The 72,089-nt window shown below is 36.8% G+C and overlaps 3 protein-coding genes and 1 pseudogene across 3 annotated transcripts; 2 read left to right on the top strand and 2 right to left on the bottom strand.

Moving 5' to 3' along the window:
* Window positions 1–1,887: 1,887 nt before the first annotated feature.
* On the bottom strand, window positions 1,888–5,584 carry LOC121242975 (probable disease resistance protein At4g33300). The gene is given in 6 exon segments (XM_041141022.1): window positions 1,888–2,900; window positions 3,047–3,160; window positions 3,163–3,248; window positions 3,342–3,697; window positions 4,107–4,495; window positions 4,700–5,584. Coding segments are annotated over 6 exon segments (2,466 nt in total). The 5' UTR covers window positions 5,388–5,584; the 3' UTR covers window positions 1,888–2,067.
* A 21,968-nt stretch (window positions 5,585–27,552) lies between these two features.
* LOC121242196 lies at window positions 27,553–28,226 on the top strand (annotated as a pseudogene).
* A 13,892-nt stretch (window positions 28,227–42,118) lies between these two features.
* LOC121242746 (mitogen-activated protein kinase kinase kinase 5-like) lies at window positions 42,119–58,318 on the top strand. The gene is made up of 11 exons (XM_041140692.1): window positions 42,119–42,688; window positions 43,121–43,894; window positions 43,989–44,076; window positions 44,657–44,719; window positions 44,819–44,982; window positions 45,332–45,407; window positions 54,995–55,054; window positions 55,140–55,265; window positions 57,055–57,264; window positions 57,448–57,545; window positions 57,663–58,318. The coding sequence occupies exons 1-11, from the start codon at window positions 42,303–42,305 to the stop codon at window positions 57,898–57,900; spliced, it is 2,283 nt and encodes a 760-aa protein (XP_040996626.1). The 5' UTR covers window positions 42,119–42,302; the 3' UTR covers window positions 57,901–58,318.
* Window positions 58,319–65,302: 6,984 nt separating this feature from the next.
* Window positions 65,303–71,349, bottom strand: LOC121243084 (glutamate receptor 2.3-like). Its single transcript, XM_041141144.1, has 5 exons — window positions 71,053–71,349; window positions 67,885–69,230; window positions 67,193–67,505; window positions 66,258–66,667; window positions 65,303–66,148 (listed from the first exon to the last, which is right to left on the bottom strand). Exons 1-5 carry the CDS (start codon window positions 71,321–71,323, stop codon window positions 65,474–65,476), a joined length of 3,015 nt encoding a protein of 1,004 aa, XP_040997078.1. The 5' UTR covers window positions 71,324–71,349; the 3' UTR covers window positions 65,303–65,473.
* Window positions 71,350–72,089: the final 740 nt, after the last annotated feature.

The raw sequence follows: 72,089 nt of genomic DNA, 5'->3' as shown, positions 1-72,089 counted from the left end.
ATCATGATAATGTAGAGTTAGTAAATGGCACAAGAGTTCAAGGATTTCTCTTCAAAAGCAATCTGCAAGAAGGTCCAGCCAATATCTTGAACGAGTCAAAAAAGAAAATTATGGCCACATAAAATATATTGACCTCAAAAGTTCTTAGGAGACCATGCACTATCCATGCCTGTTATCATTGCTTTTACTAAACAAATTAGTCTCATGGGTTAGTGGATTAACAGATTAGTAGTCTCATTTACTAAACAAATTCATGCGTTGGTTACCCCACCAAATTGGTCAAAGAATCCCATTGAAAAATAAAAATTATGCAATTCAGTATATACCGACTTTAATTTAAATATAAAGACTTATTAAAAATAGAGAATTTATATTTGGAGTTGAAGATTAAAAAAAAAAAAAAAATACTGCAAATATTTTAAGTGGGAGGTAAATGATAACTTATAATCGATAATGAGTCATGCTACTTACAAGCCGATATGAATGATATATCATTCACAATACCATCAACATGGCAGTATTTGATCTGTAAGATATTTAAATTTTAAATTTTCTCTTATAAATCAAATCATGTCATGTCATGTTAGCAGTGTAAAATATGTTTTGCACATCGACTTACAAATAGAATTTTTCATAAATAATATTATGATTTTGAGTATTTTAAGTAGTGACAAGAGACCAATAAGATCAACAAAGGCTATTTATAACCTTAACCCTCATTGGCTAATATATGTTATATGTCATTGTTTTCCCACTTCAAATAAAATATTAGATCTTCCCAAAAGGATGAGTGGACTTAGAAAAAATATATTAGGTCCAATAATCACCCTTTTGAACATTTCCCATTTTCAATTTTTGTATCATCATCTTGATGAGGTCATTGTAGAAGCTTAATCTATCTCAGAAGACAAACAAGAATAGACCACTAAATTTGACAAAAACAATGAATAATCTAGGGCACATTGGTAGTCTGATACCAAACAAAAAAGAAAATGCCAAAGGGTCTTTCACTCTCTCTTTCCGCGTTGTTGCTTTTTTTAAAGATAATGATAATACGTAGAGGAACCCTGTCCCACACAGACAGAAATCCATCTTATAATGAGGAGAAAGATGCCATAATTAATGGGTGCTCCCTCAACTTTGAAAAAAAAACTTGCTAGTGCTATGTAGGGAAGTGATATGCTTCCGAATATCCAGTCTTAACTTTTACCATTTGTTTGTTATTTTCACAGATGAGATGAATTGAGATTAAAGTTAAAAATTGAATAAAATATTATTAAAATATATTATTTTAATATTATTTTTATTTTGATATTTGAAAAGGCTGAATTGTTTATTTTATTTTATTTGAAAATTTTAAAAAAATTGTAATGATTAGATGAGATAAGTTGAGATGAGTGATGAAAATAAACAAAGCTTAAAACTCCAACTATAGTTTGAAGTTTTAGTCACCCTTTTAATGTTTGACTAGTCGATCCGACTAATCCTTCCCGGCCAAGCCATACATCATACATCATTAGCCTAACGTAGATGATGTATATCTATACTTTCAACTTTGATCGTTTTGGTCCTAGTATGAACTTATTGTTAACAATCCATTAAATATGATACTTCGGACCTTTTGATGCCGGTGTGACTTAGGTGGTGACCTAGATCTCACCTAGGTCGCAAGATCTAGCCAGGCGCCCACCAAGGTGTCACCTTTAAATGCAAACTTTCATTTTATTTGGTTGTTGAATCAAACTCAACTCGTCTCAAACCAATCATTAATGGAACCCACTACTTTTTTAACTCTCCATTAAAAAAAGTTAAACTCATCTCAACTTAATTCATATATTTCAACTTAAAAAGTTAAATCTATCTCAACCTAAAAAAGTTAAACTCATCTCAATAGAATTCACAAAATATTACTATTTACAATTCGACTTAACTCATCTCAACATCCAAATGTAGCCTAAGAGTCAACAAAGCCAAGAAGAGAAAGGTAATTAGGAAATGATAGATTTCCTTAATTCATGTTTTCTAATACAATCCAATGATACAATTGAGTGACAGTCTTTACCACGTTCACTCCATTAGCCAATCCAGATTAAAGCATTTATCTACAACCTGAATATGGAGCTCAGGCATTGCTTTCTCCACGTCCCTCCACAGCCAAGAAACCTCCTCGTCACATACAACATGACGCAGTGATTTCAATGAAGTAGCAGAGTTTGGTAGACTCCTAATCTGTGAACACTCACTCATGTCAATCTTCCTTAGAGTTTGCAGCTTACCGATGTCTTCGGGAAGACATGACAAATTAACACACTGAGCAATGTCAAGGTAGTTCAGCCAAAATAGCTCACAGATGCCATGAGGAAGCATCTTTAAAGTTGGGCAAGCATATAGCCTCAGGATCTGTAGTTTTTCCAGTTTACCCAAGTTAGCTGGCAGCTGGCATAGACCATGGCAATTGGTGATGCTCAGATGCTCGAGTTTGCTCATCCTACAAATGCTAGAAGGCAGCTCAACCAAATCATCACAGTGGTCAATTGTGAGCTCAGAAAGGCGGGGGAAGAGTTGGGGCAGGTCTACGTCTGACTGACAAAGGCTGCTGCTAACCTTACACAGGACAAGGGACATTTTCCATAACCTTTTCAGGATCATGGGAACTTTAGAAAATTGAGGAATGGAAACCTTTTCAAGCCAGAGGCTTCTCAAGTTTGCCAAACTAGAAAAGACAGAGTTGTTCTCAAGTATAGCACTGGATGTGCTATAATTCATTATTATTAGTGCCCTTAGCTTGGGCATGCTATCCATGAAGGGAGGTAAGAAATATTTGTTTGAGGAGAAGTTCAGGATGAGCACTTCAGCCATGGGGAAATCCATGGAGAACCAGTCCATTTCTTCCATTTCACCTACATTGTGAGATTAGAGGGAGAGTGAGCGTGAGCGTGAGTATTTTGGAGATAGAACATCAATACCAAAAAATACATAAAGCAAACCAAGTATCCTCTTTTTCCCCGAAAAGCAAAGCAATCTAGAAGGAATGATGATATTATACCTGTATGAATTGAAACAATCTGGGCATCAAATGGCTGAGAAGAATTCCTATCCCATTCTCTCGGAAGTTCTGTCTCTCTTCTCGGCATTAGCAACCGCCTGCGCCTATTTATGGGCCTCGATTGCTCAAATGAAGAGCAAGGTCTCTTAACACATCGTGTTGGGTAATAAAGACGAAGCAACTGCTATACATTTCTCCAGCTCTACCAGATCAACCAAAAACAAAAAGGGTTAGAATGCTAAAACAAAAGAAACCTTTGTTTAGGCCCATTAAAAAAAAAGAGCAATTTGCATACCTCTCATCCTTTACCAGGGTGACAAGATTCTTGTTTGAAAGCTCAACAAGAATAGCAAATGCTTCTACCTCATCAATATCATGTATCTCAACCCACATATTGATGAGGACATCCAAGGGAATCTTCTTGTCTTCAGGAAAGGATCCCAAATCCAAGAAACATTCCTTGACCTTGGGAGGCAAACACTCAACACTTGTTGCCAAGTGTTCAAACAGTTGTCTTTCATGGGGCTCGGATACAGGCTCCCCCCGAGCTAGCCTATTCACTGCACTTGCCCAAAACAACTCAGATTGATCCCGGAGTGAAGCTCCAATCACTTTAAGTGCCAAGGGAAGTCCTTTACACTCACTCACAATCTGTTCAATACAATTTTAATTCATATCAGTAGCAAGTAGGCAACCAGCTACATAAGAACATGAAAATTAAATAACTTATTTTGCCACAAGTAAACATTCATGATCTAGAAGTGAATGTGACGAAGTACCTATCCCTGGATCTAGAGAAACAATCTCAACTCTCTTCAGTGATTGTGAAAATTCCACTAGAAATATTTTGTTATATTTTCGACTCACAATCCTCAAAAACTAGTTCTAGTGATTGTTTGATAATGAGCCAGGAATACCCATCTTTCTGCAACACTAATAGCTATGAACGAATTGAATAAATGCATCAAATATGGAGTTCTATCATTCCATAAGAAAGAAAATGATTGCTCTCTTTCATATATTATGGTATTTTACTTGGAGAAGAGTTCAAGAAGTGTACCTGCTTGACTAGATTCTCATTTGCACGAAGAGGCATGGAATTTTGTCCAAAAGCAGAGTGACAGAATAGAGCCATTGCTTCATTCTGCGTCAACAACTCTACTTCATAAGTAGCCTTGATGATTGTAGGGAACTTGAAACGGGAAACGACTAGGATTTTACAACCTGGGAATATAAGTCGTTCTAGTACGGACTGTGACCACACATCGTCCAATACCACCAAAGTCCGTGTTGCAACTTTGCATTCATATCGTAGGTTATATTCAGAAATCTGATAATTGGGGCTCAAATGTTCATTGCCTATGATGTATCCCCAAATCTTCACTCTCAGCTGATCCACATTCGGAGATTGAGAGACTGTTAGGAACAAAATCCTACCCCTGAAATAATCTGCAAATGAAGATAGCTCGAGTCAGTTTGAAACCTCGTACTAGTTATCAGATCATTCTATACTCATTTTTTGATTTGTTAACAACCTTAGACTGATTTCAGCTACTAAACAGATATAATCAAGAAACAACAGTGAAAAGTTGATAAATAAAAAGTTAGAGAAATCAAAGCAGTAATCATAATAGTAATAATAACATAACTCACTTCGAACTTGATCATCTTTGCAAAATTCTCTGGCCAAGGTGGTCTTGCCAGACCCGCCAATGCCAAAAATCCCAACGACGGCCAAGTCATCTCTCTCAACCACCATCTCCTTCACCTTCTTCTTCCCCAAGTCCAACCCCACCCCAAGATTCACCAAACTATCCTCCATCCACTTCTTCTCCTCCTCCGCCTTCCTCGCCGCCTCCTCTATCCACGCTCCTCCAGCTCCGATACTCATAGCCCCAAGCTGCTTCTCCAGCCGCATGGTCGACCCTTCCAGCCGATCAAACCGTTCGGCCGCCTCAAACCTCATGTGGAGCACGTCCGCCAGCACATGAACGGGAACCAGACACTGCAAGAACCTGGATACGTTCTTTTCAAGCTTCTCCATCTTCTTCGCTAGATGAAAGTTCTTGTACATGTTCCAGCGATTCGAGTGGATGATTTTGTTGGCGAGTTCGAGGCCGCCTCGTAGGGTCTCAGAGAGGCGGTCTAGTTGGAATTGACGATCGCTCGGGAGCTCGACCCCGGAGTACTTGATCTCATGTATGATGGGTTGGAGTGCCTGGAGGTCGGAGATGAGTTGCTCGGCGCTCTCCTTGCAGAGACATGATTTTTTAGCTATGGTTATCATCAACTTCAAGAGCTCCGTGGCAATCTCGCCGGCGAAGAAGTCCGTCACGGCCATTGGTGATGCTGGAAGTCTAGAGACAGAAAGAGAGAGAGAGAGAGAGAGAGAGAGAGAGAGAGAGGACGTAAATGAATTACTTCATTAGAGAAACTCACTTATCCCGATGTAAAGAATTTACCAATAAAAGATGGATCGAAATGAAGAAAACAAAAACAAACGATGAGAACGGAAGTCGGTTGGTCCGGAAATTGCAAAAGTTGAAGGGTTTGTCAGCAACCCAATTATTTGCAAGGGAGAGTATGGGTGGCCTTTGGTCATTTCGATCCCATTGACTCACTGTTCATCTCAGTCGCGTAGAATGGGACAAGCAGTTAGTAGGCCCCTCCCAACGTACCGAAACGACTTGGAAATTACCCAAATGGTTGTAGTGCCACTATTCATTCAATAAATTACTTAGTCGTCGATCATAAAATTATTTAATAATAAAATAATAATATAAAATAAATAAATTACATAACATCAAAACTAATAATGAAGGAAAATCATTTAAAAAACTTTTAAATGTAAAATCATACGAATATACAAAATTTAGAAAAGTTAATTTTATTATTTGAAATCAGTTACAAGCAAGTTTCAATTACAAAACTTTTATTAATTAATACTCTTATTTGACCAGATAAACAACATGTTTGTCCCTACCGTAGTAGCAGCCAGAACATCTGACGATATTCAAATATTGGCATTTCTCTTGAAACTCTAGTAGCTAAATCATGATTACGTTATCTCAATTTTGGATCAACGATCACACTTTTTGAGAGAAACACGATGAAAAATTTTCAAGGAATTTTCTCACAAAATATATACTGAAAAGTGTTCTAAAAAATATTCAGAACTGAATCTCTATAGATCCTAACCAATAGGATCCGTTAAATAAACAATCTGAAAAAAATTTGAATTGTAGTAAGATTCTGCTAACGAAATGACTCTATCGTGAGAGACTATTCTGACGAGATTGACACCTGGCACTTAGGGCTAGTTTGGGTAGTGGACTATTCATTATTTTATTATTATTTTTTATGTATTTTTCACTACTATTTAATATTCTATTAGAACTTTTCACTACTATTCATAGAATATCTGAAATCACTTCACTATCCAAGCACAACCTTAATCTTCTCAGAAATAGTAGTTTCTCATTCAAATTCTTCTCTGGATAATTACAGAACTCTTGAAACTCGATTTTCACACTCTTGACTTATTTCAAACACTTCCTAATAACTTCTAGATAAACTCAAAATAGTAATAGATAAAGTCAAAATATTTTATATTCATCCAAATTACAAAACCAAAAATAAGATGAAGTCTATCATTTTAATCATCTAGTCCTATACAAATTTATCAACTTAGTCACCTAGTATTAGCAAAAACTCTTGCATCTACAATCTCTAATTTTGAAAAATTAGTGATAAAACCAACTTGATGAATGTAATATAAACATGTCAAAAGCACAAACACCAAACCAAGAAATCGAGTAGAAATTTCAAGCAAATAATCAAGAATAAAAAATACTGACATAGAACAGTAACTAAGATTAGTACTATCAAAATTCACAAAATTTAAAATATAATTCAAAATCTAAGCATGTTCTACTCCAACATCAAAATTATGTTCAGTAAAAATAAATTTAAATGAAATCAACCAAAAAGTAAAAATTTTTAAAGTGATTTTTGCAAACCAAAATTTAGTTCTACCTCTCAATATTTAACTATCATAAACAGAAACAAAATATTTATCATTCAACTCCCCCTGAATCTGTTCAGCTCCTCATATCCGCTCCTCTCTCCACTCCCCATTTTTGTCACTTATCTAAAAGGGTCACTATTTTTTCATGTCGAAATCCATGACATTCTCCAACACCTGCTGCATTTCTAATGATAGTTGCACCAACCTATCATTTGTGAATCTTATTTGTGAAGGGTCAGAGATATTGTCATAATCAAAATGAATGAGATCCAAACCTACGTGTGTCTTGTAAAAACCAATATGATGCTCCTTGATTTGATATGGCCAAAACACCCTCTGATCTCAACTCAGCCATGCATTTAGACAAAATTGATGTATGAATATGAATGCATGTATAAACAATTTACAAAAAATTGTGAAAATTTGGTTAAGACAAAAAATCAAACACTTGTTGAGACAAAAACAGACCCACTTCTACACATCCCAACCATCAAAACAATCCAATTCTCAAGTCTCAAATCAAGGCAAATAAAAACAATCCCCAAACTGGTGTTTGGTGATCCGTAGAACTTAGAAAGAAGAGATTGTAATTACCGTGTTGTGCATCGTGTAGAGATAAGATAAACTTGATTGCAAAGACCAAATGGACCCTAGGGCTCGTGATCCTCAAAGAGTAGTAGTTGGTTGGGGCACAAAAAGTGAAGAGCAATGAAGTGTAGAGTCGTGAGTGAGATAGGAGGAAGTACAACCACGGGGTGAGTGTCGATCAAAAACACTACGTCACTTAAGTCACTTAGTGGCTTAACGTGCCACGCATGAGCCTAAAGCTCAGAGTTCCATTGAGACTTAAATACTCAAACCAAAAACAGTCCTACTGAAACAAATCTTTCAGATCCATGTGCACAAAAATGCAAAAAATTGGCAATATATATATATATACATATGTAAAATTGTGCATGCTTATCACGACTCAAAAATCAAATAAACTAGTACTAACTTGGTACAAAATTAATGTCCATATGCCAAAAAAACTCTAACCCAACACTGTTTTGCAATGAGCAGTAATTGTTTTTTAAGCAACTTCATTCTTTTGAAGCCAAATCACTTGCCTAAATGCACCAGGTGTCCAAACAATGTTCCAATCACATAACCAACATTGAAAGAGGTTCATACTCTTTTATTTGAAATAAAGAGCCAAAAAAAAATTAAGTGTGGACACACCACAAATTCATCATGGCCAAAGTCTATGTGAGTGTGTGAGTGAGGCAACTTACTACCATCACCAAATTTTTAAATATTTGAACACATATTATTTATTTTGCCCCTCTTTTTTGTTAACATAGATACTCTCAAATGGGTTATCTCATCTTTGACCTCAAAAGTCAAACTTTATGCTATGACCTAGATACTTGAAAAGAGTATCTCCTCCGAACATAAGGTTGCTCAACCCTTTGTATGTCCATTTTATTGCTCATCTTTTTTCATAATGAATAGAACAATGATTTTTTCTATAAGGACTTAAGGAACAAGATCCGTGTGAGGTGTTTATCTCTTTTTCCAATGAAGAAACACCGCTTTTTTTTATATGGATCAAACATTCATGTTTGACAAGAGGAGACCTCTTGCTTTTTTATACTAAGTTCAACTAATATTAGTCAATTTAAGGTGTAGACTTCCATTTGGTAAGCACCTATAAACTTTATGAAACATTCATAATAATAAAAAATGAGTGCTACTAGGGTGCCAACTAGCAGTGATTGTTGAGCATGCCCCTAGGCAAAATTCATTTTTTTTTATTTTTTTTTCTTCATATTTTTTAACAGTTCTAAACATTTTAAAAAATATATAATAAAAAATATCAATACACTAATAGTCACTTCCTTAATCAGTAAGTAAAAGAAAAAAAATTAAAAAAAATAATTAAATACATGAATAGTCAAAATGAGAGAGCAAAATGGAGAGGTATAGTAGCATTATTCATAAAAAATGTGTGAAAATAATTTCCTCATAGTGCATTTGGATTTGACTTTATCAAGATGAGCCATGGGGTCTACACTTATATTGTAGACTATATATAAAAAAAAAATAGAGAGATGTTCCAACTCCAAGTACGAGAAGTGTGAAGAACCGAGTATTCATAACTAGGCACACCAAGTACGATCTTTGCCCAACTCAACAAAACTAAAACTGAAAAATACACAAAACAGAAAAACAACATATTTTAAGAAAAATAATGAAAGAGAATAAAAATACGTGAAATGCATGTCCTAGACTAATGATGTGTAGGAAATAAAAAAAAAATACAAGTGTGCTTATCACTTTATGTCACATACACCAATGACTTTCTTTTTTAGCAAGGTCCACTCACCATCTTCTTTGACTACCCATTTTGCTTTAAGTTTTGAGCAGTTCTTTTCATCATCACCACTTTTTTTAAATGCAAAAGACATGCTCCGAGCGCTGATAGCCCTCTAGCGAACTGAGCTGGAAAGAGCAAACAAGAATGCAGCTGCCAGAGCAACGGGGCAAGCCTCGAATGTAATAAAAGGAGGGAGCATGAAATGAAGCGCAAGGAGGAGCAACCCTCACGTGGAAGGGTTGGGCCGCGCATCCACTACAACCTAGCAGTAGAAATCGAAAGAGAGCCAAACTCGCAGGACGAACGACGGCGAGATTCAGCCCGCCCCAAATACTACACCTACCACAAAACTAACAGCCATTGAACGGAAGATTGCTTCACCAGGAGGTGAAAAGTGGAGGAAATGGAGGCCCTAATACACCAACAGGGTGAAGAGAGGTGTCGTCAACAACACGACAATCGTACGCAGCCCTGGAGAAGAAAAAGCTCCACCAGGAGAAGCCATAGCCACACTAGGAGAAACAAGAGCCCTGCCAGGAAAAGAACCGAGGAGTGCCATAGAACAAGGCTGTGCTAGAGAAGCTCGACTAGAGGAGAAGGCCCGATAGGTGAGATTCGTACAATAGCCAGAGGATATGCCGGAGGTGGAATCATCTCATTGGCAAGGAGGGCCCACGCCATAAGAGCCAGGTATGGGGAAATATTCATCACTTATAAGGCAACTCTAGTAGCTAGGAGCCATTCGAGGGAGCATCCCATAACCTTTAGAGAAAAGGATGAAGAAGGCGTGCTGCACTCCCTTATGACGCCTTGGTCGTGACAGTGCAAATCACCAACAACTTGACACGGAGAGTGCTGATCGACAACTGCAGCTCTGTCGACATCCTATTTTGGGAAAAGTTCATTCAGATGGGGATCACTCCCGATCGATTGCGCCCAACCCCCACACCTCTCAAAGGTTTCACCGGAGACATGATCCAACCCATCGGAGCAATCACCTTATTTATCTTGGCCGAAATAGCCCCCAGAATGGCAGCTACCATGGTGGATTTTCTTGCTGTAAAAGCTACCTCCTCCTACAATGCGATTCTTGGACACACATCCTTGAACCACATGAGGGCGGTGACATCCACCTATCATCTAAAGGTAAAGTTTCCAATTCATATGGAGTGGCCGAAATGCGTGGCAAGCAAAAGCTAGGAAGAGAATGCTACGCCTGGAAATGAAGCCCGAGGCAATCGAGGTCCAAACTCTCGAAGAAGATCCGGAGGAAGCAAGCCTACCATTGGCGACGGCCCTGACAGAGCTGGACGAGGAGGCCTTATGGGAAGTAGAGCCCAACGAACCTCTAGAACTAGTACCAGTTGATCCCAAAAAACCAGAACGCACTGTTTGAGTAGAGACTAAGATGACCCCTGAGCTGAGCCAGTCCATGAAGCAACTCCTTACAGAAGACAGAGACGTGTTCACATGGAGTCACGAAGAGATGCTCGAGATTGACATATTTGTCATCGAACATCATCTCAGTGTGGATCCCAAGGCAAAGAGAATCAAGCAAGAGCGTCGCAACTTCAGTGCAGAGAAGTACTCGGCCATCGCAGAAGAAGTGGACCAACTCCTGACCATGGGGTTCATCAGAGAAGTCCATTATCCTGAGTTGCTCTCCAATGCAGTGCTGGTGAATAAAGCAAGTGGAAAGTGGAGAATGTGCATGGACTTCATTGAACTAAACAAGGTTGCCCAAAAGACAGCTTCCTCTTGCCACGGATAGATTTGATAGTAGATTCGATAGCCGGGCATCCCCTACTCAGCTTCATGGACGCATACTCCGGATACAACTAGATCAAGATGAACGTAGATGATGAAGAGAAGACGACTTTCATCATTAACTGGGGACTCTATTGCTACAGAGCCATGTCATTCGGTCTCAAGAGCGCAGGTGCAACATACCAATGACTAGTCAACTGGATGTTCAAGGAACAGGTCAGGCGAAATATGGAGGTTTACATGGATGACGTCTTGGTCAAAAGTAGGAAGCCAGAATAACACCTTGATGAGCTCAGAGAAGCCTTCGCAATACTCAGAACATACAAGATGAAGCTCAACCCATTGAAGTGTACTTTCGGCGTGGAATCGGGGAAGTTCTTAAGGTTCATGGTCTTAGAGAGTGGAATCGAGGCCAATCCCAAGAAGGTCAAGGCGATCGTGGATATGCTGCCACCATGGAAATCAACAAAGTCCAAAGGTTGGCAGGGAGATTGGCCACCCTGAGCCGTTTCATTGCAAGGTCGACTGACCACTGCCTTCCTTTCTTCAGGGTCCTTAAAAAGGCACGAGAGTGGGATGATGAGTGCAGTAGGGCCTTCGATGAATTAAAAGAGTATTTAGCCCATCCACTACTCCTCAACTAGACCAACTCGAGGGAAGACCTGACCATATACCTAGCATTGTCCCCAAATAATGTATCTATTGTCTTAACCCAAAGCGAGGGGGGCCAACGACCTGTCTACTACATGAGCCAAGCTTTTCGAGGAGTAGAGGACAGGTATCCCCAAATGGAGATGTTAGCATTCACATTGGTCATCGCCGCCAGACAACTAAGGCCATATTTCCAAGTCCACCCGATGAATGTACTCACAAATGTCCCACTCAGAAAAATATTGCAGAAACCCGATGTGTCCAGTCGAATGACGAGGGCAATCGAGTTAAGCGAGTTCGATATTGAGTACCTCCCTCGCACTGCTATTAAAGGACAAGTTTTGGCAGACTTCATGGCTGAATTCTCAGACTTTCCTGAAGAGATAATCGTGACACCCCAAGGCAAGACCTGGTAGGTCTATGTAGACGGCTCGTCCTGTTGGGCTGGGGGGGGGGGAGAGTAGGAGTGCACATAATCACGGAGTCCGAAGAAGAAATCAACTATGCAATCAAACTCTGCTTCAAAGCTACCAACAACGAGGCTGAATACGAAACGTTACTGGCAGGGTTGACGGTAGTCAGGTCATTGGTGCCACTAAGGTCGAAGTGAAAGTTGACTCACTTGTGGTGGTCGGTTAGATAACAGGACAATTTGCTACTAAAGGAGAGAATTTGAAAATGTATCTCTAGCAAGTAGGAGATAAGTGCCACCTCTTCCAATATTTCCACATCCAACAAATTCTGAGGGGAGAAAACCACAAGGCATACCGCTTGGCAAAGGCCGCTTCAGGCCAAGAAGAAACCTCCCTTCCGAACGACACCACAATCCGAACGATAGACACATCAACTATCGGAATCGGAGTATCCATGATCCAGACATCACAACCCTTAGAGTGGGTCATCGACATCATAAAGTTTCTCGACCGGGGACTGGTCCCAAATGACCTGGAGGAGACACGAAAGATCAGGAATAGAGCGGCGCACTTCACATTGGTGGAAGGAGTCTCCTATATAGGAGAAGTTTCGCCAAGCCCCTCCTAAGATGCATATCTTCCAAAGAAGCCCAATACGTGCTGGTCTAGATACATGAGGGAGTCTGCGGAAACCACTCCGGCAGAAGAGCGCTGGCAGCACGAATCACATGGGTAGGATACTATTGGCCCAACTCTCTCAGGGATGCAGAAGACTTAATAAAAAAAATGTTCTAAGTGTCAATAGCATGCTCTGATCCCCAATTGTCCTCCCGAAGAGCTGACCTCCATTATCTCCCCCTGGCCCTTTGCACAATGGGGGCTCGACCTCATCGGTTCACTTCCTGAGGGCAAAGGAGGGGTGAAGTTCGTTGTAGTGGCAGTCAATTAGTTCACAAAATGGGTGGAAGTAGAGGCCCTAGTAACAATCACGACCTGAGCCATAACAAGGTTCTTTTGAAAGTTCATAATCTACTGGTTCGGGATCCCTCAAAATTTCATATTGGACAATGGAAGGCAGTTCGATTGCTCCCACTATCGAGAATAGTGTTCAGAACTCAGGATCAAAACAAAATATTCATCCCCAGGACACCCACAAGCAAACGGACAGGTATAAGCCACCAACAAGACGCTGCTCAATGTTCTAAAGAAAAAACTGGTAAACCAAAAGGGAAGTGGGCTGAAGAACTCCCTAGCTTATTATGGGCCAATGTACAGGGTACAACACTTCAACACAGAGTCTAACGACAAAGGGTTAAAAGAAATCTTGGACCTCTTAGAAGAAAGGCGAGAAGAAGCAGCAAGTCAAACAACTACCAACAAATGAAAGGTCAAACGGTACTTCAACAAACAAGTCCTGAAGTAAGCGGGCGTCACCACCTAGGAGGAAGGAAAATTGGGTCCCCGATGTGAGGGGCCATTCATGGTAACGGCGAGCGGAAGGCCTAGATTTTATCGACTCAAGGGTCAAGAAGACCGCAAATTTTTCCACCTATGGAACGTCGAGCACTTAAAAAAATATTTTTGTATAGAGACTGTGATGTCGCCCGACGATGTAGCTAACAACTTGTCAATAAAAAGAACTTATAAGCTCATTCCATTCTCTTATGTCTAAAAGCTTCAATCAAACAAGCCTAGTCTTTTGGCTGGCCACGATGCATTAGCTAAAGGCCAAAGTCCTAGAGCTCTGCCCTAACAACAGTCTGTCAGAACACAAGTCTATTGACTTGCCAATCTTCATGCTAGGTTACTACCTGCGATGCATTGGCTAAGGACCAGAGCCTGCCTTAGCAACAGCTAGTTGGAACACAAGTCCCATGACTTGCCGACCTTTGCGAGGTACAAGCCCAGTCCCTCGGTTGGCCACGATGTATTGGCTAAAGGCCAGAGCACTTGAGCTCTGCCCTAACAATAGCCAGTCCGAACACAAGTCCTTTGACTTCCCGACCTTCGTGTTAGGTTGCTGCCTTCGATGCATTGGCTAAGGACCAGAGCCCTCGAGCTTTGCCCTAACGACAACCAGTCAGAACACAAGTCCCTTAACTTGCTGACTTTTGCAGGGTACAAGCCCAGTCCCTCAGCTGGCCATGATGCTCTAGCTAAAGGCTAGAGCTCTCGAGCTCTACCCTAACAATAGCCAGTTGGAACACAAGTCCATTGACTTGCCAACCTTCGTGCTAGGTTGCTGCCTGCGATGCATTGGCTAAAGACCAGAACTCTCGAGCTCTGCCTTAACAACAACCAGTTAGAACACAAGTCCCTTGACTTCCCGACCTTCATGGGGTACAAGTCCAGTCTCTGGATAGGTTGTGATGCATTGGCTAAGGGCCGGAGTCTTAGGAGCTCTACCCCTTTACATCCAATTGGACACAGGTCCTTTGACTTGTCGACCTTCATGCCACAAACCTGCCATGATGCATTGGCTAATGGCCAGAGTCTTCCAAGCTCTACTCCTTCACAGCCAGTCGAACACAAGTCCCTTGACTTGCCGACCGTCTTGCACAAGCTCAGTCTCTGGATTGACTGCGATACATTGGCAAGGGCCAAAGTCTTCTCAGCTCTGCCCATTCACAGCCAATCGGGAACAAGTCCCTTGACATGCCAACCTCCATGCTGCAGATAAAGAACAATAGATGTAGAAGCAAGAAGAAAAGGCAGCAAAGTAAGCAAAGACACAACCATGACTAACAAACGAGAAGTATATATACACATTTGTTCTCATTACATTAAAAGCTCGTGCAGGCCTGAAAGTGCAAAAGCAAATAAAGACAAGGGGGCTAAGGCTACGGAGGAGCATCACGGAAGGCTAGCAGCATCTGCTTCTTGCGTAAAGACTTCGCAAAGCGATAGGCCTGGCAATCTGGGAGAAGCGAACAAAGACTGAATGTGCTGAGGTCAATCGTGGGGTTCTCCCTCAATTGATCTCGCATGCACTCGAGACCTTCCCTGTAGCCATAGTCCTAGGCCGCATCTTAGAGGGTAGGAGCCAGCCGAAGTTGAGACTCAGCGAGTTCCATCCTCTGCCAAGTGGCCTCTTATGAAGACTCCAAATGGCTAGCCTAAATTCGAAGCCGCTGTACAGAAATCCTTAGTTTTTGCACCAACAGGGTAAGTCCAATGTACTTCTAAAGCAACCGAGAATGCTCCTCTGTAACATACCTTTTCTGCCTCACTAGCATCTTGCCTGCATTTTGAAACACCTCCAGCTCTTCCTTGACAGACTCCAACTCGCACTCCAACCTCTTAATCTCCTCTCTGGCGTTCCCTTTCTTAGTAAGGAGGAGATCGAACCCCTTGTAAAGATCATTGAGCCCCCTGATGAACTGCAGCTCCTGGTCCTTCTCCTCGATCTCCCAATCCTTCAACTTGATCTTCCAATCCTTCGACTCAATCTCTTTGTAATTACCATGCACAATCCTATGGAAGGTCTTATTGTCCTCCTCCAGGAAGTCACGCTCCACGGACAAATCTTGGAGGTCTTTGTTGACCTTCTTCATCTCTAGGTGCATAAGGCAGTTCAGTGCTCGCTGTGCCCTAAGCTCCTCCTCAAGAGCCTCCTGGTCGCTAGCAATCATCTATGCAAGCTGGTCGGCTGCCTAAGAATGAAGAAGTAATGTTATTAGAGAAGGGCTAAGTAAAAATGCAAGCTAGACGGTGAAGGGAACACACATTAGCAAAAAGAGGCCTGAGCTTCCGAGCCTGCTTCACTACTGATTTAGCCTGGGCCTTCTTAAAACCAGGTCCTGTCGCATCTACCCCAACTCCCCCGGGACTAGGAGAGGGCCCTGCACCCGTATAGAGCAAAACCGACTCACAGGAGCTCTATCGGTGATCCTGCCTTATCATCACCACCGAGAAGAGACATTGTGGAGGACGACGTAGAAGAGCTATCATCCAGCATGATGACATCAACCCTGGCCGAAGAAGACGAAGGATGCAATACAAGGACAAAAACTCCCCAGCTATTAGGTTTGGGTAAACCTCCGAGTCCTCCTTGAGAATGATTCAAAAAGCGATACAACTGGCTATCATCAGACGCCAAGTGTTGGGACGAAGTTGGTCGGGGCCAACCCTAAGAAGTCTAGAATGTCCCTAACGGGGCAGCAGAACCACAGTAGCAACCTGTTGTTAAACATCAGAGGGTAGAGGGCGACCCTCATCGCCAGTCCATCGAGGTCAACCGCTATGACACGAGGACCAAGAGTCTCCAGAACAGTCTCTAGAGGAATGTTGTACAACCTTCGGTAAGCATGAAGATCATCACCAGTCACGGCAGACATCCAACATCTCTCGACAAAGTAGTTGAGACGAGCTTTGGTGTCACCTTGGCCAGCTATGGCGGAAGAGAGAAGAGAAGTAAAATTTCGGGAATGAAGGAAGAAGAAGAGAGGTAAAGTTTCAGGAGTGAAGGGAGAAGAAGACAGGCTTCGGGAAAGAAAGGGACAAAGAAAGAGGGGTGACGGGCTTAAATAGGGGTGAGGTGACATATGCCCTTCTGAAGAAACAACAACACAAAATTTGAAGAGGTGTGACAACTATGAGAAAACGAACCAGGTGGGTGACACAGACCAACCTCAAACGAGCCGTGTAAGCAAAAATCCTTCTGATGGGACAGCCCTGATTAATAAAGGCGAGAACAACGAACAACTCATCACTTTCTGCATAGGGGAGTCAAAGCGTCGCGGAGTCGTTCCAAATCCCAAAATCCTTGGGAAGGTGAACAGGCGAAAGGGCACGTGTGGACAAAGGCAGCCATAATGGCTCTTTGGTTAAAACGCAGAGGAACATGAAAAGTCTTTCTTTTTAAATTCTCAGCCTACAAGTATGCTAGGAATTCTCAGACCAGGGGAAGGGACTGAGCTCTCTGGGCCGGACCAAGAGAAGGGCCCGAGCTCGAGCCCAAGGATGAGGTCTAGCCTGGGTCGAGCATACCAAGAGGTCTAAAGAGAAGGGATGATTAGATAGGCAGTGCTGACAGACATATGGTAGGAGGGGCCGTCTGACACCTCACTGGCCTACAGACAGAAATATCCCCTGACCCTAAACATCAGCACCCAGAAGTGTCAGAAGGTTGGAAATGTTTGGTTGAGGCCACGCTGCATTAGTAAGACAGGAATAGCCATGAAGGGGAGCACACTGCATTCAATGCAACCCAGGGCACAGTACGCATGACGTGAGGCCTTGTGTTGGGAGCAATCACCATGGATGTTTGGCTGAGGCCATGCCGCATTAATGAGACAAAGAGAGCTATGAGGAACAATCACTCCACATTCAAAGCGTCCCGGGGCTCGGTATGCATAACGTGAGGCCCTGTATCAGGAGTAGTCAACATCAGATCTGTGTGGCCAGCGGTGTGGCAAGAGGATGGCATGGACACTCGATCCCATACAAAGTAACATGCCCATTACAATGAAGGTCAGACAGGCAGGTATAAATAGATTCCTCCCAAGACCAGTAAAGAGGTTAAGATCTACATACATTCTTACTACAACTTTCCTTAAGATATTCTCCCTTCATCTCCTTCACTGAGACTGACTTAAGCGTCGGAGGTACCATAAACTCCGAGCCCACCATACTTCATCTTAGCAGGAACCTATCCGAGCCCCAACAACGTGGAGTTGTCCAGGCCGCAAAACATGATATCAACAGAGTATACACACCTTGAAGTTCCATGGGGCTTGATTGAGGATCCTTTGATTGTCTTGAACTGACTGGAATGTGAAGAGAAAGAGGTTTGCTTCTAGATCTTCAATGAGGCATTTTTGTATGAAGTTCCTTGTCGCTTTAATGCTCACATGCATTTCAGTTTTGTTCAATGGACGAGTAGCCACAATTTGTCCAACCAAAGCAAGCTCTGTAGATTTCTTTGATGCTTTAGTAGCTAGTGCTAGATTGAGATCTTTCCAGGAAAGAGCTTCTATTTGTTGGATTAAAGAGTCCATTTCCATAAGTTGTAATCTATTCGGGGGAATTTGGGAAGTATTTTGTTTAGGTAAAGGGCTGAATACTCCATGAAGGAGTAGGATTTCACTGCGAGGTGAAAAGAGACTCTAGAGAGAAAGTGGATGAGTAAAGAGACTCTAGAGAGAGAGTGGATGAGTCATTCTTCAATTTATTTTACTATTATTCATAAAATATTAGTTAAAAAAAGGCTTATAAATTAATATAATTTGATAGGCACATTAGATTATAAAATACCTTTTGTTGCAAAGTAGAATTGAAGTAGTACATCAAATTACGTCAATTTATAAATTTATTTCTAAACATCTCTTTGTAAACCTAACCCTTCTCAATATATTAAGCATAACTATGTCAGGATCAAAGCACTACACTAGAGCTACAAAAAAAGTGTAATAATTCATTCATCTAGACCAAGTCATCAGTGTTGTGATAAGGATTATGTGATCAGTACAATCGTAAGTGTACATTAAGAATGTGTCAAATAACTTAAGTTGACCGCTAAGATTACTTAATCGATTAGTTTCTGAAATCTTTTTGCATATACAAGAAGGGCGATAATCGAATTCAATCGAACTGATTATTGAATATATTGAATTCTTGTTTCTTAATTTTTTTTTCAGTAAGAAAAAATAGGAGTCGATCCACCTTATTATTGAGCTAAATTTTATATACTTGATCTGTTCATTTAGTTTCCGACCAAATTCTTAAATATAATTTAATTTCGAAGATTCTTAATTATAATTAGTTATTTATGTTGAGAATATATCATTTAAGTAATTTAGGTAATCTACATGCAGGAGTTTTTAGGAGTTAGATTAGATTTTGTATTTATATCTTATAATTTTATCTGAAAATTTTGACAACCCAATCATGAGATCATTAATGTATATCTTTATAAGTTTACACTTTCTTTGTAATTTGTATGGTATCTTGATATATATATATATATATATATATATATATATATATCAATTGGATTGGGTAGAGTATGTAGCTCGAATAATAATTAGAGAATATAACCAGCAACGATGAACACCTTCACAAGATAATATCATGTAAACGGGATATAAATTTGAAGGACACGTGCAGTACCATTCACGTCACTTAAAATGGTAAAATTAATTAATTTATAAGATTTTAATTTTAAAATTTATCTTCTAAATCAAATTATGATACATAAACACTTTATTAAGTGTACTCTGCACATCGGCTTAAAAATAGAATTTTTCATTTATATTTTCTCTTTGTCTTTTAGAAAACTAAAACGTTTTCATTATAAAGCTTAAGAGTAATAATATAAAAATAATAAGTACAAGATATACGAGTGAAGCCAAGTTTAAATAAACGAGCCTATATGTTTCTTTTTTTCTTTTTTTCTTTTTTTTTGGTTCAAACTTAATTTATTCATTAATAAAGTCAACTTTGAGTCGTGTTTATACAAATCGAGGTCAAGTTGTTCAGGAACATGCATGCATGTCTGTCTTATTTAAAATCCTAGCTGTAACAAAAAGTCAATTCTTTCGAGTTTTGGGTTCAATTCATATGAGAAATGCTGCATGATTCTCACCTCAATATATGTGTTTAAATAAAAAATGACAAATCACATATTGATATGTAGTATAAGAGATTATGATTATTAGAATCTGTATGAAAATTTAATTTTAGAACAATGATAGGTACAATCTCCATTTGGGAACTATAATGCAAGCCTAAACAATTTTATCTTTAAAAGTTTTTAAAATTATAAAATTATCCCTCCTAAAATGATATTTTTTTCATTTAATAAATGGTCTACATATACAATCCCAAGTGAAGATTACAAATAAAATTTCTCTTAATTTTAAGCATCTCTTAGAAATTAAATTATGACGAGTCAATTAATAGTGTGGAGGGCCCGTCTTCCATAAAGAGATCAATCTAAAAGAAAGCATTCTTTGTAGATTTCCTTCAAACTGCAACCGGTCATATTATGCACTCCCCATCATTTTGATAACAAGTTTGGGATCTATGTTTACACCAGGGAGATAACAAGTTTGGGTGTTCTCTTTTTGAGAAGCTTTTGAGCATATTTTTAGACTCCATACCTGAACCATTAAATATAGGATAGGTTTTATGGCTATCTAGTGTCCATATTCCTTTTATTCACAAGTAGGCCGGAGCAAAGATAATTATCACGATCATGATAGTACAATTAAATCCCAGTGTAAGTTCCTTAATTCAAAAATAAAATTCTCACCCAAATGGTACAAATACTTGTTGACTCTTTCTTCCTATTTCACATCTTATTCAATTTGATATTTTCTGCAGTGATGTGGTGCGTGAATTATCTGATGGGACATGGCTTGCAACACAGTGCAGGACGAAGGTTTATTTTAAACTATTTGTTGTTTGTACTTCCATCCAACGCTCATAGATTATATTCGCTAGTATAATCCAAGAGCATTGGATGTAAGTCATTTCTCTATAGTCCTACTAGACATGGGTGTAAAGTAACATGTCTTAACTTTAGTCAAGTCACCTGACTATAGAGATTGTTGTTTGGCATCTGTGGTACTTGATAAAAAATGATGTTTTGTTTTTTATTTTTTGATTTTTTAGTTATTCTTGTAATTTTTTTTCCTAGATCAAGGTGCATGCTAGGTGGTATAACATACTCAAAGTCTGTTGTGCTGATGTACATTTGCATGTCACCATGTATTCATGACCACATATTGTAACACATGCTTGACTGACATCTGTGTTTAAAGTTTGCATCTCTGTTTAAAGTTTGAAAGCTGGAATAGTAATTAATTTGATGAAATGGTGCAGTACTTCCTTTTACGAGCACCATGGAGGACAAGGGAAGATCTGTATCCAAAGATTAATCAATGACCCAATGCTCTGTAAGGTTTTAAACAGAGACTACAAATTTTTTTTTTCTCCATTCAAAAACAAAAGTTTCTTAATTTATTATAGAAGTTTCTTAATAAAAATTACCAAATAATTTTCAGAAAATTCAGCAACCATTTTAGAACATAACCATGGATTTTATTGAGGGCCTCTCCCCACTTCATAAAGGTATAACAGCCTATGGTTCGTGGTGGACCAACTCACTAAATACAACCATTTCACACCCATTTCTCATTCATACACAACCAAACACATAGCCCAACTCTTCCTCAAATGCATATTTAAACTACACGTCCTTCTTCTAACCATAGTTTCAGACTGAGATGGAACAAGACGAAGTTGAAATGTTTATGTTCTGAAGTCTCTTGGTCAAAAGGGTTAGTGGAATGGAGTTGATTCATAGCTGTTGGATCATGCAAGTGGGAAGCACCTGAGCTTACACGTGGAAGCTCAGTGCAAAAATGAAAAGAAAGAGAGAGGAATTGAAAGCTAAGTGCAAAAAGAAAATGTTTAACTAGTATTTCACATCTGCTTTCATCTTTGTGCAATGGTTTAATATTTACTACCAGTGTTATTATGATCGCCATAATTGATACTTTACCAGTGTTATTATGATCGCTGCAACTGAGTTCACAAACCAATAACTCAATGGCAGCTAGTTTTAAATCGCTGGTATTGATCTATACTGGCATATTTTTATCGCCGCAATTGTTATTTCAAAACTGTTTGTTCAATTGCAACAATTGCAAAAAATCACTGAGAAAGTCGATTTCTAGCGATTTTCCCTCTTTTAGCGACAATATTAAATTGCTAGAATTAATCTTTCCTAACGATTAAAAACTGAATCGTATCCTGCAATTGTGGTGATAAAAGGGGCTATTTACGGTGAATAAAAATCGTCGGTAAAGAAAATCTTTCCCCACGATTTTTGACTTTTGTTGGAGTAGATTAAAAGTGGGTCTTTAATACCGGTGAATCTCTAGCAATTTACAAATCGCTAGGAAAGATGATAGGTGGCGATTTTATTGGTTTTACTAGCGAAAATGAATCGCCAGTAAATGCGATTCCCCTTGTAGTGTATAACGTATCTTTTGTATGGTAAATGTAAGATATTTCCTAAAGTTTTTTATCAAACTTTAGAGTCCAAATTAGAAGAGAAATAGATACATAAAGTGAGTCTTATAATATTTTTTGAATACTTAATATCACTAGAGAAATTTACTCGAACATCTATATAAATGTTGCAGAACTCAATTTATGTGTCTATTGATATCTTTGCCACTCTAGACCTTAAAGCAGTTAAGGGATCTAAAGCTGTAAATGCAATACTCAGCTAAGAAGTACTCCTCAAACTTCAATTTCTCCTCATGTGCATTAAGATTACACCCCCACGAACAATGCCAGATTGCATCAAGACTATCAATCACTGTTGGGTCATTTGAGTTTGGATAATTTTCGAGTTAATCTTAACAAGAGATAACTATTTAAACAAGTCAAGCACCTCAATTCAAATCGGCACACCTATATTGTAGATTGACTCGACACGACCTGTTTGACTTAATTAAAAATATAAACATAAAAAGGAAATATGGAAAAATACTTAATTTAATCATTCCCTTCTATAAGATTGAAAGGCTATAGAAGAAATTTTTAAGAAAAGATTCAAAATAAGTACTATATTTTTCAATTGAAAGTTAAATTTCTAGTTAAAATTTGTAGCGGGTCATGGGTTGACCCAAATAATTTTTTTTTTTCTTTTGGCTAATCAGATCACTTGGGTCAGTCAATGAACACATGCATAGGATGATCCAAATTGACCTGAACTTGATTATGTTCAACCCTAATGCTATTATTACGTATTGGGTTCGTGCTAGTTTTTGCAAATCGTATAAAACAAATTGACAGCCTAAGTATTAAATTGCATAAGGATGCTTGATCGTTGTAATGTTATAAATTGCATAAGGATGCTTGATCATTGTAATGTTATAAAGGACATTGATATATAGTTTGCATGTTACATAAGTGGAAAAAAGGATGTCTAAAAGTTAAAAATGAAGAAATAAGTGACAAGAAAGTGGGGTTGAAATAAAAACTGAAACTCTAGGTTTACTCTACACCTTTTGTTTTTGTGTTTTTAAATTTTTAAATTTTTTTAATACACCATGTGGCATCACATGGTGGTGCCACGTCAAGAGTGTCATCTAAATAATAAATTTCAGATGCAATGGCAGATAGTTCTTCGAAGGCCTGCTGAATCATCCTTTATTTATCATACAACCACATGGAGGTACGTGAATAGGAATCTACACGATGACCTTGGCCATTTTATGGAATTTTTGCATCAAGCAAATATAGTTGCTTTTCAATTAATCATGGAGGATCAAAATTGGGTCTCAACCAAAGAACTTCACCAGTGTCCTTGTGCTTGAAATCTAGTCACCTTATCCCACCATTGATATGGATTGGTGAAGAACACGTGCCACAAGTGATGCAGGAGGATCCAGGCCCAATGATATGAGTATTCATAGGATTTGGGCAAGAGGCGATAGATTTGGGCGAGAAGTGAATGATTTGGACGAGAAGCAACTTATCCCTCGGTTGGGTGAGAAGACTTACCCCTTGGTTTTGCTAGATACTTATCTCTTGGTTCGAGGAGACTTACCTCTTGGTTGGTTGGGCGAGAAAAAGTGGCAACATCCATATTTTAACTAAGAGTTTGGCTACAGGTGTTAGAATCGCGCATATGACCCCAATCCGAAAAACTCTATTTGGCGAGCACGTCGTGGTCACCATGCTTCTTCTGGTGGGTCCCTTGTTGACTCCAAAGTCAGTCGTTTTTACCTCCAAAATGTCATCTTTAGTCAACTCTTTTATTTTTGGTTAATTCTATTTTAGTCATAGTTATCTTATTCTTTATTCTATTACTTGGCCTTAATTACAGTTTTGTCATTCTTCGTTAGCTATTTAAGCCTGGCTTGTGGGCTTCAGAAGGGGAGGATTGATTTGTGTTATTTAAAACCTTAATCTCAGATTTTCTCTCTGTTTGCGATTTTTCTCAATCTCAATCTCTAACTTTCCTTGTTTAACTAGCTGTCAAAATAATCTTATATTCTGATCCGACATCAACAAGTGAACACTTTTTAATTTTCTTGCAATTGCAAGCCAGCGACCTTCACCTTGATAAGCATACATAAGTATATGAAAACCATAAGGAATCAAATAAATAACTTCTAAGGTGTGTCATAGCAAACATAATATTGATTATTAGTGAAGAAAAAACACAATAATTGACCATGCAATCAAATGTCTCACTGACAATCAAACAAAAAGCTACTCAATTGACCCATCATTTGCTCTATATAAAAAAAAAAGGCAAATGCTGAGAGTTGCGATAGCAACTCCTTGAAGGATTGAGATTTCTCATCATTTGCTCTGTTGGGGCCATTACAAGATTTGTAATGAAAGTGTAAATAAAATGAAAAAATGAATGGATAGATGAACAAATTGACGGATTCAAGAGTCACTTTCCAAAATTCAAAATGCACTAAAATGATATATCAAACTTTAGACTTCATCCCACTACGACAGATTTGACATTTTATGACAATTTAATTATAATTTATGACAGCCACAAAGCCGTCACCAAATCTACTATTTCACAATGGTTTAATTTAATCGTCACTAAAGTTGGGATATTATCCAAAAACGTTAGTACGTATATGATTTACGTTCGACCTACACTTTCTGTGACAGTGACACAGGCACACGTCACTAGTGTTTTATTCGGACGTCAATGATTCACCGTCTTTTTAGATTATAACATGTTCGAACGTAACTTTTTAATTGTTCAAACACACATCATATGTTACAATGTATATGTTACGAGCGCGTTTCGTATCTTTGCCAACGACTTCCAGTTACCTGCAACTAGAAAGTAGGAGAGGCTCAATGTGTTAGGGGACATCTACGATGCCTAAGTCAGTATAAAGTCATGGGTTTGGCCCACTCTTTAAGAGGGACCATTCAGCCTTCTAATATATTTATACGTTCAAACAATGTTAGAATATATTCGAACATGAATAGAAGTATGTGCAAGTAATAATATCTATTGTTTTAGTGCATTCGAACATTGCAAGTGACATGTGAATAGCATTCGAGCAACATGCAATAATGTGCGCATGTATTTGCTTTTTGTATGCACAATATGTATTAATATACGAACGTATGGTCTTGGTTTGAAAATTTAAATTTAAATATCCGAAAATATTGTAAGATGATAACAAGAAACATATTACTTGAAGGAAAATAAATATTTAAAACAATGAGAGAAACGAGATAATTAAACAAACTAATATTGTCCATTACATTAAAAAGAAAAACATTTTTGGACAAAAAGTACATATATAAAAGCCCAAAATTAGGATTCACAGCTCAATAGTTGTTGCTCATAAAGTCATGAAATTCATTTGCCAACGTATTGACCTTATCATTTTGAATATCTAAACAATGGTCAAGTAAGGATATCTTGTACTCTAATGTTATCCAGGGAGGCCCAATATCTGCATCGAAGTGTCAATCAATGCTACAATAATCTCCGATATCATTGCATCAACCTAAGCAGGGCATGCGTCTCCTATAGTGCCAATGAGACCCTTCCTACTAGTCCAACCATGCCATGGATATCAACACCAGCCTCAACCTAGGTCAATAGTAAAAGGTCTGGTGTAAGTATGCTCCTTGGCCTATCCAATGCTACACCTATGTGACATCATGTCAAATTGGCTAATCTACTCTACCAACCACTCCTCAACTTGGGGTGTCACTTTCCACTAGAGTAATAATCAACTAATGATTACCCCATATGGAAGATTGTTGACAGAGATCACATGAAACTCTTAATGAATTCTCATAAATATCCTTAAAATCAAGTTGATAGGATCTCCCCATACTCTTAAAAAATTGGAGCAATGTGTTATGTTGAACGAACTTTTAGTCTCGAGCGGTGTGTGAATTCACCTTGTGAGAGTTTGGAAGTCCTTGTTGTGCTCATCATCCTAACCAATAGTCTTAGCATTGTTTGATAGTTCACCATCTATATTCGTTGGCTCGTCCTCAGTAGGGGCAACCCTAGTAGATGCCCCAACATCCGGTGCTTGCTCAGCTTGATTTAAGAAAGATAAGGTCTTAGATACTCGAGGGATCTGCAAGAGCTCGGCAAAGATGTATGCCGATACCTCTATCAATAATTGAATTATCACTAATCCACGTCAATTTTCAAGAAAATCTTTCCTTTTCATGCATTCTTGAGATTTACATGTTGGTTCTAAGTATTTTTTGCTTTAACATGCCAATAATATCGAAAGTTTAGGAGTGCTAGTACCATATAATCTAGATTAAACAACTATATTCATGTCACTTGGCACCTTACTAATTTATTTGTTTATTCTAACGTAATTAATGGCCCTATAATTATCCAGCATAACAATGCAACAATTTTTCGAGTCAATATCGAGTTTAGCACATAAAGTAGTTGAGATCTTGGTTGAGAAAATGGGTCACATGAATTTTCTAGAAAATATTTAATTTTCATGCGTCCTTAAGATTTACATGTTGGTTCCAAGTGTTTTGTGTTTTAACATGCCAATAATATTGGAGGTTTGAGTGCTAGTACCACATAATTATCTAGATTAGGCAACCATATTCATGTCACTTGGCACCTTACTAATTTATTTGTTTATTCTAACGTAATTACTGACCTTGTAATTATCCAACATAAGAATGCAACAATTTTTCGAGATATTATCAAGTTTAGCACAAAAAGTAGTTGAGATCTTGGCTGAGAAAATTATTCAAGTGGATTTTCAAGAAGATATTTTCTTTTCATGCATCCTTGATATTTACAAGTTGGTCCTAAGTGTTTTGTGTTTTAACATGCCAATAATATCAAAAGTTTGGGAGTGCTAGAACCATATAATCTAGATTAGAAAACCCTATTCATGTCACTTGGTACCTTACTAATTTATTTGGTTATTCTAATGTAATTATTGGTCTTGTAATTATCCAGCACAACAATGAAACAATTTTCCTAGACAAGTTATCCCAAAAAAAAAAAAAAAAAAATAGAAAGTATCAAGTTCAGCACAAAAGTAGTTGAGATCTTGGCTGAGAAAATGGGTCACAAGAATTTTCATGAAAATCTTTCCCTTTCATGCATTCTTGAGATTTACACGTTGGTTCTAAGTGTTTTTTGTTTTAACATGTCAATAATATCGAAAGTTTGAGAGTGCTAGTACCATATAATCTAGATTAGATAACCCTATTCATGTCACTTGGCATCTTACTAATTTATTTTTTTATTCTAATGTAATTACTAGCCTTGTAATTATCCAATACAATAATGCAACAATTTGCCAAGACAATATTGAGTTTAGCACAAAAATGAGCTGAGATCTTGGCTAAGAAAATGGATCACAAGTCAACTTTCTTTCAAGAAAACCATTTAACAAGCACTTGCTATCTTCGAATGAATCGCTATCCACCTTGCCTAATTGCTCCAAAACAAGTATTTGGCCTAATGCCACACACAGATAGTGACTTCTTCACAATATTACACCAAGATCGGGTTGGTGGATTGCAATTGGTGAAAGATGGGACATGGATTGTAGTTCAATCTATTCTGGAGGCTCTTATATATTATCAGTAATGTAGACTTATGTCATGTAGATTTCACACTTTTTATAATATTACCTAATTTGAGATAAGATAAATATAATAGAATACTTTTTTATTGCATACTATGTCAGTAATTGATTATCTCATGCATGTAGGCATGGAGCAACAATATATAGTGAGTGTTCAACACCTTGTGGTTATGATTCCAGTAGTGGAAATTTCTCTACCTCACATCTCTTTTGTCCAACACATGACACTATAATATAGAGTTGCTACGAGCCTACAATATACAAAGAGTTTAGGTTTAGGGAATACAAGCAGTAGGTCTAAACGGATGTTCAAAAATTGGGTTTCAAAATAGGGTTTCCTAGGTTTATTTTTTAAAGTTAGCTTCTTGAGTTTCTTGTTTAACCCAGTACCCCAAGAGTGTTGCACACATGCATCATCTACAAAGTTATAATGTGGATATATATATATATATATACACACACACACACTGTAGAGAAAAATATTAAACTATATTCTTCCAAAATGTACAAAAATTGAGTGCATAGTCAGGTTATGACTTAATTGGTGAACAATTTTATAAAGCTTGGTGGCATGTGTTGACTAATTATCGTGAGATTCATAAATATCTCAGGTATGTACTCTTGTAGCTTAAAATTTAATTCACATGTTCAACTAACTCAATGAAAGAACGTATTCATTGTATGATTTTATTTCACATTGTGAGCATATGTATGAAGTTAGACAACAAGGCATAGAGAATGTAGAGCCTAAGTATGATGATGAATTTTTCAAATGGTTTGAATGGCGTGCATGTATGCATTTAACTTATCAATTACATTCGTCATTTATTAATTCTTTCACTTCACATTAAAAATACTAGTTTTTTGTATTTCACATTTTAGATTTTACAACAACATGAACAATAAGAATTAGTATCTTCTTAGTTGTATGCATTTGCACATGGTCCTGCAAACGTGTCTTTCGATACATTGGTTGCACAATTGGGGCTTATAAGTTTCATATCATGGAGCGTGAACGTAATCAAAAGACTTAAAACTGTGCCGTATTAGTCGAGAATAGTCATGGGATGACATTGACTTTTATGGTGTCATTCGTGTCATTATTGGGTTGGAATACCTTGATGGAAATGTAACAAAAATACCATTAATGGGATCTAAGCGGTAGTAGATTATTAATACATAGAGATAGCTACTTCACAAGTGTAAACTAAGTGGGGTGAACATAATTCATTTGTATTTGTTTGTCGAGCGACCTAAGTGTATTACTTGATTGATCCAATGAAGGAGTTTAATGAAGATAGTGGAAAAATAAGTTAGTGAGTGATACAAAGCTTACCCTCGGAATATTTATGATGCCTCAATAGTAGTGGATGATTTTAGCAACTTGGAAGATGATTGTCCGAGTATAGAGGTATACCAAGACAATGGATAAGGTATGAATTTATTTGTTAATTTTCCTGATTATCTAGTATTAAATTTTATACTCTAAATCATTTAAATTATGTGATGATTTCATAGGGTATATTTAACTTTGTTCATTTTTCATGCAGAACTTGAGTTTTAACAATGCACAGAATAGATCAGATTTGACAATGCACCATCGAGCTAATTCAAGGTCATTCCAACGTATTGCATTGAAAATGTTAATTAGTTATTATACTTTTTATGGGTTACTTTATTAATTAAGTGCTAATATGTTTTTACTAATACGATTTAATTAGAAATGTCAAAATCTTGAAAACTTATCCTTTATTTATCATGTATATGTTGTGACTCATACTGATGTCGACTGCGAGTGAATTGATCCAAAAGATTATTTCATTATTAATCACTTTGTTTTTTTTTATTATTATCTTACTCATTATGGTTGAAATGTTTGCAAGAGAAAATTATTGAGTTACAGTTTGCTTACGAAGAAGCATTTTCCAATGACATTGAGGTATTTACCCAGGTCCTCGGGACTAGGTCTAGTTATGTGAGAGGACGAAGAAGTTCTTTCAAGCATTTGGATTCAACTCCCATGGCCTCAAGTTTTAGAGTGAAGAATCTTACCAAAAATTTAGATGCTGTGCATAAAGATATTTAGTAGTTGAAGGCAAGACAACAAGAGTTGGAAGATCAACAGTCTTAATAGTCAAAGTTGGAAATGCGTTTGTGAAAGCAGCAAAAGGGACAAGAAGAAAGAATACATCTTGAAGTGTAAGAGCTACTGGTGCAGATGGAACGCATAATGTCACTACTGTAGGATCGCGACGATCAAAAGAACAAGAAGGAATGATACATAATCTTTTTATTTTCTTCCCTAAGCTTTGAAAACAATTTTAATTATTGCCTATATATTTATTACAATTTGGAGACAAAAGAGTTACTGAGGAGATGAATTTGTAGTTGCAGATGCCATTTAATTCAAATGAGATTTTTGAAGCACTAAAACAAATGGGGCCTCTTAAATCTCCTGGACCAAATGGCTATGGTGCTAGATTTTTTCAAGAGCATTGGAAGACTGTAAGTGGAGATGTATGCAAGGCTGATCTTAATTTTCTAGATGGAGGGAGTATGCTTAGTAATTTAAACCACACTAATATAGCTCTTATTTCTAAGCTCAAATCCCATTGTTCTATTAATGATTATAGACCTATATCTCTCTGTAATGTTTTGTATAAGCGGATTGCAAAAGTGCTTGCAAATAGAAGCAAATTCACATTGCCTAATATAATCTCTAGAAATCAGAGTGCATTTGTACTAAGTAGATAAATAACAGACAATGTAATGGTGGCTTATGAGGTTCTTCACTCCATGAAAACAAGGAAGAAATAGAAAGTGTGACGTCGCCAACCTCCACTTGGGATGAAACAGAGACTTAGACCGTCAGGACATATAACACAAGGTTACATACCCCCGTTCGTGATAGTTAATATTCAATGCATCATAATATGTAACTAGCAGCATGTAATAATTGTAGCATATAGAAGGGTAAAAACAGAACTTATGCCAAAATAACTAAAACATCCCAATGCATTACCGATCATCATAACTTCAAAACCAAATTGACCTTGTAATTATCCAACACAACAATAGAACAATATGTGGAGACAATATCAAGTTAGCATCGAAAGTAGTTGAGATCTCGGCTGGGAAAATGGGTCATGTGAATTTTCAAGAAAATCTTTCCTTTTCATGCGTCCTTGAGATTTACACATTTGTTTTAAGTGTTTTGTGTTTTAACATGCCAATAATCTCAGAAGTTTAGGAGTGCTAGTACCATATAATCTAGATTAGATAACTCTGTACATGTCACTTGGCACCTTACCAATTTATTTGTTTATTCTAACGTAATTAATAGCTTTGTAATTATCCAGCACAACAATGCAACAATTTGCTGGGACAGTATCGAGTTTAGCACAAAAAGTAGTTGAGATCTTGGCTAAGAAAATGGATCACGAGCCAACTTTCTTTCAAGAAAGCCATTTGCCAAGCACTTCCTTCTTCAAATGAATAACTACCCACCTGGCCTAATGCCACACATGGATGGTGACTTTGTCACAATATTACAGCAAAATCGGGTTGGTGGATTGCAATTGGTGAGAGATTGGACATGGATTATAGTTAAATCTACTCTGGAGACTCTTATTATCAGCAATGGAGACTTATTTCAGGTAGATTTCGCGCCTTTTACAACATTACCAAATTTGAGATAAGCTAAATATTTTATGAAATATAATACTTTCTTATTGCATACTATGTTTGTAATTGATTATCTCATGCATGTAGGCATAGAGCAACAATATATAGTGAACGTTTAGCACCGTGTGGTTATGATTCCAGTAGTGGAAATTTATCCGTCACACATCTCCTTTTTCCAACACATGACACTATAATAGAGTTGCTACAAGTCCGCAATTTACAAAGAGTTCAGGTTTAGGGAATACAAGTAGTAGGTCTAAGCGAATGTTCAAAAATTGGGTTCTAAACTAAGGTTTCCTAGGTTTATTTTTTAAAGTTAGCTTCCTGGATTTCTTGTTTAACCCAATACCCCAAGAGTGTTGCACACATGCATCATCTACTAAGTCATAATGTTAATATATATATATATATATATATATTAAATGTAGTAACGAATCGTTGTAAATATTTCATTGTCATTTTTACGGCTTGAGAAAAGTCCATAAACCCTAACACATGTCAAATGTACTTGTGAGCTCTTTATATTCTCCCAAAATATACAAACATTGAGTGCATCGTTAGGTTATGTCTTAATTGGTGGACAATTTTATAAAGGTTGGTGGCATGTTCAGCTAACTCAGTGAAAGAACGTATTCATTGTATGTTTTTATTTCACATTGTGAGCATTTGTATGAACTTAGACAACAATTGAACAGTGTGTATGCATTTAATTTATCAATTACATTCGTCATTTATTAATTCTTTTACTTCACATTAAAAATACTAATGTTATGTGTTTCACATTTTGGTTTTACAACAACATGAACAAGATCCAGAATTAGTATCTTCTTAGTTGTATGCATTTGCACGTGGTCTTGCAAAACGTGTCTTTCGATTCATTGGTTGCACAGTTGGGGCTTATAAGTTTCATAGCATGGTGCATAGACGTAATTAAAAGACTCAAAACTATGGTTTATTGATCAAGAGTATTGACTACTATAGTGTCATTCATGTCATTATTAGATTGGAATATCTTGACGGAAATGTAAAAAAATTATTTAAATATCATTTGTGGGAGCTAAGCAGTAGTAGTTATTAATACATAGAGATAGCTACTTCACAAGTGTCAACATTGCATGTAAGTGGTATGAAGATGATTCATTTGTATTTGTTTGCCAAGCAACCCAAGTGTATTACTTGGTTGATCCAATGAAGGAGTGTGATGAAGACAATGGAGAGATAAGCTTAAAAGTGATACAAAAGTTTGCCCCTCAGAATATTTATGATGCCTCAATAGTAGTGAATGATTTTAGTGACTTAGAAGATGATTGTCTAAGTATAGAGATATACCAAGACAGTGGATAGAGTATGAATTTATTTGTAAATTTTAATGCGTACCAATATTAAGCAAAGATGGTGTTCCACCTGAGCATCTTGATGCATCGGTATTAAGTGATGTGCTAAATGAAGAGTTGAGGACTTTGAAGCAAAAGATATAGAAAATAAGGATGGTGAGGAAGAAGAAGAAGATGATGATGATGATGATCTCAAATATAAGGAAGAAGACGCAAATGACGTTACTGAAGAAGATTCTGAAAGAGCCATGGAGAATAAATGTAGTAATTATTTTTTGGTTAAGTTGATGTATATATTTTTCATGACCACTTATATGTTAGTCCATTAACAATGATAGTAAAAATTTAAGTTGACAATATAGACAAACCAAAAACTTTAAATCATAAACGTTGTTAAGACTAGGTTTCAAAATAAAAATAAATTGAACGAACTTTTTTTAGAATTTAATATTGTTGAGATAAGGTTTCGAAACAAAATAAGTGGTGAATCTCTTACAAATTATTTGCTAGTCTATACTTAGGAGTGTGATAATTAATTATCTTTATTTGTTGAAAAAATATTGAGATCAATTGGCATGTTAAATGCTTTTATTTTTTATTTTACATTCAAACTTGAAACTTCTTTTATATTTATGCATGCTTTTAAGTAATATTTTTTTTTGAGATTTTGTTATATATAAATTTTTATATATTCTACAGGCCCCCTCTACAAAAATCTCGACTTTGTCCCTGTTGATGGATGTCTACTTTATTTTGGCATCATAACGGTAGGTGTCATAAACATTTTAAGAAACTTGAATCGTTCAATGTGGAGATCCAAAAACCTTTCAAAGAAATAAATTTAGACGATTGAAAGACGTGTTGTGAACTTGTCTCGATTATCTAGTAATTACATTTTTTACTCTAAATCATTTAAATTATGTGATGATTTCATAGGAAATATTTAACTTTGTTCATTCTTCATGCAGCACTTAAGTCTTAACAATGCACAAAATATATTAGATTTGACAATCCACCATCGGGCTAATTCAAGGTCATTTCAATGTTTTGCATAGAAAATGTTAATTAGTTATTATATTTTTTATGGGTTAGTTTATGAATTAAGTGCTAATATTTTTTTTCGAATATGATTTAATTAGAAATTTTAGGATCCAGAAAACTTTTCCCATATTCATGTATATGATATGACTCATACTGATACCAACTACTAGTGGATTGATCCAAAAAAATATTTCATTATTAATTACTTCATTTTTTTTTTATCTTACTCATTATGGTCGAAAGTTTTGTTAGAGAAAATTATTAAGTTACAGTTTGCTTATGAAGAATCATTGTTCAGTGACATTGAGGTATTTACCCAGGTCCTCGGGACCAAGTATGGTTATGTGAGAGGACTAAGAAGTTCTTTCAAGTATTTGGGTTCAACTTCTATGGCCTCAAGTTTTGGAGTGAAGAATCCTGTAAAAAATTTGGACGTTGCACATTAAGAAATTTAATAGTTGAAGGCAAGAAAATAAGAGTTGGAGGATCAACAGTCTCAACAGTCAAAGTTGGAAATGCATTTGTGAAAGCACCAAAAGGAGCAAGAAGAAAGAATACATCTTGAAGTGCAAGAAGAAATTCAAATAAAGCTAATGGTGTAGATGGAATGCATAGTGTCACTATTGTAACATCGCGGCGCTCAAAAGAATAAAAAGAAATGATACATAATCTTTTTATTTTCTTCCCTAAACTTTGAAAATAATTTTAATTATTGCCTATATATTATGAAACAATTTGGAGACAATTTTGAATATACAATATCATTATGTATTTCTTAATTCGTATAAAAATTATGTTCGAATGTAAACTTAAAACTTCATTCAAACATAAATAAATTAAAACGTGTGCTGAAAAATGTTTAAACATATCAACGTTCAAACAAACATGACAACGTTCAAAGATGTGGCACACAATGTGCAAACGTAGGTTTGTACATCCGAATATTGCTAACTTAACATTCAAGCAAAATTTAAACTGATGTTTGTAGCTTTCTAACATTACTTAACTAAGGTTCAAATAATTATTTACTTACTGTTCACACTAATATAATCGAACTTGCCAACATTACGTTCGAACGTGTATCTGCCACAATATTTAATTATAACGTTCGAGCACTTTATTCGTAGATTCAAGTTTTATTTCAGTGATGTAAACGAACCGTCACAATTTGGGTATCATGTTCAAACGATAAACCAAACATCATAAATAAAACCGTAAAATAAATATCTTTTGTGATAGTTAAACTATAAACTAACACAACATCTATTTAGTGACTCGATTCTTGTGTTGGTTAGGCAACGATTTTTTTTTTTTTTTTTTTTTTTTGTCATGAAAGGAATTATCGATTTTCTTTTTTTTTTTTTGTGAAACGATTTTACCCGTCACAAAAGAAATAGTATGTTTAAGAGTGATCACAAGAAAAAAACTCAACTAACTATGCCTAATCTAGAAACAAACTCAAAATGCTTGGCCCAACCCATTGTTACATCATAAGCCCATTTGATTAGACCCATTACATAGGGCGCTAGAACTTGAGAGCATGAATGTACACTTTGTTGCCGTCGTGGACATCTTATGCGAATAATTTTATCAATAGCGATCTAAGGCTTGCGTCCAAGGATGAGGAGGCCAGCCTTCGCAGAGAGAATTGGGCTGGGTTCCTAATTAGGGCTTAGAAACAATGCATATTCATGTGTCTAAAACAGTGCATTTAGGAATTGCAAAATAGATGGCTTCCAATAATCTCTTATAAATAAATTAAAGTGGTATAGTAGAAAAATCATATATGATTTTAAATTAACATAATCATTTATATTGAAGGGAGAATACACTTAGCGGGATTTATATTAGAAGAATTATATATACAAGTCTTAGATATACAAGTCTTGTGTAGGTATTTTATAAAAAAAGTGGATCTCATCGTGAAAAAGTGTAAAAAATTCTTTTTTTTTTTTTTTTTTTTTGTGAAATCCATTTTTTTACAAAGGATTTGCGAAAGACTTATAGATTTTTATAATATCTATACAAAAAGAGTTGCTGGAATTTATCCTTCTTGTTACAAGCAATTCCCCCATCTCCTCACACAATTATGGTGGTTAGAAGCAAGTCATTCTTGGTTAAAAAATGCACAATTCAATAGTCAAGAGTAACTACGTACAACTAATTATAATTAAGGAACAAGTCTCTTTCAAAGCAATCACCACATGAATCCACTTAAATATTAGAATAATTTTCCAAAATTCATCACTTAATTCTAATGACAGCTAGCTATATATACATATATATATATATATATATTACAAAAAAAAAAAAAAAAAAAAAACACCAATTCTTTGGAGCCTTTGGCTTTTGTACTTGGACTTTTCTTCCTGTCGATTCCACCTTCATTTTCATTATCTCCGCCTTCACATCGAGATTGACATATTATTTCTTTAATTTTTAACAAAGGTATATATTCGAGGTTATTTATTATATATATATATAATAATATTATATATAATTGTAGAGTATGCAAGCGTCGCGTAATTTGTTTTTAAAAAAATAAGGTCTATTATTAAAAAATTAATTTTTTATATGAGTTTCGTATTTATTCATTTTTCTCAAAGAAATTACGCGACGTTTATACATTCCACGATTATAAATATCATTTCTCATATATATATATAATAATTTTTGCTACACATAAGTTGGTGTATTAACACATCACTTATAATGATACACCATTTATAATGAGATCCATTATAAGTTTAAAAAATAAAAATATCAATAATTTTTTAACATAACTGATGTAGAATACTTCTACATTAACAATATTCTATAGTAGAGTGCTACAGTCATAAAAAGATTATACAAAAGTAATCTCATAAATAGATATTATTTTATGTGATCCGTCAGATCTGTTTTAAAATAAAAGTAACTTTACAATTTGATAAACCACATCAAGTCACATTAGTTTGTAAGATTATTTTTATATAATCACTTTATATTTAGAGTATTTCTCTATTCTACATGTATAAAAAACAAAACTTACAGATAGATTTTGTCCTTAATCTAAAGTTCAAATCCTATATATTGGATTGAATTGGGAAAAAAGGAAAAAAAGTCATAACACGTGGGGTACTTGTTGAAAAAAAAGGTAATAAAACAAAACAATATATTATATATATATATATATATATATACACATACATACATACTAGTAAGGCCGTTACGTGCAAGGTAGCGGCCGGTTGAAGGAAAAAAAAAAAAAAGTTCTTCTAGAAGGTAAGATCTTTTCACAAAAATAGATTCTAGCAGAAAACATCATCTCATAACAACATTCAACATGTAAAAAATAAAAAAATAAAAGTGTCAAAAAAGCTATTCGAAGGTAGATTCTGAACAACAGTATATAAAGGGGGAGATGACGTTGAATCTTTTATGCTGTTGTTGTTAGAATTTCTGCACCAAGGTGTATGATCCATTCTTTTTTGAAGTCTGCATCGTAATGGTTTGCAAATATAGAAAATGTTCCTATATGAAATAAATTTAGAATTTTAGAAAATCTTGGACAAAAAATAATGTTACCTCAAATATTTATTTTAAATCTAGTGGCTAATTTTTAAATTGAGCCAAGTGTTTGAAAATCTTTCAAATATTTTAAAAGTCTAAAATTATTTTAAATGGAGTATTTTTTGTGTTAATGAACCAAACCAATTTTTCAAGTAAGTCTCTTTAAATTTTAGAACCCAAAAATAATATAGTTTTAAAATTTTATTTTATTTAAATGATTTTATTTCTTTAGAAATATTATTTAATATTTATCGTTTTATTTTATGTTAAAAACTCTACTTAGATGATTTTATTTCTCCTAAGAATTATTTATTAAAATTTATCATTTTATTTGATGATAAAGAATATTATTTTTGGATCAAGAATAAAAAAATTTTGTTTTAAAATTTAGTGTATTTCCCTTATATATTTTTTTCTATTTTTTCCTCTCTTATTTCTCCATGTATTATCTTCATCCTTAGATTAAAAATGGAGAATACCTTAGAGCCGGTCGGGCTTATAAATGCTTAAAAACAGCCCGCCAACCCTGTGATGCCATGTATGAGGCACACCCATTCACCTGTGTGACCGAGATGTATATGATGAAAAGTATGCATACAATACTCTCTCGTCTCCCCCCGTGCCCCCTTCTCTTCTGTGTCTTCCCCCCCCCCCCCTCTCTCTTATGTGTGACCTAACCCAAAAAAAAAAAAAAAGAAAAAGAAATCAAAGCCCCTCTCAGCCCACCTCCTTTCTGTGACGGCCGATAGCCTCTCATCTCCTCCAGTACACCTCCTACGCCAAGCCCTTTGCCTGTCGCGACAAGGCCTTCGAGACTGCATACAGCAGCTACACCTGTCCCAAGCCTCAACCCGCGCCCCCTCCACCCGGTGAGGGAGATTTCAGAGGATGTGAGTATGGGGCCCGAAGTCGAAGCTCAACCCGAGATTGCAGGTGGGTTTGAGATGGTTTTCACTGTGATTTTGAATGGATTATGGTTTGATTGTGGATTGATTTTGGTTTGATTGTGGATTTTGGTTTGATTGTGGGTTTTGGTTTGATTGGGTTTTGATGGAGAGGAGATGGAGATGCTTGTGTTGGCGTCGGCGTTAGACTGAGATGCTTGTGTCGACGTCGGCGTCAGACTGAGATGCTTGTGTCGACGTCGGCGTTGGACTGAGGGCAGAGAGACCAGTGAGGAAGAGAAGGCAGAGGATGGTGTTGAGGAAGAGAAGGCTAGCATATACGAGGAGATTGTCTATGGTGGGGTGTATTTCTCTTAGAGTGTTTTATCCTACATGGCTTGAGATGAATGGAGTGCTGTTTTTGTGGGAAAACCAGCCCGACCAATGGGAAGCAGTTCTCTTAAAAATGGGACATGTGTAGCTAGGATCAGATTGTCCAAAACCCTAATTCTCATTCTTTCTTTTCCTTCTCCTTCTCTTCTTGTGCCGTCCTTCTCCTCTCCCCCCTGCCCCCTGCTCGGCGTCTTCCTTTCTCTCACTCCAACGACCTCCACCGTCGTCAATAGCTCCATCTCAAACTGCCATCTCCGCTATGCCTCTCTCTCTCTCTCTCTCTCTCTCTCTCTCTCTCTCTCTCTCTCTCTCTCCCTCTCCCTTCCGATCCCTCTCGTCCCTTCTGCATCTCACCCAGTTGGCTTCTGTCTTTTCTCTCTCAGTAGCTCTAGCGACGCCGTGCACCACCTCCAGCCATCGCGACCAGCAGTGGTGTGACCTTGGGCTACGGATGGTTGAGGGAGTAGGTGTGTTTGTTCTACGTCCGACAGGGGCACTTACTTGGCCTACCATTGGTTGAGGGAGTAGGGGCATTTGGTTGCGTGAGTAGCAGTGGCGTGACCTTGGGCTACGATTGGTTGAGGGAGTAGGGGTGTTTGGTCTAGATGGTGCTCGATTTGGTCATCGTTGATGAAACTGGTTGAGGGAGGTGGAGCTGAGGCGTGACCTTGGACTACGATTGCTGGACTTTACGTTGAAGAAGCTCTTGGTGCAGGTGACTGTGGTTGAACCCAGCAAGACCATGTTGCCACCATCGTTTCCTTGTTTGTCCAACCCCCAACTACAAGCCACACCGCCTCACGCCATTAAGCTCTTCTCTTTGCGTGACGATGGTTGAGTGAGGCGAGTTCGACAGCAGACCTTGGACTGAGATGAGGAGAGCTATGACGGGGCAGGTAATCGGTGAGAGCGAGAAAAGATAAAGCAGAAATAGGGACAAAATTGGCATTTGTTGACAAAATGAGGGACATATGTGAAAAACAAGAAAAAATTTACACAACCTCTTACTATTTACACAACTTCCACACACTACATTTTTTTAATTTTTAATTTTTTCTTTTATCAAATATTTAATATATGAATAATGAATAGAAGAATTGAATTAGTGAAAAAAGAATAAATTCAAAAAAAAAAAAGTTAAAAAAATATTAAAAAATATTAAAATTTTAAAAAAATGTGGTGTGTGAAGATTAAAAAATTGTGTAGGATTGCTCGAAAAACAAATAGTGGATGAAAAGTTATTGTTCATAATATTAGTCATGGGAAAACCGTAATAGGATAGTGATACTTTTACTATCCTAATATATCATATTACTACCCATCTACCATTTAAGTATATTTTATTTTATTTTTTTATTTTTTAAAATATTTTTTTAACATCCTTAATCATTAAGAAAAAATTTAAATAAATATAATTTTATTAATAGTCACTTCTTTAATTATTAAGTAAAATAAAAAATTAAAAAAAAATCAAATATAAAAAAAAATAGTAGATAGGTATTAGTAAAGTAGTAATCTAATCATTATTCAATAACAACCAGCCATACAGAAGCATAAATGGAATAAAAGTGTTAAACAAAAAATATTATTTATTTCTGTTCATATACCGGTTTATACCGGCTTTTAATATATGAGAGAAATATAAAAGAGATATAATTTTGAAGTCAAATTTAGGTCGTTGTCGTTTACATATAGTATTGAATCTGGCAGTTTCAACGATTGCTAATCGGCGATTTATCCTTTACTTTTCTTAGCAAACAATGATTTTGTCTCAATAATAAAGTTCTTTGAGACCACGCGTATTGTCCCAAAAACAATTATTTTTCTTTTCTTTTTAGTAAAATATTAAAATATCATGGTAAAAGCAAAAGGTCTTCTATATAAGTTAAGAGATTTTTTTTGGGATTGCAGTAAGAGTCTTAAAAAGTACTTAAATAAGTTTAAAAATATTTTAATAAAAAATTAGATTGTTTAGATATTACATATCAAAACACTTTTAATCTCAAGTAAGCTAAAAGTACGTTTTTTTTCCTCAAAAGAGTTTTTTTAGATAATGTCGAACGTCATTTAAATTTTAAAAAAATGTCAATGGATAAAAATATCTACAACTTTCAAACTTTTAGGTATATGATCATAATTTTTAAAAATTTAAATGATCGTCTTTTTTACTTTAGAAATCTTTTTTTTTAATTTGTTTCCAAACAAATGTAACATGATTGAAAGAACTTTAAAGATATGATTACCAAATATTAAATAACTTTTTAATAGTAGAATTTATTACTTAAGTTATAAGCTACAAGTCCTAAAACTATAAGTTATATTTCTCACTGCAATCTCAAACATGCACTTAATCATTTTGTCTAAAATTCACTATTTAAAATAAGAGTGTTGAATTAAAAAAAAACCTATAATATTTATTGAATATTTAATCGTAAAAAAATTCACATATTTATCTTTTATTTTACAACAAATAATGTGTTTATAGTAATGTTATATATAATTATAATTTTACTTACAAGACTCATTTTATTAGTTTTTTTTTTAAATTTAAATTTTGAATTTCAAATTTCAATATTTTTAACATATCAATAACTGACATGTGAAAAAATAAATTTTTACAAGTTTTTTTTAAATACATTTAACATTTTTCATGTGTTTATATATAATTTATAAATAACAAAACTCAATATTTTTTAAATACTAATCAATGTGATAGACTTTTTGAGTCAAATAAGGTGATGCATTGTCAATAAATAAATAAATTCGTAAATATTTTTTTTGGGTTAATTTATTTACAAGAATAGAGCAACGAGGTGATAGTTTTCCAACTATGCTTTGTCAATCTTGACTTCGTGTCTAATTCAGAACCATACAGACAGACCACATGCTCGTATAATGATGTCTTTTACTCGTCTCTAGACAGCTTGATTCACACCCCCACCCCCCATAAACGCATGTTGGGTGTGGAGTCGGGACAAGCAGCTGTTTAATAACGACTGTCCACCATTCCTTTCCTTCCCCTTGGCTCTGGGTCACGTCTCGACAGCGTAGGTAATTCTGGGTGTCGTGTTTCTGACTTCGATTTCTCCAACCATGTCCAGAGTTTTTCAAGGTCTAGAAATCTCGAAATGTCTTAGCTCTTTAGGCCTTGTTTGTTTTTGAAAAACATCTCATCTCATTATTATAATTTTCTCAAATTTTCACAAAAAATAAAATAAAAAATTTAACTTTTTCAAATCTCAAAACAAAAATAATATTAAAAAATATATTCTAATATTATTTTATTCAACTTTTTAACTTTAATCTCATTTCATCTCATCTCATCTCATTCCATCTTTAAAAACAAACGGGACTTAAGGCTGTAGAGTTTTTCTTTCCTCTAAGGTCCAAGTGTTTGACCCAAACAATTCAAATTTATATATAGAAAAAGAGAGAGTAAACGAAGCAAGAAAGCACCAGGGTGTTTCCCATTTGGCTCACCAAGATATGGGGGTTCTTTTACTTTTTGCATGACGGGTTTTACAATTTTTCCTTAGCTCCCAAATGCCTTTTTTTCACAAATCCTCTCCTTCTTCTTTGCAATCTTCGTCTCGCTCTGTTTCTGCTGATGGTGAATTCGTTAACACTCGGAGACAAACAGAATCCTTTACTCAGAGGCGGCTCACGCGGCAGAGGAAGCTCCGTCACGTAAGTGACCGAGACCTTGGCTGGCAGCCGGGTGAAGGGTCTTGTTCATCGCCGTCGGAGTCGCCCGGTTCGGCACGGAAGTCGTGGTCGCCGGGTGACTCTGAGCACTGGTCGTGCTCGGCCGTGCCGCAACGGTTACCGCTTCCTGAATTTCCTTCGAGTTGGAGACCGGAGTCAACGGTGAATTCGGGGCAGGCTCACCTCGGATCGCCGAATGAAGGACCGAGCTCTTCGTTGGGAAGGTAAAAGCGTGTTCTTCTTTTTCTATTTTTTTAAAAAGCTTATTCTTCTTTCCCTTCATTTCTGTTTAGACTCCTTGGATTTCCATGTATTCCCATTGTTATTAGTTTTATTGTTTCCCTATTCTTTGGTAATATGGAGTTGTTTGTTTTTCTTTGTTTTATTTATATAATTTAGCTGCTTTTTTTTTGGTGTTTAATCTGAGAATGCAAAATTGGCATAAAATATAGTGTTAAGGCTTATTCATAGGAATCTTGTTGCATTAGTTGATGTTGCTGTCAGTTTGCGTTTTACTGTTATATAATCTTATCAGAATGTTTGAGTTACTGGATAGTGGCAGGTTTAAGGTTTTTAAAAACATGCTCTATGTATACGCATGTGTGTTTATATCATCCTGTTCATCAGTTTTAGTGATTTTGCTCCATGAACTTCAGGAAAAACACAGATAATGTTGCCACAACTTCAATGAAATCTTCAAGCAATAATCATAGGAGACTCTCCCAGGATGTACACGTTGAACTCAATAATTACAACTTGAGGCTAAATATTCCTGCCAGGAGCTCTCTGACAAGTGAATTATCAAGTTCTGCAGTTAGCCTACATAGAGCAAGCACTGATTTTTTTCCTTCTTGTTCTACCACAAGTTCAGCCAAGTCCTCAAACAATTGTTGTAGGGGATTGCTTCAAGAATTAAATGATGAAGGTTTTAATTGCAACTTCCGGCTGAAAAATCCTGCCAGGAGCGCTCCCACTAGTGTTTTATCAAGTCCTACTAGAAGCCCACGAAGATTGAATTCTGGGGATCTCTTTCCTTCTTCTGTGGCTTTTCAAGAATTTCAGGATACCCTTGTTGCATGTACTTCAAAAGAGTCACCAGCTAGAGCCATGCATAGTCCTGATCAGTCCCCTTTGCGTGGCCCAACAGTCCAAAGTCCCCAGCCCACACCGAAAAGTCCAAACAGATCTTTATTTCCTTCGCTTCATAAATTGATGTCAGAGAGTCACATGGAGGGGCTCGAGATCAGTGCCCACCCTTTGCCCCTCCCACCAGGAGCAATATTACCATCACAACCATCTTTGCAACCACAATCAACTAGCATAAATCACTTCACGGAACAACTGTTCACATCATCTTTTAAAGGTCAATGGCAAAAGGGAAAACTCATTGGACGTGGTACATTTGGAAGCGTATTCCTTGCAACCAACCGGTATGTGAGCTTGAAATTATGATGGTGAAGCTTCTGAATTGTGGTGGTTGTTTCCAACTTCTTCAGTTAACATTGCCCTGTTTATATATTACAGGGAATCTGGAGCTTCATGTGCAATGAAGGAAGTTGATCTCATTCCTGATGATCCTAAATCTGCTGAATGTGTAAAGCAGTTGGAGCAGGTACTTGTTAGAGTCTTCCCCCTCCTGCCAAGTCTTTAGAGTTTTTATTCTATTTGGGGCATAGTTGCTGTCAGTGGAAGATGCAGACTTGAGCAAGAAGGTATAATGGAAAAATAGATACATGTAGTCAACTCTGCTACTTGATGAAGGTTCATCAACCAAATACAGCCAGATGGAGTCAATCAAGTGGAGTTGCTATAATAAATCATGGGAAGGGAAAGATACATTGGTTCCTACTAAATGAAAGAGATCTAAGCCTGCAGCCTGCATAATGGCCCTAATGCTAGACTCCAATCAATTAATGGCATTCCCCGAAACTACTTATACACCTGTTGTGTCTCCTCTCTTCAATGCTGGGGACCTAAGACCACTTATCTTTCTATAAAGATCCCACGTGATAAATCACAGTGAACAGCATAGTTGTTTGTGGTGTTCAGTTCACGCTTTTTTATGTTTTCTATTCAGTGCATGGAAAAAGTGCTTGTCTTAATAATTGGAAATTTTGGTTCTAGCTTTGTAGATGTTCCAATTGTCTATCAAAATTTTCTTATGCTGTTCTCTATCATATTTGTTGAATCAGGAAATAAAAGTTCTCCGTCAACTAAAGCACCCAAACATAGTGCAGTATTATGGCAGCGAGATAGTGAGTATTTCATTGGTTCTTTTCATTTATATAGTTCAAATTAATTGTTTGTGATTCTTCATGGGCTTGACTAATTAAGGTAACAATGTTTATGAGCAGATTGATGATCACTTTTACATATATTTGGAGTATGTTCATCCTGGATCAATTAGTAAATATGTACATGAGCATTGTGGAGCTATTACTGAATCTGTAGTTCGCAATTTCACTCGCCATATCCTCTCCGGGTTGGCTTACTTGCATAGCACAAAGACTATCCACAGGTAATTATCACGTTTGATAAGAAGAAACATGAACTGGCATTGTAGATTTACCTCCCTGTTGACCATTGTAGATTTACTTTCACAAAATGCCTTTCGATAGAAGATGGAAAAACTCAAATTTGTGAAAATAGACCCGTGATTCACTGTCATTCTTTGAAAAAATATAAGGATCACAAATGGGCCTTGTTAGAAAGGTCTTCGGAATGTTTCTTTTTTAATTCTTTTTTATAGATTTATAGACTTGTTTTCAGTTTATGGCTACACAGCAGTTAGTAAAGCACATTGTTGGAGAAGTTTGGTTGCTAATTTTTAACTGAAGTTTGATAACTTGGATGGTTGTGCTCTGCAGGGATATCAAAGGTGCAAATTTGCTTGTCGATGCATCTGGTGTCGTTAAGCTTGCAGATTTTGGGCTAGCTAAACATGTGAGTTTGAATTTCTCCCAACATCTTACAATGTGGTAGTAATTATAAAAGCAAAATTAAATTTAGTCCCATAGGTTGTAGCACATTGAATCTCCTTTAAGTTTAGCTTGTAGAATCTCCTTTAAAGTTTAGTTTGTGGAATCTCCTTAAAGTTTAATTTGTGGAATCTCCTTAAAGTTTAGTTTGTAGCACTTCCTCCCTCACCATCATTTTCAATGGGTAAAAATCAAACATATATGCTACTCATTGCATCCTAACTAGTTAGAAAATGCTGAACATAAGTTATTACACCTTTCCTCATTTTTCCTTATTTAAAAATGCTACTTATAAAAAAATACTTATTTAAAAATGTTGTCACCAATATGTAGTTTTTATGTTTTGATCAAGAGGAGAGAATCAATATGAGTATATATGATGTAGTGTGGGTGAAGGTATAGAAAAAAACCATTATGTGGTATACTGAGATTAGTTATTGTAACACCACGTTCCCTAGCATTATGAATAAAGTCATTTTTAGAAATCTCGGGGAACTTGTGTTTTACTAATCTTGACTTAAAAGTTTTTCTTCCTAACAAAACGCCAGATACAAAAGATTTCACCAGTAAATAAAGCCAATCTCTAATCATGAACTTAGCATGTCATAAATTGCCTAGGCCTCTGTCTCATCTCCTTGGGCCTTGTCCCATCCTGTAGTTCTATCATCATAAAGATCTCGCCTGAGGTGGTTATGTTATGAGCAAGGTGCTGGAGTGGAAGGGTTGCAACCTGCGAAGGGCTTATGGCAGTGGGCAAGGTGTTCGTGGATGAGGGTGCTTCTGTGTGTTGAAGACAGAAAAGGAAGGTGTTAGTTGTTAGTTGTATTTGAAGAACAGATCTGGAACGATGTCGTATTGTATAGGATTAGTTACTGGTTTCGTTAGTAGAACGTTGTCGTTTAGCACTTTTCCTTCTTATTAATTGTAATGCAATCGTTTCTTACTTACTAAAAGTGTAAGGGACGTTGTTAAACACTGTCCTTTCATATGAATACTCAGCATAAATCAAGATGGTTGGAGGGAAAAGCTCACAACCGAAAAGTATATTCAGCAACTCGATTCTTCTTCTCTCTTCTACCATTCTCTCTTCTTCTCATATTCTTGGAGAGTGACTCTCTCAAAGTAGTCAATTTGGGTCCATTACAGTTGGTATCAGCCATGGCAGAAGGAACGCGTTCGTATGCTCAAATAGTTGATTCAATGAATCACTTGCGGTAGCAATAGGCACGACAACAAAAACAAATCGAAGATGCGATTTGTTTATTGTTGAAGCAGCAAGAGGCGGCACGATTAGAAAGGGAAACACGATAAAAAGTTTCAGGAGGTTTTACAACAAATCTCAAAGATTTCTTGTCAAGATTTTGAGGATCCTAGTAATAGACGTCGAGATAATCACGATCAACAAACGCTGCACATAAATGAAGATGTGGAGGATGACATGGGGGAACTACACCACAGAGAACTAGTGAACAGAGGTTTTGTAAGAGGAATTAAACTAGATTTTCCTAGGTTTCGTGGTGGTAATCCATCACCATGGATTTATCATGCAAATCAGTACTTTCTGTATCACCAGGTCTCTCCTGGCCAACGTTTTTTCATTGCTTCTTTCCACATGGATGATGAAGCTTTGGCCTGGTTTTAGGATGCCAGTGAGGCAGGACCCTTTCATTCTTGGGAGGACTTCATCAAGGCGGTTCAGATCCGTTTTGGATCTACTCCATACGATGATCCTATGGAGTCACTTACTCGACTCAAGCAGGTTAGTACAGTTAATGATTACAAAGCTGAATTTGAGATTTTTTCCAATCGTATTAAAGGCTTGTCTGAGAAAAACAAATTGAGCTATTTTTTGAGTGGCCTACGTGATTAGATTAGATTACCTGTTAGGATGCTGAATCCTTCATCTTTGAATGATGCTTTTGGCTTAGCCAAAATTCAAGAACAATATGTGGTGAGTATAAGGAAACCTTGGAGAAATTCACTTACTGCTTCGAGTAAGTTTAGTCCAGAGTTGAGTCTATTAAGGTCTGGACAAACTCTTTCAATTTTAGGAGCACCGAGAGTTTCACTTTTAGCCAGGCTTCCTTATCATAAGGTTTCCTAAGTCTCAAATGGTGGAAAGGCGTAAAAAAGGCCTTTGTTATTTCTGTGATGATAAATGGCAACCAGGTCATAAATGTGCAAGGCCAAAGCTATTCTTACTAGAATGTATGGAATTTGGTGAGTCAAGTGGTGAAGAAAATACTAATGTTATTGGTGAGGTGGTTGTTGAACCTGTGGAAGTTGAAGCTGAGATGGCTTCTATTTCATTACAGTCTATGGTAGGTGGAGGTGGACCTAAGACCATGAGACTTATTGCTTCTATTGACAAGAAGAAGTTGGTAATTTTTATTGACACTGGCAGTACACATAATTTTGTGGACACTGTGGTTGCTGCTCGATGTAAATTGCATGTGCAACTTGGCCAGGCTATTAGTGTTAAAGTGGCTAATGGTTAGGTTATTGATAGTACTGGGAAATGTGTGGCTGTGCCTTTGTTGATTCAGGGCATACTTTTCACAGTTGATTTTTTTACACTTCCTTTGGGAGGATGCGATGCAGTTCTTGGCATTCAATGGTTATCTACATTGAGTCCTATTCTTTGGGACTTTGTCAATATGAGTATGCAGTTTCAGTGTGATGGCCAGAAGCTTTCCTTAAAAGGTTTGACAATATCTCAGTCAAATCTTATTGATGATGATGAGTCCTTTGAGACTTTTGGTTGTGGAAGTAAGGGAATTTTTCTACGGATAGTTTTGCTTGTAGCTCCATTGAACCTTCATCATTGCAGGATGAACAAGTGCAGCACCTTTTGCAGTAGTATAAGGAAGTTTTTAATGAACCTACTAGATTGCCACCCAATAGGTCTCATGACCACAAGATTAATTTGAAAAAGGATACTTCTGCTATCAGTGTTAGGCCTTACAGATATCCATTTTATCAGAAAACAGAAATTGAAAAAATTGTGAAGGAGCTCTTGAATTCTGGGGTTATTAGGTCAAGTCAGTCACCTTTCTCCTCTCCTGTTTTGCTAGTCAGGAAGTCTGATGGCACATGGAGAATGTGCATCGATTATAGGGCCTTAAATGAAGCCACTAATAAGGACAAATACCCCATTCCTGTTGTGGATGAGCTCTTGGATGAACTTTTAGGTTCTACCATTTTTTCTAAATTGGATCTTAGGGCAGGTTATCATCAGATACGTATGAGGGATGAGGATATTCATAAGACTGCATTCAGAACTCATGAAGGGCATTATGAATTTCTTGTAATGCCCTTTGGTCTCACTAATACCCCTTCAACATTTCAAGGTCTCATGAATGAAGTTTTTAGGCCATTCCTTAGACAGTTTGTCATTGTTTTCTTTGATGACATACTAGTTTATAGCAGGGACATGTCATCTCATTTGGATCATCTCTCTACTGTTTTGCAAACTTTACAGCACCATCAACTTTATGCTAAACAGTCGAAGTGTAAATTTGCATGTCAAGAAATAGAATATTTGGGGCATTTGATTTCAAAGGAAGGAGTGAGGGCAGACCCTAAAAAGTTGGAGTCTATGGTTACTTGGCTAATACCTAAAAACCTAAAGTCATTAAGGGGTTTTTTAGGCTTGATAGGTTACTATAGAAAATTCATTAGGGGCTATGGTCAGATTGCTGCCCCTTTGACTTCTTTGCTAAAAAAAGATGCTTTTGTTTGGACAGATTTGGCTACTAAGTCTTTTAATGAGTTGAAAGTTGCTGTCACTAGCCCTTTTGTTCTTGCATTGCCTGACTTCACCAAAGCATTTGTCATTGAATGTGATGCTTGTGCAACTAGTATAGGAGCAGTTTTGATGCAAGACCAAAGGCCCTTGGCCTTTTTCAGTCAAGCTTTGAAAGGAAAAAATTTAACTCTTTCCACTTATGAAAAAGAGTTTCTAGCCTTAGTGCTAGTTGTTAAGAAGTGGAGGCCCTATCTTTTAGGAGGTGCTTTTGTGATCAAAACTGATCACCATAGCCTTAAATATTTGCTTGAGTAGAAGATTGGCACTGTTGCTCAGCAAAGATGGCTTTCTAAGCTCCTTGGTTATGAGTTTACTATTGAGCATAAGCAAAGTGTGGAGAACAAGGTGGCTGATGCCTTGTTTCGTAGAGATCTAGTTGATGAGCTGGGAGAGTTCGCAGCCTTATCATTTCCTACACCAACATGGCTCTCAGAGTTGAAAGCAGCTTATGATGCAGATTAGGATGTGTACAAACTAATTACTGCATTGCAGTTTGATCCTACTTCTAATTCTTCATTCAAGCTAAGACATGGCATTTTGTTTAAGAAAGACAGAATTTATGTGCCTGACTCTCTCCCATTGAAGCAACAGATTTTGAATTACTTGCACTCTAGTCCTGCTGCTGGTCATTCTGGTTTTCACAAATGTTTGCACAAAGCTAGAGTGGATTTTTATTGGCCTGGTCTCAAGCATGATGTCAAACAATTTATTTGTGAATGTGCAACTTGCCAAAGAAATAAGATCCAAAATCTCCTTCCAGTTGGGTTTTTACAGCCCTTACCTATTCCTGAGCAAAGATGGACTGACCTCTCAATGGATTTTGTTGAGGGTTTGCCCATTTCTAAGGGGTATTCTGTTATTATGGTTGTGGTGGACAGATTGTCATAATATGCTTATTTTATGTCCTTGAAACATCCATTCACAGCTGCTCAGGTGGCTTTACTATTATTCAACAATGTTTTTAAACTGCATGGTTTACCTAAAACTATTGTTTCTGATCGTGGTTCAACATTTACCAGTTCATTTTGGAAGGAACTTTTCAGATTGCAAGTGGTTAATATTTCTTACTCTTCAGCCTATCACCCTCAAAGTGATGGCCAAACAAAAGCTGTCAACAAGTGCCTTGAACATTTTCTGAGGTCTTTTTCTGGTGATAAACCAAAGTTATGGGCAGATTGGCTTTCTTTGTCTGAGTGGTGGTATAATTCCACCTTTCATACTTCCACAAAGATGACTCCCTTTGAAGCTGTTTATGGGACTCCTCCAATTAGGCTTCAAGCCTACATTCCTGGTTTAACTGCAAATCAGTCTGTGGACCAATTGTTGCAGACTCGAGAGCAAATTTTGGCAACACTTAAGTCCAATTTATCTCTTGCTCAAGATAGAATGAAGTATTATTATGACAAGCGCAGGACTGACAAAGAATTCTCAGTGGGAGATTGGGTTTATCTTAAACTTTAACCCTATAGGTAACAATCTGTGGCAGTTAGGAGGAATCTTAAGCTTTCACCTCGCTATTTTGGGCCATTTCAGATTACTCACAGAATTGGCAAAGTGGCATATCGATAATGTTTGCCCTCAGATTCTCTCTTGCATCTTGTTTTTCATGTTTCTGTGTTGAAAAAAATTGGAGACCAGCTCACACCTTTCTCTTCCCTACTTCCAGTTGACTTGCAAGGTGAGTTAAGGCCTCAACTTGAGAAAATTTTGGAGCGCAGGAGTGTTAAGAGGGACAACAAAGCTGTGGTAGAAGTCCTCATCCAATGGGAAGGTGCTCGAGTGGAAGACTCCACATGGGAACCTTATTGAAAGCTTCAATTTCCCCACCTTGTGGGCAAGGTGCTTTAAAGGGGGAGGGTGTGTTATGAGCAAGGTGCTGGAGTGGAAGGGTTGCAGCCTGCGTAGGGCTTATGGTAGTGGACAAGGTGTTCGTGGATGAGGGTGCTTCTGTGTGTTGAAGACAGAAAAGGAAGGTGTTAGTTGTTAGTTGTATTTGAAGAACAGATCTGGAACGATGTCGTATTGTATAGGATTAGTTTCTGGTTTCGTTAGTAGAACGTTGTCGTTTAGCACTTTTCCTTCTTATTAATTGTAACACAGTCGTTTCTTACTTACTAAAAGTGTAAGAGACGTTGTTAAACACTGTCGTTTCATATGAATACTCGGTATAAATAAAGATGGTTGGAGGGAAAAGCTCACAACCGAAAAGTATGTTCAGCAACTCAATTCTTCTTCTCTCTTCTTCTTATATTCTTGGAGATTGACTCTCTCGAAGTAGTCAGTTTGGGTCCTGTTAAAACATAAAAACATACAAAAATGAGTCGAAGACTCAGGCCTCGTTTTGTTACACGATGAGATAAGATAAAAGTTGAAAGTTGAATAAAATATTGTTAGAATATATTTTTTTAATATTATTTTTGTTTTGGGATTCAAAAAAGTTGAATTGTTTATTATATTTTGTGTAACAATTTGGAAAAATTATAATGATTATATGAGATGAGATGAGATGGTTTAATTTGTGTAACCAAACCAGGCCTCAGTAATAGTACATCATACTGTAATTTAACTTAGCTTAATATCAGGCTTAACTTTGAAAACTTTCATGCATTGTCATACATACACACATCATATAGATCATTCATTAGTAACATAGGTGAAATTAAACATAATCATGGCAATATATGTAACATGGATGCATGAATGACCGACTCCATGCATTTCATATCGTCATGCATGACTTATTCGTCTTGCCTTTCGCTTACTTAGTGGCCATCATAACATCCGTGCATCGGTCCAATTGTCATTGACTGCAGAAATCGTAGCATAACGTATGGTGAACCATGCTTAGGTCCGTGGCACTGCATAATCATAACATAACATATGGTGGTACTCGCTTAAGTTTGTGTCACCACATACATCATGGCATAGCATATGGTGAAACACGCTTAGGTCTATGTCACTGCATACATCATAGCATATGATGGACCACGCTTAGGTCCATGGCTTGCACATCCACCCATAACATCAGGCCATTCTTAAAGCTTACTTATCATTCACATGATTTCTTACTTATCTTATCATATCATGATACATGTGGCATGTTGAGTTCGTGAACTTTCATGACATGTCATACCCATATGCATGGCATAGCACTTAACATGGCATATAGACGTGAGCATTACATAGCATAACTTACATGAGCATCACGTGACATGGCTTAACATGAGCATTGTATGATACAACATAACTTGGCATTACATAGCATATCATAGCATCCATTCAATCAAACAGTCAATCAACATGACATACATAATTTCATTCACAAACATAGTGTCGTAGTTCGTCGAGGGTTCATAAAAAGGGTCCAACCTGGAATTGGCTGTACATAAGTAAACATCTTCTTTTTTTTTTTTTTTTTTTTTTTTTTTTTTTTTTTTTTCATGCATAACAAAATAATTACAGCACACATAAAGGTTATGATCATGCTACTTACCTTGTAGCGTTGCTTCCAAAATCTCACTTCGCAATTTGTTACCTATACGAAGTACTAAACATTACTAAAATCTTCTACGAAACGTGTCGTAATATTCTACTTATTTAAACTCATGCTATGGAGAATAATTTAATAAATATCTTGTTATATGCTAAAATTTCTAAATACTAACGGTGGTTGGACTGGAAGTCACGTGCAACAACGACGGAAGAGCACTGAGAGAGAGAGAAACTATCGATTGGTGTTGTTGAACCGAGATAACTGCGGAATAGAGGGAAAACGAGGGAGATCTCGGTGGGGGTTTACTGGAAAATGGAAGTTTGCTGGTAGGGCTGTATATGTTAGATACCCGCTCGATTTGTAAATGACACATACCCGACAAAACTCGACTCAACTCTGCTAAAACTCGTTAAGGCCGGCTCGTTTATGTTCGAGTCGACTCGTTAGTTTGACTCGATTAAAACTCATTTATATATTGATAAATATATACATTCACCTATGTATATATACATATATATGTATTAGCTAATAATATAAGCATACTACTTTTATAATTAAATATATAATATGTAATCTAATTCCTTATGTCTATATAGTGAATATACTTCATAGATCTATTTTATAATTTGTATAATAGTTAGTTGATAAAATTTAATAATTTCATATACTAGTATGTAGGAATCATATATGAAATAGTTATATTCTATCATATTAAGTGTATGTATTAATAATATATGTAGGCATATAATATATTGTTATTTTGAATAAATATCAATTAATTAGATATTTTATAATTTTATAATTCAATAGAAGCTCGTTCTACTTGTTAGTTATATAAATTTAATATTAGATCTTTTATTTTATTTATTTATTTAATTTATTAATTATTAAATCTTATTAAAAAAAAAATTCCACAATTCAAGCTCGAACTTGAGCTCAGCTTGGCTCGACTCGAACTCGTTTGTGGGACGAGCACGAGCTCGAGCTCAAATTGAGTGTTTAGCTTATCGAGTCGAGCTCGAACAAAGAATAAAAAAAATTTCGAACTCGGGCTCGAGCTCGAGTATTTTGAGCCGAGCCGAGCTAAGCAAGCCAAAGATCAGCTCGGCTCGGCTCGATTACATCCCTATCTACTGGAAAGTGACTGGTTGGTGGCTTCTGTGTTGTCGGGTGGCATTCCGACTTCCTCTGTGGTGGTTGATGGTGGCGAGCGTGTTTTCTAGGTGGTTGACGATGAGGTTTTGTGAGTTGGTTTGCTGTGATGAAAGTCGATTTCACATGGAAAGGGTCTCGGATGGTGGAAGAGGACTATAGTGGTTTGTGTTTGATGAGTGCGTTTGCTGCGGGAGTGCGTTTCTTGGTTTGGTTGTGTACAGCACTTTGTCTATGTTTTCTGATGGCTGCATGTGAAACAAAGTGAGGAGAGAGTTGTGATTTTTGGGACTACTGGTAAGGAAGATGTATTTCACGTTGGGGAATCTTGCTGTGAGAACTTCTTCGTTGGTGTGAGGGAGGAATAATGCCGGGGAAAAGTTGTGTATAAAAAGTGAGGATTTTGGTGCCTAACCGACTTAGGCTACTTCCTGATTAAGGAATCACCATGGTGGCGTGAAAGGGGCAGAAAATCTCAGTCAATTAGTCTCACTTCGGAAAGAATAATCATATTAATAATAGTAATAACTGATAATAATAATAATAATAAAATAAATCTAGTCCCCAATTTAGAACCCTCAGTTGACAAATCTGTATTTTGCTTTGGAATATTGGTAGTTGACTTTGTGTTAGTCGATTTGCCCGCACCCCGCACAGGAGGAAACTGATAGAGATTCTACAAGAGGGATAGTGGAGAAAGGCCGATAAGTCTTTCGCAGCCTGCGCAGATCAGACATGTTAGCTTTGCACTTTGAACCCGACCACAAAAAGTTCTGGTTAGACTTTAGGAAATTATGCGCTCAATGATTTGACCACATGGGTAAAATATATTTTTCCCTTATTGTGACTCCCTTAAGGTAGTGAGTACCACATTTGTGTTGTTAACTGCAGTGGTTAGTGGTCCAACAATATTTCCTGGAGACACACACACACCCATAACTTTTTTTGTGCATAACCTGGACCAAACACTTCTGCTTGGTCGGTTCTTTGTAATTTATATTCACTTATTTGGTCAGTCTTTGCCAGGCCAACATTTTTTTTTTTATTTCTTGTTTCTTTCTTTTTGTTCTTTCATACGTGAAACCTTGCCTGTATCCAGCTTGCAGGACAATCTTGTAACCTTTCTTTGAAGGGGAGTCCATACTGGATGGCTCCAGAGGTACTTCACTTTGCATTTGGGTTTTACTCAGCTTCTACCTTCCCTTCTTTTTCTTTGTTTATACAGTCTGATTATGGTTGTGCAGGTCATGCAAGCTGCAATGCAAAACAATGCCAATCCTGATCTTGCTTTTGCTGTTGATATATGGAGTTTGGGATGTACCATCATTGAAATGCTGAATGGAAAACCTCCTTGGAGTGAGTTTACAGGGGTGAGGACATGATTAAACTTATGCTTTATTTGTAATTTTCTTTGTTTTGATCGGCAAACAAAATTTTATTAATCGTAAGAATAGGCATAAGCCCAAGTTTACGGTACATATACAAGAGCATCGCCTGAGCGGGCTAGTTCAGCGATATTCATCATTTTGTATGCTTGTAAATTTGTCTACATTCCACTTTTCTTTTGCTCAGCAGGAAGTCATCCTATCTCTGATTTACAGGGGATCAATTAAAGAATAATGCTTGTGCTGAGAAACTCCTTGTGGTTAATTTTCTGATGCCTAGTTCTTTGTGTCCTGTCTTCAAGGGGGAAATTAGAAAAAGAAAAGAAACCTATGTTTGGCCTGGCCTTGCAACTATTTTTGCTAACTTTTCTTTTTGCGGGCAACATGACCCTAGTTCCACAAGAATGCATTTAAGGATTGAGAAATTCCTCTAGCTTTAATCTGTTCTACTTCATGATGGCACCAAAGGTTACCTTTCTAGGACCCAGTAAACTGAATAAACTGAAGTCTTGTTGCATAGGATACGAAATTTTTATTACTTCTTTATTCTTATTATATATTCTTACCATATGCTAGTGTCTTCAGTTGAGCTTTTTTTTTGGGGGGGGGGGGGGGGGGGGGGGGGGGGGGGGGGGGGGGGGGGGGCGCTATCCCCTCGAAAAAAAGAAAAAGTTGAAATGGCCCCCTAATCTTTCTTTGAGGGTAGTCCATACTGGATGACTAGTGCTTTATGGAATACTATCTTTGGGTTGTTTGCATCAGCTTGTGTTGTGCCTTTTCGTATGGTAGATCTTTTGGAGTGCTGGAAAGGGAAGTGTAGTTGTTCCCAAGGGGGAACCTGTTGGAAGATGGTTCCATCTTGTTTGTTGTGGTGCATTTGGAGAAGAAGAAATGACCAGAGCTTGAGGATTGAAAAATAACAGTGAAGGAACTCAAGGATTTATTTTTAGAATCCCTTTAACGTTATGATGACTTGTTTCAGCTTTGCCGTTTCTTGTTTATAGGATTTTTATGCTTTTCTGATCATTAACAAAGCTTAACTTGCTCATAAAATATATGTTTGACCCACAAAAGCTTTAACAATATTTTAAGGATTCCCAAAAAAATATTAAAATAACCCCTTCGCCCCTAAAACACATAATAGTTTCTCAAAACTTCTAAGAATCCATTTGTCCCTAAGAAAATTTACAAAGTTCACCTTGGTCTCCAAAAGAATTGAAATATAGTCGGTTGAAAACTCCCAGTGTACTTCGTTTCAACTACTCAAGTCAATTGGCAGTTCACACAGGAAGTGGAAATCGGTGTAGTGTGTAGGCCAATTAGAGGGTGTGCTCTTAATGAATTTACTTCTACCACTTTTTGATAAGTACAACCACTTCCATCTTACCAGATGATATTATCTTCTAAATAATATCATTCCAAATGGCGTTGCCTTTAAAGGGATCGCCTAGGCTGAGGCCAAGATAGGTCATGGATATGGTAGAAATCCTACACCATGGGACATCTGCCAAACTAGTGACATTCTAAAGTCTACCACCCAAATGTAATTCTGACTTGGTGAAGTTCACCCTAAACCCAGATACTGCTTCAGAGCATAGGAATAAGCTTGCAAGTAATGGAGATCATTACTGTTGGCCTCACAAAATATTGAAGTACTGTCATCTGCTTACAACAAATGAGACATACCCATAGCATTTTTTGTAAAATCTTCAATTAAGCTGTGTATGTTTTCAACTTTATAGCTGAAGTATCCTAACTCTTTTCAATGTTTCAGCCTCAAGCCATGTTCAAAGTTTTGAATAGATCCCCACCCATTCCAGAAACATTATCCTCAGAGGGAAAGGATTTCCTCCGTCGTTGTTTTCGAAGGAATCCCGCAGAGCGGCCAACGGCTCTTATGCTACTGGAGCATCCTTTCATTCAAAATTTGAATGATCAAAATCTTTCAGTCTGTCTGCAGGCATTTTCTGCAATTGATCTTATAGTAAGTATGAACTATACCACTCCTTGGTTATTAGTCATATTGGCATCCAAATGTAACGAGAGCACCATGTAAAATAAATAAACAAATAGAAAAGGAGAAAAAATACATGAATAGCTTAATTAGATTTTTATATCCGTTTATACTCATCAGAAAAAGATTTTTGTATCCTTTCTTGATTTTTAGGATAAAAGGCGTACTGTAAGAGATGGCACTAAGCGTAAAGATCTGATATCAGTCTCCCCTGATAGACGGATCAAGAATGGGAATCTGCCTTGTAGTTGGTAAAAATACTCCCAGAACTACTCAGATTATGACTTTTGTATTAATAATTTGCTTGTGCTTCGCTACTCAATTTAGCTTCATGCAATGTAAATTGTCGTTGTTGTTTTCTCTTACAGTGGAACCTGTCAGCATTTTAGTTATAAAATTTCCAACTGCACCGAGGTGTTTCATCGTCCGCACTCCATGCTTCAAGTCCAGCCGCGTCTATCTACCATAGACTTCACTCAAAGTTCACATAGTTGCAGCCCTTCTTCAGATCTTTCCAGAAATGCGCCCCTTGGTGCTGTCAACCACCATCCATTTGCACATTTAAGGACTCATGGAAGGGAAATCTCACACCTCTTAAACATGTAGTTGACTTAGATTGATATGGAAACAATGGTTCTCTTGGTGTACAGCCTGGAAGATCGAAGCAATCATCTAGAAAAGCTGCAGGCCGGACCTCTAACATAGTATTTCGAAGTGTTTCGGATTTATCATGTATGAATCTTTGCTGCCTCTTTCAAAGTTACAAGGGGACCAGGAAATCAAGTTGGCCGGCACAGTTGAAGGTTTGTTATCTTAGATTCTTTACTAAAGCTTGGGGCTTGAACTAACAGACGAGCTCGTACTTCCAGATAATGGAAATGATCTCAAACGGATGGAAAACATAGGAAGGAAAAGTTAGGATAATGTTGTCACATTTTTGTATGATAAATGGATTCGGATGATTTTGTAAATGCCATTCAAGAAATTGACTCGAGTAACAATAAATGTTATAGGATTTGTTTCATGAATTATCGATCAATCGCACTTACTCTAGGTTTCGTTTGGATATAAAAATAATTGTATCTCATCTTATCATTACAATTTTTTTAAATTTTCATACAAAATATAATAAATAATTCAACTTTTTTAAATTTTTAAATAATAATAATATTAAAAAAATAATATTTTAATAATATTTTATTCAACTCATTTAAAATTATTTCATCTCATGTCACTATCTAAACTAATCTTTTTTATCTTGAAAAGATGAGGGATTTCTATCAAAACCTCTAAAAAATTTGACTAAGGCTCAGTCTGTATTTACAACTCATTTTAATTTATCTCATCTCAACTCATCTCATCTTATTATTATTCACTATTATTTAGCAATTTTAACTTATAAATCTTACTATTATTTACAATTCATCTTATTATTATTCACAACTCATCTTTAAATTCAAATGATCTCTAATTCTTCTCCATATCGAGCCTTCTGAATCAAAAGATTATGAACATCGATCAATGTCCCCACTTTCCATGCAAGCTTGGAAAAGGAGCATATAGATATGGAGATCGAAGATAAGAGCTGATAAGGTGGAAGCAACCCAATGCATGACAGCACCAAATTTCTGTCAAGCTGGCAAAGCATATACTTGTATCTATCATTTCCATTAACAATGTGTGTTTAATTCCCTTGGATAGCAATTGAAGGAAGGAGAGAAAAGAATAAAGAAAATTAAAAGATACATATAGTCGTTGAAATTATAATATACAGTATTGAAATCATAGGTGGCGGCAGGCGAACCGTCACATCACTTTGTCTTGAAAAACTATGAGTTGTTGTGCACTGTCTTGATCAGTAGGGACATCATCTGAAACATTGGCTTGAAAAACTGCATGTCTTGATCAGCAGGGACGTCATCTTCTCATCATGTGGTGTTTGACCGATCATGTCTAGCTAGTAAAAATTATGTATGAGAAATTCTTCGGGTTCGGAAATAATTCTAAATTTGTGTTTCGAATGATTTTATTTATTTATTTAATAATTAAAAAAATATTTTTTAATGATATTGAAAATTTTTTATTTTTTTTAATATTTATGATGATTAAAAAATATATATAAAGAAAAAAAAAAGTGAAATAAATTGTTCAAAATCTTTATTCGCGACTCATTTTCGATGAACGTAGCAATCCTCACTACGTTTTCCATGTCCCCCAAGGCACCAAAATGAGCATTTACTTCTTCATCATTTCTGGTTTCTTTTTCTCTACTTTTTGAGAGTTCATTAGGCCTCCTGCTTTCTAGTGCTTTTTAGGAATACTGGAAAAATATTTAATTAATGGTTAATTTCTGATCTTCAAGTTCATGTTAAAGTACTTGATCTGTTGGGGATCACCTATGCAATCTTGGGAACTATATATATGGAAATGGGGCTAAAACTCTTATATTGATCTTCCACTGATGCATAAAGAAGTACGTACTACATGATGATATCGTTCACAATTATATGATGAATTGGGGATTACATGGGGTTTTGGCAATGTGTTTTTCACTTGTCTTGATCAATGCAAGGATTCTGACATATATAACAGTAATTCTATATAATAAGATGCTTATATGTCATAATTTGATTGGAAGAAAAATTTTAAAATTTAGATATTGAAAAATTCTATTCTTGCTAAAGTTAAAAGAGGTGCAGAGCACCAAGTGGTTGTGAAATATTTTAAGAGAGAAAGAATGCAGTGAACTAATTTCCTCTGTTTTCTGTATTCACTCGGTGTACATCGCAGTACAATATATAGACCTCTTGGTCATAACAGAATTGTCAGAATTACAATGCCAGCTCATTCTTTTGGTTATAACAATATCCTTCTAGATGTTTACAGACGATTCTCCTGAATTATATTCTCCTCCTACGCATAGCCTTTTCTCTGAATGGTGTGAATGCACAGGTGCTATTGCTACTGCCTTAACATCCCCCCGCGATGCAAGGGGCACTGCAGTGATAGTGAGACTTGATCGAAGAAGAGAAAATCTCATAGAGGACAGTGGCTTGGTCATAATGTCTGCGATCTGTTCTTTACTGGAAATGAAGGACACTCTAAGAGATTTTGTAGCAACTCTTTCTCTTACAAAATGATAGTCTAGCTCCACGTGTTTAGTCCGAGAGTGAAGAACCGGATTAAGTGATAAATAAGTGGCTCTAATGTTATCACACCATAGTGTAGGTGGAGTGGACAGAAAAATACCCAATTCACTTAGTAACGACTGCAACCAAAGAAGCTCACAAGTTGTGTTAGCAATAGATTTATATTCGGCTTTTGTAGAAGACCGAGCTATAGATGGTTGTTTCTTAGAACCCCAGGAAATCAAACGTTGACCAAAATAAATGCAATATCCACCCGTGGACTTACGATCATCTGGACACCCGGTCCAGTCAGCATCAGAAAAGGCAGAGAGAGTAAATGACGAAGATGGTGAAAAATATAAGCCTAGATGCCGAGTGTGATTAAGATAACGGAGGATCCGTTTGACCGCCTGCCAATGAGGTAGGCGAGGATTGTGCATAAACTGACACACACGATTCACTGTAAATGATATATCTGGTCTAGTAAATGCTAAATACTGGAGACTGCCCACAACACTACGATAGAGTTGTGGGTCCTCAAAAGCACAACCCTCAAAAGCAGAATGTTTTTCCTAGGTGGTCATGGGGGTAGAGATAGACTTAGAATTGTGCATATTAGTGCGATGCACCAAATCAGAAATATATTTACACTGAGAAAGAAAGAGACTAGATGCTATACATGCTAATTCTATGCCTAAAAAAATATGTAAGGAACTGAGATTTTTCACTGGGAAGTATAAAATGAGATTTTTTATGAAGCGAGAGATAAGATCTTGATTTGATCTAGTTACTATAATATCATCGACATAGACTAAAATAAAAATACTAGCGGAGGTAATTTTCAAAATAAATAACGACTAGTCAGAAACTGAACAATGAAAGCCTAAGGAAATTAATCGATCACTCAGTTTGGCAAACCAGGCCCTAGGGGCCTGTTTTAACCCATAAATCGATTTTTTCAACTTACAGACATGTGAAGGCAGATCGGGATTCACAAACCCAGAAGACTATTTCATATAAACATCTTCTTCAAGGTCCTCGTGTAGGAAGGCATTCTGTATGTCAAGCTGCTGCAAAGGCCAGTTGGAAGAAATTGCAAGTGAAAGCAGTAGACGAATGGTCACTAGCTTAACCACTGGACTAAACGTCTCAGTGTAATCTAGTCCGGGTTGCTGATGAAACCCTTGAGTAACAAGGCGTGCCTTGCGCCGCTCAAGAGAGCCATCAGCGTGCTGTTTAGTCTTGAGAATCCATTTGGATCCAAGAAGATTATAAGTGGAAGAAGGGGGAACCAGTTCCCAAGTCTGATTGAGAAGCAGGGCATTCATTTCGGAGTCCATGGCAAGACACCATGCATGGTGTTTAGAAGCCTTTGTAAAAGAGTGAGGCTCCTTGGGTATGGATGATGAATCTGTGATTTTAGTAAGGGAGGTGGAAGCGTTGGACGGTGGCCAAGGGATGGCGCCGTCGTTCCAAATTTTTGGACAAGAAATGTGAGATTTAGAGCGCGTAACCATAGGATGTTGAGAGGTTTGAAGTGCAGGATGTGAAGGGGGCACGGCAAGGGAAGGATGTGAGATGTTAGTTTCAAGGGAGGCGGCTGGTCTAGAGGATGAAGAAGAAGAAACCCTAGACTGAGAGGATGGATTATGTTGTGATGGGCCTGAATCAGAAATAGGTGTAGTGGGTGTGAGATTAGATTGAGAAGGAAATTGAGATGGGCTTAGTTCTGGAGTCAGGCCATGGGATATGTGAGGTACATTAGAGAGGCCTAAAGGGGACGATGGACAAGATGCTTGAGGAGTCTGAGTGTTGGGCTGACCAATATGTGAAGGAAGTGGGCTTAGTAATGGGTGCGAACCAGTAGCACAAGGTTGACCAGACGCCTCATTAGAACTAGAGTTGTGGTGAAAGGGAAACGGTGTGGAGTTGAACCCAGAAAATAGAAAGTTATTTTCATCAAATGTAACATCTCTTGACACATAAATTCGGCCAGAAGCTATATGAAGACACAAGTAACCCTTGTGATCAGGACTGTAGCCCATGAACACACAGGGCAAGGAACGATAGTCCAATTTGTATTTGTTGAAAGGACGCAAGTTGGGCCAGCATAAGGACCCAAAAACTTTGAGAAAATGATAATCGGGTGGCTGGCCCATTAAAACCTCAAAGGGTGATTTATTTTGAAGTGTGGTAGTGGGCAGTCGGTTGATAAGATATGTGGCTACTTGAAAAGCTTCAGCCTAATACTTGTGAGGGACCAATGCATGTGACAAAAGAGAAAGACCGGTTCAACAATGTGATGATGACGACGTTCAATACTCCCATTTTATAGATGGGAATATGGACACGTGACTCCATGTGTTATACCAAATGTTTTAAAAATGGATTTTAAGGGACGAAACTCCCCACCCCAATCGGACTGAATTGCAATAATATTTGTGGAAAAAGTATTGCGTACAAACCGAAGAAATGTAAGAACAAGAGATGTAACATTTGATTTAGATTGCATTCGAAAAAGCCATATAAATATGGAGTATTCATCTAAAATTGAAAGATAAAACCGAGAGCTATTAGTAGAAAGAACTAGTGATGGGCCCCATACATCTAAAAACAAAAGTTGAAATGGATTGGTGGACCGAGATGAAGAGGGAGGGTGCGGTAGAGCATGAGCTTTTGCATGAGAACAGGCCGAACAGGGTTGTAGAGTAGCATTTGATGTGAGAGGTAAATGAAAATGACAAAGAACCAGAGTTGTTGTGCGGAAGGAAGGATGACCCAACCGTGAGTGCCAAAGTTGAGCCGAAGTGCGTGTTCCAACGTAGCCCTGAAGAAGTGTCGCCTGGGAGCATGAATCCTTCACAAAAAAAAAAAAAAAAAAAAAAAGGAATGAAATTCAAAAAACACATTATTGTCATGACAAAACTGACGAACTGAAAGCAGATTTTTAGAAATTGAAGGAAGTTATTCAAGAAAAAATTGCCAGAAGGAGTGGGCAGGAGGCCTGATCCGGTGTTGTATATGGGCAAGGTTGATCCATCACCGATGCTGACTTAGTTGGGTCTCTGATATGGCATCGAAGTCATATTGAGATTTTGAGCATCTGAAGTAAAGTGGTGAGTAGCTGCAGTATCAGGAAACCAGAGATTATGAGATGGGGTAGAGGAAGAAAGAGATGTATAGTTGGCGATAAGAGCTAGTGGAGGAGGTGCTTGATAAGCCTGATCAAAACGATAGTAGCATGAAAGAGCGGTATGCCCCTGTTTTTGAAAAACTTGGCAAAATAGACGAGAAGAAAACGAAGTAGGGGCCTGGCCACAAGGACCTGAGTAGGCACCTCACCAACCAGTACGCCCACGTCGTCCACCCCAAGAGTGAAAATTACCACGACCACGAGTAAAAAAATTGGGAGTTAGAGGACGTGTGGAGGTGGCATGAGCAGATAAGACAGTGCCAGACATAAGAGACTGAGTCTGATGTTTTATACGAGATTCATGGTTAAGAAGAAAAGAGTAAAGTTTATGGGTAGAAATAGGGTCGGGTCGAGTAGTCAAAGTCGTAACTAAAGACTCATATTCAGTGCCAAGGCCTGCAAGTAAAAATATGGTAAACTGGAAATCGGAAAGGGGATGACCTGCAGCTCCAAGGGAAGAGGCAAGGGATTTGGCTTTGTTGAAGTATTCAGAAATTGGTTTAGAACCTTTCTTAAGGGTGGCCAACTGATACTGAGTATGAGCTATATGAGCAGTGGAGGTTGCCGAAAACAGGCGTTGAAGAGTGGTCCAGACCTCACATGAAGTTTTGCAATCAAGGACCTGAGCTAAGACATTTTCAGAAAGAGAAGCATTGAGTGTAGAAATGATCAACTGATCCTATTGCAACCAACGAGTAAAAACTGGATTGGGTTTATTATCAAGCATAGGTAAGGGAGGAAGAATGGAGCCATCAACGTATCCAAGTAGCTGGTGACCCATCAAGAACAGCACAATCTGGGCCTTCCAAAGCAGGTAATTATCAATGGTTAATTTGACTATGATGAAGTGAGAGGATGAGTGGATAATGGAAGTATTGAGTGATGAAGGAGTCTCTGGTGTGGCCATGATAGAGACGAGAAAAACAAAACAAAACAAAACAAAAAAGGAAGGAAAGAAGAAAAATATATATATATATATATATATATATATATATATATATATATATATTGGACGTGGATCCTTTCAAGCTCTTGATACCATGCTAAAGTTAAAAGAGGTGCAGAGCACCAAGTGGTTGTGAAATATTCTAAGAGAGAAAGAATGCAGTGAACTAATTTCCTCTGTTTTCTGTATTCACTCAGTGTACATCGCACTACAATATATGGACCTCTTGGTCATAACAGAATTGTCAGAATTACAATGCCAGCTCATTCTTTTGGTTATAACAATATCCTTCTAGATGTTTACAGACGATTCTCCTGAATTATATTCTCCTCCTACACATAGCCTTTTCTCTGATGGTGTGAATGCACCGGTGCTGTTGCTACTGCCTTAACAATTCTCAAGGCGATTATTCGTAGAGTAATAGTACACTTAATAAAGTGCTTACATGTCATAATTTGATTTAGATGATGAATTTTAAAATTTAAATTTTACAAATCAAATTTAACCATTTAAATTATGTCAATGGTATGCTCGATTTACATACCGGCTTGAGAATAAAATAACTAGTAGTAAATGAAGACGACATCTAAATGAAAGTAAGGGAGTGGATCGATAACTATGCTGGCCATTATCAAATAAGAATGGAAGAGATCATCCAACTTTTAGTTCAGGACTTTGATTCTATTATCCAACGTCATGCAATGAAAGTGGTTTGCTTAGATAAGTATTTAAAAGCTGCAATGGACCCTCAATCTAGCTGTTGACATTTACTTTACTTATTTAACAATTACATCGGTCATAGATATACAATGTCCCCAATATGCATGATAAATCACAAGATCGAAGCTCCCACATGATGCTTGAAAAACCAAAGTACAAAATAAAATAAGATCAGTGAAAACGCATGCATGTTTAGGTGTTTTTATGCTCAATTTCTGAGGTTCCTGGTCCCTGATCTTGATTTTGATACCTGATGAGCTGATCACTAGGTATTAGTGGTGCTAATTGAGATGTCTGACCGACGACGTTAATTGTACTGGAATCAGAATATTCTCCGGAAGACATACCTGAATCATGAAATTCCAAGGATCCAGAATGGGTTTCTGTCAGTAGTACTGTACTGTTTGATGAACTTGGCGAACATTTGATCCTTGTCGAGACATCATTTGCATGTATACCATGAGTACTACTACTTTCAATGTCTCTGAAAGACATTGTTTTCTTTCTAAACGTATGCGAGCTGAGGTCCTTTTTGTCAAACATTCTAAAAATATGAAGAATTCTTCTCCAGATCGAGTCAGCTTGATCTGGATTAGAGGGTATCATGAAGATGTGCTGCCTTTCCTTGTAAAGGAACATAGATATGGAGAAAATGAGAGCTAACAAGGAAGCAACCCCGGCAATGAGGAATAAGCCCCAAAAGCTAGCAACGCTGAGACTGGGGGAAGAACGTGGGGTGTTGGGGTCTGGACAATTGGTGTTTTCCTCTAACCATGCACTTTCAATCTCTTTCATTTTCTCCCCTTCAGTCACATTTAAGATTTGCCTTGAAATATCTGCAACAAGGGGGGAACCTATTGGGAATACCTGCAAGTCATGACAAAATAACAAAGGAAATGATCATCTACTTGAGAAACTACATGACCTACAAATTAAACAAAGCGTATAATAACAAATTAATGAGAGATGATCTTACAAAGCCAAACCCATCAGTTTTGTATACTGATGATGAAACCATGGTGTACTTTGAGCAATATTTTCCCAGAAATAACTTCATGTAGGGGACTTCATCAAAAGCAGCAGCTATACCACCATTTGCGCTTCCTTTAGACAAAAGTTCATCACATTCATCCGTAGAATTATATTGCTTTAGTTGAAAATCCTTAAAGTTCATTTCTTTTAAGATTCCCAGAACAAAAGAACCTTGTTGGTAGCCAACCTTCTCCCCATTCTTAATAAGCTGATTGACATCAGTAACTGTTGGTTGCAGCTGTTGAACTGTTAAGAGCGACGCCAAACTTGCAGTGTAGCTTTGAGAAAGTATGAGCACCACAAAAACCCATATGATCACCACAAACCTCGCACAATTGCTTATCACTATCTCCCCTGTAAATTCATTTTCAAAGAGTTTTAGACAGGAGTGTAGGTCCACCGTGTATTCATTTTGAAAAAAAAAAAAAGTCTATTATTAAAAAAAATGATTTTTTATATACTACTTGGATTTACCTACTTTCAAAAGGAGTCATGAGATTTGCATACCTTAAACCACAAATATTATTTCTCTTTTCAAACTTTAACCGGCCTTCATGATATGTTGCCTCTTATAAGTAGTTATATCACCTTTAATAACGTGACTAATCATATTCTATTGCTTAGAGTCCTCTTGACTTCGACTACTAAATCTCATATATATACCTCAGTAACATGGGGATTCGTAAGGACGTTTTGACACATGATGACACAGAGAACTTAAGCGCGGTCTTAAAACAGTCATAGCCATATCCTACAAAAGGTATGTGCGTGCATGCATGCATGCAGTTTCTGCATCGTGCATGCTAATATTGAGTATATGAATTATTGTTCATTGTAGCCATTAACAATGACATAAGAAAATAAGTAAAGGGAACTTACGTTGTGCGAAAACCATGGTGGAGAAGGCATACCATAAGCTTGTCCCAACCTGATGAGAAGGGAGCCCACGAAAATCCTCATTTACTCGGTGTTCAAGAAGCCATACCACAAACCCAATGAACACAAAGAAACAGGCGCTTGTGATCCATAGGTCCCAACTTAAAGGCTTCAAGAAGACCCATGCATTTTTCCTCCTGCTATCTCGGAGTGGCACGACCATTGACACTCCAGATTCCGTGTATGGTAATGTAAAGTCCACATACCTGGACCTGTTTTCTATGATCGTCGTATCTCCTACCGCAGCATCGAAATTCTGCCAACATCAGTCATTTCCATTAAAAATTTCAGTTTCTATGTCTAGATTGTAAATGGAAATAATGCATATATAAACCATAGGGTTTGAATGCATGCATGCAGTCTCAATCTGAATGACTGCATGCACATCCAGATGTTTTGTGAGTTATGAAAAATAATAGAGAAACGACATTAATTTGCAGTTCTATGATGTACATGAATTCTTGCACATTTTCTTAAAAAAAATTGAATAGATTTGAGACTCACATGAAAAAATATATATTTTTTATAAACCTAACTTTCTTTAAAAAAAGTACGCATGATTGCATATCCTAAAACTGTATCTAAGTTAACAAACACTAAATAAATAGAAAGAATGCATGAAGATTTTTACCGACCCCTTGATATACTTGATAGATCAAATCATTATAAGTACCGGCGCTTTCACCATCCGGCTTTGCAAAGGGAATGAACTCATATCTAACAGCATATGGTAATGATTCCATCACAGCATCGAAGACAGCTATAGAATATCCTCTGACCTGTGTTGTCTTAGCGCTATGATCATACGTGACATGAACAAATTCAATAAAACCATCCTTCACTGGAACTCCTATTCTCAGCTTCTTCCCACTTGTTGGAATCTCCCAACCTTTGGGTACAAGGTCTACATCACCTGGCCATGTAATATGTCTTAGGTTGTTCTTGGAAGTAGAATATACGTTTGTGTTAGCTGAATCGATCAGTTCCCTTCTGAGTCCATTTTCTGGAGTCCAAAATGCAACCACTCTTTCAATCTCATCATTCACATTAATTATCTGAAAAGTTGATGATTTTACTTGTCCATTAAGAAGACTGATTGCACCAGAAAGGCCTCTAAATCTAACACCCAGTAATGCTTCGCGAAGTTTTGGACCATTTTTGGAGACCCCAATAGTTCCAAGATCAATTAAGTTGCTTGAAGCATTCATCTGTTGATCAGAACCAAGATTTTCACCCCCAACCTTCTCAACTGCTGTGGCTAGTGCTGAAGCAGCATCATAAGCCCATAGGCAAAAGACATTCAAGTCAACATTGACCGTAATATTGGGATTTTCTTGTTGGAATGTCCTTTTCCATCGAACTGCAAAATTTTCAAGCTCTTTTGTCTTGGGAATGTAAGTCTTTACACCCAATACTCCTTGCATTGAGTCAAGTACTGAAGGTTCCATCGAGCTTAAGGAATTGGCCATCCCACTGGTAACGATCCAAACATAACCTTCACTCATCATTCCAATCTCTTTCGCTTTGGTGAAAAGCCGAGAACTGAGATTCTGTGACATATGCACAATGAAGACTCTAGTTTGCATTGTCATTAACTTGTAAAGTTCTTCACTAATTTCGTCATCCGTGGCCAATGGAGCAATGACACTCCGATAGGGAACACGAGCATCAACATCTTGCAAGGCATCAATCAAGAAGGGTATGATACCTTCCCCATACTCATTGTCTATGTAGATGGGCACGGCTTGTTTCCATCCAAAGGCTTTAACAACAGCACTTATTGCTTTCACTTGAGCTGAGTCATTTTGAGCGACTCGAAAAAAGTATTCACTCCTGAGTGAAGTAAGAGAAGGGCTTGTTGCTGAAAATGAGATAATTGGCACCTGAGCTTTCTCCCCGAGATCGATGACAAAGTTGGCTTGCATTGAGTTTTGTGGTCCTATGATGGCTTGCACCTCTGTATTTTTTATCAAGTAAAGAGCTGTGATTCAAAAACAAAGGAAAAAACGATTTTTTAATGGAATTAATGGTAAATTTTGAAACCCTCTAATACATATTTCTATTGCTATATATATATATATACATGTATATATAATTTTGGAAGAATATATAAAACTCTACTCTCGTGAAGTCATATCGTGACCTTTTCGCAACCGACATATTGTGTATATATATATATATATATATGCCATCCTTTCCAACTCACAAATATTTAAAAGTCTAGACGCAAGTACTCTGACTATTTCAATTCTGGACTCCAGCTTAGCGGTAATCGATTCAGTTCGATTTAATTTTAGAATCGAATTGGTATACATTAATTTTAAAAATTAATATGGATCGATTTATCACTAAAATCGAAACTTTTGATCTTTTCAATTTTATTCCAGTTCGGCCGGTCCGATTTTCTAAGTTACTATTAATTACATATATGGCACTATGTACGTTTAATATTATAATTTTTTCAATACTAAACTTAAGCAGTGTCTAATTTATTAATGAGATTAATAAATTTGAATAATAAGATTATACTAATACAATTATAGTCTAATTATAGATCTAGTACTACCATCGATCTCTTAACCTCATGCTGGCCATGCATGGGCTTGATTTGTTGGTCGGCTTGATTTGTGGATGCTTAGTTTGATCTGGATTGTCTGGTTTGTTTGACTTGGAGGATGGGCATTTTAGTCAACTGTTATTTGTAGTTTAAATATTTTAGCTCATTGTAATGATCTGTATCAAGGGTATTGGCATTTTATTAAATGTTTAGCTTTTTACTTGATTTGTTTTTATACACACACTGATCATCATCATGATATGGTTTGACAAAAGAGAGTCGTGTAGTAAGGATAATACTAATTAATTATATCATGGCGAAAATAATTACATCTAAATAACATATATGTTTCTTTTTATTTTTGAAGTGTGACATGGATAATATATACATATACATATATATATATATATATATATATATATATGATAACTAATTAATTTATCCCGCCGCCCTGCATGAAAGAACAATATTCACTAAAATGTTATTCAACTCATGATCTACATCGACCATGATTTTATGTTATTTTTTCCATTATGATCATCAGTACCTACCTGTAGCCAGAGCACGTACAGATATGCTAGATCAGATTCTCTGCTAGCTAGCTTGTGCCATCTCTTTTCAAAGAGAGGGAGGGGCTCTGGCCTTTGTCATCGATCGATTTAAAACTTAACTAAAACTAGATAGTATGCTACGATCATATATCGATCGTTGATGATATCATATTATATAAATACACTTGGGGTATTTGGATATTCAGAATATTTATGAATAGCAGTGAAATAGTTTTAATTAAAATGTTTGATTTGAATTTTAAGAAATGAGAGAGAAAAAGTTAAATAAAAATATTATAAAGTTAAAAATTTATTTGAATATCATTTTTTAATATTATTTTTATTTTGATCTTTTACTTTATATTTTTTTATATGCTCGTGGTGGTGAAGCTTTAATAATATATATATATATATATATATATATATATATATATATATTTATATGGAAGTCACATGCATTCACACTAAATCCCGTTAGTCCATTGTTAAACCTAAACCCGCAAAGGAGCAGGGTTACAGATCCCCTAGCTTGGAAGGAAAACATTGGAGAGAAAGAAAGAATATATATAAGAACATATATAGGAAGCTGATGATCTATATCATCATCTACGAATTAAATGCAATTCGATTCGTGTGATCCTAATTAGAATCAGTGCAGAGATGAGAGAGAGAGAGAGAGAGAGAGAGAGAGGAACCTGCAACTGCTGCTTCAACAACATCATTTTTGGAGTCCCTGGTGTCAAGAACCAGCCTGGTTTTGTAGTGACTGCTGGAGGCATAGAAATCCGAAAGAGCCATGTTGATGCAACTCAACCCCATCCTCCCCTCCCATGTATCCAAGTCCAGAATGACACCCACATTAACTGGGATGAATGTCTTGTTTTGTGCCTTGCCCATGAAAATCCTTCCAGAAGTAACAATGAAAAAGAAAAGAGACAAAGCAATTCTGGTACTAGCCACCCTCATGGTTGATTAGGTAATTTGGAATCATGTGGTAGCTAGATCAGAAGCTAGCTAGCTTTTAAGATTCATTTGTCAAGCAGAAGAATCTTATTTATAGGGATATCTTATTCAATTGACAAGAAAGATGAACACGTAAGATCACTAGAAGATGAAAGCAAGCGACTAATTAATTAATTGTAGTCGCTCAAATTGGCGTGACAAGAAAGTCAAATTGGCGTAAAACACTTAAATATTATTTCCATAATATATGTGTTTAATTTACTGCATATGCATATTTCAATGTATGATAAATATAGGACTCGTTTGGACACTAGCTAGGCCCATTTTGGACACATAATGGTAAAATTATTTATGAATAATAGTGAAATAGTTTGATTTAAGATGTTTTATTGGGTTTTGAGAAATGAGAGAGAGAAATTTTAACAAAATTATTATAAGTTTTAAAAATGATTAGAATATAATTCTTAATATTATTTTTTATTTAAAAATTTAAAAATGTTGTACTGTTTTATGTATTTTGTTTGTAAGTTTGGAAAAGTTAAATTGGGTTTTGTGTTTGGATAATAATTAGATAAAAAATTTGAAATTAAAAAGTGTTTTGTGTTGAAGTGATGTTTGAGAAGAAAATTATGTGAAATTTTTAGAAAATCTGGGGATACCTCGTTACCCAAACAAAGCATAATCTAGAGATAATTTTATGGCACACATAAGTTGATGGGAAGATAAGGATGTTATTATTTATATTTATGTCTTAACACTCACTCTCACT

The sequence above is a fragment of the Juglans microcarpa x Juglans regia genome, chromosome 8D, assembly GCF_004785595.1.
Source record: "Juglans microcarpa x Juglans regia isolate MS1-56 chromosome 8D, Jm3101_v1.0, whole genome shotgun sequence".
NCBI classification, from domain to species: domain Eukaryota; kingdom Viridiplantae; phylum Streptophyta; class Magnoliopsida; order Fagales; family Juglandaceae; genus Juglans; species Juglans microcarpa x Juglans regia.
The sequence above is the reverse complement of the archived record's forward strand: the minus strand, read 5'-3'. Positions and strand labels throughout refer to the sequence as shown.

What these genes read in the sequence shown, in the direction of transcription:
- LOC121242746 (XM_041140692.1), top strand. Translation starts at nt 42,303, where the DNA reads ATGCCTTTTTTTCACAAATCCTCTCCTTCTTCTTTGCAATCTTCGTCT. An exon ending in CCGAGCTCTTCGTTGGGAAG is followed by an intron (nt 42,689 to 43,120) that starts GTAAAAGCGTGT and finishes CATGAACTTCAG; the next exon opens with GAAAAACACAGATAATGTTG. An exon ending in AGCACAAAGACTATCCACAG is followed by an intron (nt 44,983 to 45,331) that starts GTAATTATCACG and finishes TGTGCTCTGCAG; the next exon opens with GGATATCAAAGGTGCAAATT.
- LOC121243084 (XM_041141144.1), bottom strand. Translation starts at nt 71,323, where the DNA reads ATGAGGGTGGCTAGTACCAGAATTGCTTTGTCTCTTTTCTTTTTCATT. An exon ending in CACCATGGTTTTCGCACAAC is followed by an intron (nt 66,668 to 67,192) that starts GTAAGTTCCCTT and finishes ATGAATTTACAG; the next exon opens with GGGAGATAGTGATAAGCAAT. An exon ending in AAACTGATGGGTTTGGCTTT is followed by an intron (nt 66,149 to 66,257) that starts GTAAGATCATCT and finishes CATGACTTGCAG; the next exon opens with GTATTCCCAATAGGTTCCCC.